This window comes from Notothenia rossii (assembly GCF_949606895.1).
Source record: "Notothenia rossii genome assembly, chromosome: 4".
In the NCBI taxonomy this organism is placed as follows: Eukaryota; Metazoa; Chordata; class Actinopteri; order Perciformes; family Nototheniidae; genus Notothenia; species Notothenia rossii.
The window spans coordinates 53612270-53684358 of record NC_136902.1 but is presented as its reverse complement, the minus strand read 5'-3'; the positions used below and the strand labels follow the sequence as shown (position 1 = coordinate 53684358).

Genomic DNA, 72089 nt, shown 5'->3' with positions numbered 1-72089 from the left:
GAGGGTTTGGATAGCTCACTTTAGTCTAAGTTATCTCAGTGAGTCTCAAACGTTTTGATCACAATTTATGTAAACAAATATTTCCAAGGCACACCTTTTATAATTATTAGGATAAATAAAAACAGGTTTGAAATCATTCCAATGTATACTATAGGACAGTAAACCAAAAATAACGTTTAAAACTGGAGAGATTTAAAAATATAAACACAAATATAAACACAAATAAAATAAGTTACATTTATTTGTTATTGGCTATGGTAGGTTATTGGAAATGTTCACATACTTATTTGATTAATAAAATGCAAACCGATCTGTTGTACCCTCTAGATCAGTCTAGTAATTGGGCGCTCAAAGTGCACCAGATTGAAGCATTTGACTTCAAAATGTTAAAAAAAATCTTCCCGGGGGGGACCCCCCTAGAGGATGTGAAGTCCACCCCTCCAATTTAAACATGTTTTAATACTAAATACATTTGAAGCCTTGTTATATAAGCTGTCCACCATGTCAATATGTTTCTCTTTTTGTAGTGTATTTGTCTTTTGCAGAGGTTTTTCATTGCCAGCTAAAATCTTGCCTATAGGGCAGCACATTGGTCAGAACCAGCCCCTGGTGTCATCCCCACAGCACCCCCCATTTGAAACATGTTCCCACGGCTATGAGCTCATTCCACCATTTTGGAGCCAGGATAGCAAACCCACGTGTTTTTGCTGACGGGAACTTGGGTCCCCCTCGTAGCGCGGATGCAGCGAGCTGTTTGGCCGATGCAGAGCGGAGTGCACGTGCTGGGGTGTACGGTTTAACCATGTCCTGGATGTAGGAAGGGCCAGATCCATTCGCAGCATGGTACGCAAGTACCAGTGTCTTGAAGTGGATTCTAGCAGTTACTGGAAGCCAGTGAAGGGAGCGGAGGAGTGGTGTGGTGTGGGAGAATTTAGGAAGGTTGAAGACCAGACGAGCCGCTTCATTCTGGATGAGCTGCAGAGGTCGGATGGCACATGCAGGTAGACCAGCCAGGAGGGAGTTGCAGTAGTCTAGGCGTGAGATGACGAGAGCCTGGACCAGAACCTGCGCTGATGTCTGGGTCAGCTGGGGACGTGTCCTCCTGATGTTGTAAAGCGTGTATCTGCAGCAGCGGGTTGTTGCAGCAATGTTTGCAGAGAAGGACAGTTTGTTATCTAGGACCACACCCAGATTCCTTGCAGTCTGAGTCGGGGAAACAACAGAGGTGCCGATGTTGATTGTTTGGTCAAGAGTGGGACAATCTTTTCCCGGAAGGAAAAGCAGTTCAGTCTTGTCAAGGTTGAGCTTGAGGTGATGAGCAGACATCCACCGAGAGATGTCTGCTAGGCAAGCAGAGATGCGTGCGACGACCTGGGTCTCTGAGCGGGGAAAGGACTGAATTAGTTGGGTGTCGTCAGCGTAGCAGTGGTATGAAAAACCATGCGGGCTAATGACAGACCCGAGCGAGTTTGTGTACAAGGAGAAGAGGAGGGGACCAAGAACAGAGCCCTGAGGGACCCCTGTAGTTAATTGACAAGGGTCGGACTCGGACCCTCTCTTTGATGTCTTGTAATGCACTATTGAGGAACTTGCGACCCAAGTTTTTAATTCATTGCATAACTACACCGTTTGTGAATATGATATTAGGCCTGTCACGATAATTAATTGTGTTGGACGATAAATTTTTCTGGAAATTATTGCGATAAACGATAATATTGTCGGCACCGTTTTAAGACCATTTTAGACATAATGATAATATCATTCTACAATTTAGGGTACATTCCATGTCCATTGATGTCAATTGATGATAATTATAATTATAATTTCTATTTTCTTCAAAAATATCATATTTTGCCTATTATTGGAAAGCATGTTATAATATCACACAAACATTATGTGCATCCTATGCTTAATTAAGCTTGAAATGTGTCAGGATGTTCTTAAATTGACAGTTTTTGCTATGTCCGTTTTTCAGTTGAGGGTGTCTTGGTTTCAAAATAATGAATAAAAACCATTAAAGTAAATAAAAACTATTATTCATTTATTTCAAAAGTCTAAATACTAAAGAATAATCATATTTTTTTAATTGATTTCCTCCTTTTAATAATTAAAATATCTTAATATATGAATGTCCACAAAAGTTCTGTCAACTATGTTACTAATAGAACTCCCCCCTTTAACTCAAAAATGGTTTGTCCCAATACCATGTCACCAGCATCACATGATGCCATGTTCCTTTTTGGCTGACATTTTGAACACACTGTGGTGAGTGTCCTCTAATTTTTTACAATATTCTATGTATAATAGCACATTGTCAATGAGTATTTTAATTGAACATCAACAATGTTACGTACATTGTTATGGTTTAAAGTTGTTTAATGATTTTAATTCAATGATATGTTCAAATGTGATGTTAACCTGTTCAAGAAAATGACATGTGGTCATCCAGGCAAGGCCTACCATTGAAATGATGGGTCAAAATAGGGAAATTGTCAACTAGGTTACCTGTCAACTGAGTTACCTCAGTACTGGGTAACTCAGTTGACAGGTAACCTAGTTGACAATTTGTATGACATGTAGACGTCATTACACAGCATTATCATTCTACATATGTCTCAACACACTTTTTTATCCAATTATTTAAAATAGATGTCAGCAGCTGAGAAACAGCGGATATACAGGGCTCGTCGAGATGCTGATCCTGTAAGAAGGGCAGCATATTTAGAGAAGCAGAGAGAGGCATGGCACAGGTTCAGATCAGAAGGGAAGGTGAAAACAGTGGCAGAGATGAGTGACAGAGATAAAAGAAGCAAGAGGGCCTATTGGAGGAAGGCACAGCAGAGAAGCAGAGAAAGACAACACAGGCTTGACAACTTAGCTACACCACCAGACAGTCCAGACGGCCAAGTTGAAGTTGTCCATCAACCTCAGGAGACAAGGTAGAGATTTATGATAGCAAGACAGAAACAGGTTTATGTTTTCAACAGGAAAAAAAGTAGAAGGTTTCCATTAATATGCTGTATACACAGCACATTATCTGTAACGTAATTTATTTTGTTTATTTCAGACAGAAAAAAGCTGGAAGAAAAAAGGTCAGGAGAGAACACTCAAAATTACACAGAGAAATACAAAAACTGAAACATTTGCTCGGGAAACAAAAAAAAACAACAGACAAACTACGCAAAAGACTCAAAAGACGCTGTGCGGTCTCAGAGTCCCTGGCATCAAAAACAAGGCGACTGCTACACAATGTCCCTGTTTCTGGCAAAGTGCGGAGATCATTGCTTGTTCATCATGCCCTCATGGCCAACATCAAGGACGCCTTTGCCACCACCAAAAGGAGAACACACAGGCAGGCAATGTCACAAATTCTAACTGGGAAGATCCTTAAAAAGTATGGATTACAAAAAGAAGTTCGTACAGCACTACACATCTCCAGAAAGAGGAACAAGAATCCTGCTGAAGGCAATATAAAGTACCGAAGCCTATGCTTCCGAATTCAAGACAGCGTCATTGCTTACCTGACGAGAGAGGAAAGCAGCCGATTGACAGCAGGCAAAGCACAAACAATCACCAGGCGGAAGATAAAGAAACAGAAGAGGTTTTTAAATGATACCCTGAGAAACCTCCACAGGAAATTTCTCACTGAACATCCTAATTACAATCTCTCGTACTCCTTGTTCTGTCGTATGCGTCCCTTCTGGGTGGTTAACCCAACACTTGCAGACAGACAAACCTGTCTTTGCAAGGTTCATGAGAATCTTTCGTTTCTGGCTGAAAAGCTTCACACTCTTAAGTTAATTAGGAGCGTGGACATGGAAGACCTGACAACATCAATAAGCTGCAATCCAAATTCAAAGGACTGCATGTACAACGAGTGTCCCCACTGCAAAGGACAGGAGTTTGCCATAGCAGCAGAAGTTAACCTTCAGGCAAATGTCGAACTCACTCAGTGGTCAACTGAAACAGTCATCAGAGAAAAGAAAAACAAAGATGGTAAAAAGGACAAGGTCCCCATGAAAATCACTGTGAAGAAGAAAAAGGACATAGTGTTGGCGGATCTGCTGGAGATGTTTCAAGGCCAATTGAGACATTTCAAACGGCATACATTTAACATTAAAAGCCAGTTCACCCACTACCGTGAATTAAGAAAAAGCATGACCAACCAAGAATGCTTGATTCATGTGGATTTTTCGGAGAATTACTCATGTAAGCTTGCAGCAGAAATCCAGGCAATGCACTTTGCCCCAAACCAGAAGCAAGCAACGCTCCACACAGGAATCCTTCATGTTGGTGGGACAGCAGAGCACATGTGCTTTGGCACAATTTCGGCATCAAAGGAGAAAGGCCCATCTGCCATTTGGGCACATTTGTCCCCCATCCTGGATGAAGTGAAGGCCTCGTATCCTTCTGTCGAGGTGGTGCATTTCTTCAGTGACGGTCCATGCACGCAATACAGACAGAAGGGAAACTTCTTCCTCTTTAGCACAGAGCTGATGAAGCGTGTTTTCAAAAGGGGGACATGGAACTTTTTTGAAGCAAGCCATGGGAAGGGTGCTCCAGATGGAGTGGGAGGCCTCCTGAAGCGAACGGCTGACAGGCTTGTTAGCCAAGGTCATGACATCCCTTCAGCAGAACATCTCTACAGTGCTTTGGTCAACAGCGGAACAGTTAGGGTGTTCTACATCGGAGAGAATCTGTTGGATGAAGCAATTAACAAGATGCCAAGTCATCTGCCAGCAGTGCCCTCAACTATGCGTATCCACCAGGTGGTCACAGGGGCACCAGGAGAGATCTTGTATCGAGATGTAAGTTGCCCTTGCACCGCTAGACAAAGTTATGAGTGTCGCTGTGATGACACTCATACTTTTAGTTTTGAGGTTCAGCAAACAACCCCTTCGCTGCCTCAAGCACCTAAAAGCAACAGCAAAGAGAATGAAAGGCTGTGGGGTCCTGATTCAATTGGCCAGTGGTGTGCCCTTAAATATGATGGAGATATTTACCCAGGAGTCATTCAGGAGGTCATGGACACACATGTGCAGGTAAAGTGCATGCACGTTGCCGGAGTCAACCGGTTCTTCTGGCCACTGAGAGAGGATGTGCTTTTGTACCCTTTTGAGGACATTTTGAGAGTGATTCCTCCTCCAAAGTCAGTGACCTCACGCCACATGGAGATTGACAAACACATCTGGTCTAGTTTCTAAAAGGTCGAACTGAATGTTGCAATTGAATGAGTTCTGTTGAATATTAATGTTACTGTACAATTCTTTAATATTTCGTTTTTAGGTAAGGCTTCACTTGGACCCCTGTGCTGGTTTGAACCCATTACAAAACCATTACTTTAAAAACTGTTCTTTATTTGTTCCTCTACTGTGGGTTTGGTCTTTGTCTGACTTACAAGTCACTTTCGATAAAACCGTCAAATTTCGCAATGTAAATGTAAACTAGACTTTTCTGTAGGTATTTAATTAGAAATGAATTCTGAATGTCTGAATTAGAAGAACTTGTTCCAACCCTTCACCGGTTACTGATCAGAGGGAATGTTTAATTTGCACTGTGTGATGTTTTGTTTTGCTTGTTAGTACATTTCAAATGTAATGTATTTTGTATGAATTTGGTGTTTCATAATTGAATTGATTGAATGTTTCAATTGAATTTTGCACTTATTCCTTGAAATAAAGATAGTGCTGATGTTTAATAATGTGTCCAGTCAACTATGTTATTTGCGTCAAATGTGTGACTTTCATTGTCAACCATGTTGCACCTCATTTTTTCAAATTTAAAATATCTAAAATAGTGCTTCTGATATCCTTTATAGCATAATGTACATCTACACAGGTTGGAGTTTTACGTGACATCTCTTAAAACGATCAAAATGACCTGTATTGTAGTTTTATAATAGAAAATATCACTATACTTAATGACAGTGCTGAACATATCACATGAAAAAACAAAACTTTAATACAATTATTTTTGAATCTTTTAAAAATCTTTGGATATATGGTAGAATAGACTCAAGAGCCTTTCAAATTGGATTTTACTTGAAGTGCAGGACTTAATCAAATGATTGTAATGACATCAAGTTTGTCCATAACATAGTTGACAAACTGAGTAGTGAAAACATCCTTTCCCTTCAAATACAAAAAAATAAAAAAAGTTTAAGCTTTGCAACTAGTGGATATGTTACACTGAGGAATATACTAACTTGAACCACTGATTGTTCTATTGAGAAAGGACACTTTTTTTTTACAGTTTTGTTGATGTGAAATGTACCCTAAATTATAGAATGACTAATAATTCAAGTACATCCTTTCAAACATAACTTTTTATTGAACATTCAACATTGCAAATGAAATGTGAAATAATATTAAAATATATAAATTAATAAATAAAACAAATTAATTAAATTATAATTAATTAATTAAATCACACACAACCAAAACAATAAATTAAATAGAGTCAGGCTGGAAAAACAGAGCTCTCTCTCTCATTCATATATATATATATGAGCACAAATTATCTCACAAGCAAAAAAAAACTCCTTAAAACAACAGTCAAGTGTACAGTCCACTGTCAAAGACCCAGATGTCTCAACAGGCCATATCCAAATCTGTTTTTCTAAGTTTTCGAGCAAGGAACACCAACATGTTTGCATTGTCGGGCGGGGACTCTCCATCTCCAGCTGCCCTGTTTGCTCCCAGCTGGAAAAACGGAATGGGGTGGTTGTGTTTTAGGTGGTTTAAAATGCGTAGTATTGCCTGCTTTTGTCGCTACCTTTTTTAAACCAATGCGACACACCGCCCGGCTCATTCAAGTCCGTAGGTTCGCCTCGTTGATTTGGTTTGAATCCAAAATACTGCCACACCGGAGAATCGAGATGTGTCGTTAGGTTTTGTAACCAATTCCATTTCACTTTAAATTCCCCGGGAGTAAGTCACACGTTGTCTCCCGCTTGTCGCTATATTATTAATTTGGCTGCTACGCTGCTGCACGTGCACGCGGAGTGTCCTGACCTGGCTGTGTGTCAGCCCCGCCCCTCACAGCGCGCCTGGCAGCCACAGCGCTCCAGGCTAAAATGCTGGTCACATCTTTATGTAAACGGCAATTTATCGAGCTCAGAAAAGTTATCGAGTCAATTTATCGATTATCGCGACAGGACTATATGATATGTCAATAAACCTTAGAAAATCTTGAAATCTTTAAAGGGATGTGCAAAATAGACATTATATACAGTCTTTAATTAACTATTAGTAGAGAATAACGAGTAATGAATATACTTTATAGGGATCCTATTAATATCTAATAATAAAAATAATGAAATTCAATAACATGCTTTAACCACCAGGTGTCCCTTTCTATCAGCTGTGCACCTTTATGGTGTAAATACAGCCTATTTACCAATTGGATCAAATATAAAAGTCAGCCGAATTAGTGTTGATCCTGCAAAGAGACCTATTGTGTGAAAATAAATGTAAGATGTTGTTTAATTGCTGATATATTTATGATCCACGTCACGTTTTCAGTGTTGGCGGCAGTTCCTCTTGTTTGTCTCGAAGTCTTCTCATCAGGGCTCTATAAATAGAGAACTACGGCAGATATGTAATATTTAATGCAGCCGAACCGTGTATTACAATGCCGTTATGTGATGACTTTCAAAGAGAAAAGCAAGCACAATTCAATTAAATTCAAAACCTTTATTTATTCAGGTGAAAACCCATTGAGATCATTGACCTCTTTTTCAATGGTGACCTGCTGCAAGTAGGTTCCAACATGAATACAAACATGACAGAAAAACAAAGAGGACATCATATGGCATATTTACATTGCCTACAGTTTGCATAGCTAGTAGCATTTACAGATATCAACAGTTTCCGATTGGATAACATCTAACCTTGCTTTAAAAACATGTAATGGAACCAAACTGCTCAACTTCCATTCCTTTTACAGACTGTTCCAAATTAGCGGAGCTGCGCATCTAAAAGCTGTATTCCCTAAGACAGTCCTAGCAGTTGGCACATTTAATACAACCACAGCATTCGATCTCAGGCAGTAGCCATTTACAATACGCCGTGAGATCAGGGAGCAGATGTAGGATGGAAGTTTCCCTAACATTGCATTGTAAATAAAAATATACCAGTGATTGAGCCGCCGTACAGTTAGTGAAAGCAAACCTGCCCTTGCATACAGGGTACAATGATGGGTTAATGCTTTACAGTTTGTCACAAATCTCAGTGCACTGTGATAGGTGGCATGTAACTTGATCACGTAATTGGCCGGTGCATTCATATAAAACAGATCACCATAGTCCAGCACAGGTAAAAAGGTCACAGTGACTAGCCTTTTCCTGGCCTCAAGGGAGAAACAGGACTTGTTTCTGTAAAAGAAACCTAGCCTAACCCTCAGTTTTTTTTAGCAGGTTATTGACATGCAGTTTAAAAGAGAGACAGTCATCAAGCCAGATACCAAGGTATTTGTAACAGGTTAAAACAGGCTCTGGTGTCTTTTTAGCTTTTGAAAAGAGCATTACCTTGGTTTTATCCACATTTAAAAGAAGCTTTAGTTCAGAGAGCTGAGTCTGAACAGTGTTAAAAACAACCGCCTCCTTAATGGAGGTACCTGCACAATACATCACGGTATCATCCGCATACAAATGTAAAGTAGCTTCATCCACATTATCACCTAAGCTGTTGATATATATGGAGAATAAAAGTGGACCTAAAACAGAACCTTGTGGTACACCATTAGAAATGTTTAACCACTCAGAAGACAGCCCATCAAAATGAACACATAGGGACCTTTCAGAGAGGTAGTTCACAAACCACCCCACTGCATGGCTGGACATGCCAGAGTAGCCTCTGCTTTAAGATGCGATGATCAACGGTGTCAAACGCTTTGGAAAGGTAAATAAACAGAGCTGCACAACTCTGCTTATTATCTAAAATACTAGTAATGTCATTCACCACTTTCATTGTGGCAGTGATGGTGCTATGTTTCTTTTTGAAGCCTGACTGATGTTTAGACAGGATATCATTTTTACATAAAAACTCCTTTACTTGCTCACTCACTAGTCGTTCGAGTACTTTAGCCAGAACTGACTATTTAGAGATTGGCCTATAGTTATTTAAAATAGTTGCCTCCCCTCCTTTCAGTAAAGGCAAGACATAAGCAGACTTCCATACTTTTGGAATTGTATTTGTGCTGAGGGAGAGGTTAAAAAGAGAAGTAAGAGATGGAGCAATAAAATCTGCAGCTATCTTTAAAAAGAAGGGTTCTACGTTGTCCGGGCCAGCCGGTTTCCTAGGATCTAACTTGGATAATGCTTCATGAACAACACCAACAGTAAAAGGAGTAAAACTGAAAGGGTTTTCCAGACCACATTGTTCAGATTCAGGGATTGGAGTGTTCACAGAAGCAGAAGGACAGTCAGTGACAGAATCAAACAGAGAGCCACAAGACACAAAATGCTTATTAAAGCAATTTAGCATAGTAGCCCTGTCTGATATAATGCCAGATACTGTGGTGAGGCACGGAGGTAGCTCATTTGGGATATCACCAGTTGAAATCAATTTTATGGCTTTCCAAAATTTCCTAGGATTACTTATTTTTTCTGTGGTAACTGACAAATAGTACTTTGACTTAGCACTTTTTATTTGCGATGTGAAGCTATTTCTTAGCTGCCTAAAGCGTAGCCATTCTACCTCTGAGCCTGATTTCCTAGCCTTTGCCCAGGCCTTGTTTCTCTCATGAAGGAGACTGGACAGTTCAGCAAAAAAAACAAGGATTGTCTCGTCCCTTCATTCTAAATTTACGCAGGGGTGCATGTCTATCTATAATTTCCATAAAACGAAGATACAAATAAGACCATGCAGTTTATACATCAGCACACAGATCGATTTTACCCCAATCAAAATCAAACAGATCATGTACAAAACCCTGCTCCACAAAGTGTTTTTTGTCTCTTTTTAGGATGATACGAGGTTTAACCTTTTGGACCTTAGTGTCCCTAATTGTGGCTACAACACAGTGGTCACTCACATCATTAGCAAATACTCCCATAGATGAGTATTTATGTGGAACATTTGTTAAAATTAGATCAATTAAGGAGGATTTATTTGGGGACTTAATATTTGGGCGAGTAATATTCAAAGAGGTACACAGGTTTTTAAAATCCTCTGACACAGAAGTTAACCAGTCCCAATTAAAATCACCAAGCAGCACTATTTCCTTGTAGGCAAGTTGAGATCAAAGTTTTGCCAATGAAGATAAAGAGTCCTTGACAGCTGAGGGGGGTGTGTAGCAGCCCACCACCATGACCTGTTGACCCTTTGTTACTTCGATATTCACGGCTAAAAATTCTAGTTGTTTACTGATAGATTTGGAAACCATCTTGGTTACACAAAAATTATTTTTCACATAAATGGCAACGCCACCACCTTTTTTAGGACGGTCGTTGCGATATACACTATAACCATTTATGCAGTGGCGGCCGGTCCATAGGGGCGCTAGGGGCGCCGCCCCACCTCTTCCCACATACAAAAAAATAAATAAAATAAAATTAGAAAAAAAAAAATATATATATATATTTCAAAAATATATATATTTTTTTATTTTTATTTTTAATGAACAAGGTAAATATCATACAATTGGTATCAGTAAAATGTATAATCTACAATAAAATCTTGTTTAAAATTGTGTTACGATGTCTAACGTTACTGATAAGTCACATGTTTCCTGCCTGGCCTTGCCCTTGGCATTAGTTTATCATTACGGGGCGCTGCCCCCGAGCCAAACAGCAGCAACCAGCGCGTTGCAAAAGTCTCAATAGTAAACTACCGCCGCAACATAATTTCAGCCAATCAGCGCCGTCAAATATTTTTGTCACGAGAGCGCTCACGTTGGCGCCCACGTTGCTTACGTGCGTTGACGTGAGTTGTTTTTTAGACTCGTGAGGAACTGGGGTAGTATCTATAGTAAAGCAGTGTAGGCGGAGCCGTGACGTCATCTTCAGTGAGCTCCCCAGAAAAACAACACAGCCGTTAGAGTACTGGCACCTTTTTTATTCCAATTCAAGCACTGGGTATCCCCAGATCAGGCCTCCGCACCAGCAGAAGCAGAAACAGCCGTGGCAGATCCTCCCCCGTACAGCAGCGACAGGTGGGAGCAGGCCTCCAACAGCGGAACCAAGACAGGTGGATGGCGGGCCTTCAGCCGTGGGAGCTCCTCCGCGGCGAATCCTCCTCCGCACCTCAGCACACGATAGGTGAAAGCGGGCCTCCACAGCAGCAGAAGCAGGACGAGTGGATGGCAGCCCAGCCGTGGTAAATTCTCACCTATTCGCCGCAAGCTGCGGTGACAGAGTTGTTGGTGAGAACCTCTCGGAATAAAGTATTATTATTTTTTTAAATGTTTTCGGTCTATTTGTTAATGACGATGTGATGTGAGATCTGAGACTGGAATTGCACAGGGGAAAATAACGTATCTTTAGATGCGGATTTTGTTAAACTAATACGTTTGCGCTGTGGACCAACACTATACATTGACGGGGAAGGGAGTAGCAATAAAGATAACACCATTAAACAGTTACGGCCCGTCTACACTACAGGCATGAAAAAATCTTGGAGCTGGGCGTGTCTGAAGCTTGGCGATTTTTTGCGAGCAACCAATCACATGAATCTCCCGCCCCCGACATACAAAGCAATAGCAATGTTAAAACGAAGTAAACTGGATATAAACTCTCCAAACAGGCGAAAAAACGACCAGTTTCACCCACTGTTTCTGCCACCTCCCTCCATGCCTGGTTCCTCCGGTTTGTATCCCGGTAAATAGTTCTGGTCGTAAAGAACCGGGTGATTTGCTACCGTCATATCTCGTTTGGAATATGAGGAAATGAACTGCGGTCTGGCTCTCCCAGCTTGCACGCGGTTTGATTGGCTGCGCTTGCACTGGCGGGATTTGCATAAACGGGATTTCATTGGCTGATGCCAAGAATCGAGCCTCAAAAGTTGAACATTGTTCAACTTTTGATGCCGATAGATGCTCGTGATGCTTGCAAAGCCATGCCATGCTCCCCACAATGCAGTTCGGCGAAGATTCAAAATCTTCTACGTCACCCCAAGTGAATGGGCGAAGCGTTGAAAGTATTTTTTGATGCCTGTAGTGTAGACGTACCGTTACACAACATAACAGAAATAATATCGATAGCAGCGTCCCTAGCAACCACCTCGGTAACAATGAAAACGTTCTATGGACGCAATTTCCTGATGTAGGCTAATCTTCGTAATAACTAGCAAACTAAAGATCATGTACATCCACTGCACACATAATCTGAAATAACAACTCATATTTCTCGCATCAAATGACATCAAAACGCATTTTAATGGCCAAACTAACTTTAAAATAGGCATTTTCCACCGAGAATAAAACGAAGTTCGGCCATGTTTTTTTTTTCTGCAGGGAGAAATTTGAAGATCACGTGACATAGACGCCAGCCATTGGAATGAATGGTGAAAAAAAACGGGGTTTGTCAAACAGAGCACAAGGTGTAGTCCTAAACGATAGCTGGGGATTCTGGGTAGTGTAGTGTCTTCTGCCATCCTTTACTCCGAAAAAATTGCATTGCACACAATTTAAACCAATAAATGTTGTGTAACTAACAAGGATAATCTGGTGTTTTTTAGTCGATGAGTAGTGCAGATATCACTGTAAAATCAATCGACAGTAAGGGGAACACTTACTTCCGGGTGTACAATTCTCCGTTATCCAATGGGAATGGACGCTCACATTGCCTTTAAGGGCAGCCGACAAAAACGAATGCCGTGCTTCCATGAGCGTCAAATCCCGCCACAGATGGGAATACATTGCAATCAGTTGAAAGCTATTTGCGTCCCTTTATGAAGCTGAAGGAGCATAGGAGCGTCACAACTGCACGCCACGGGACCCTGACCAAACATCGCTCCTGGACTATTATGGAGTGAGAGTGTGTTGGCAGAAAGGAGCAATTTCCATAGACCCCCATGTTAAAATGCCCAACTTTACAGCAGAAAAAAACATGTTTCTACCCATGGATGCAATAAATATTATTATGAATATAGTTAGATTCCACCTTCATGATTATGGATCTGTGAGTGAATTGTTTTCTAACACAACCCTTTCATTTATATTAAGTCTTAACGTTTTTGCATAAATTAGGGCGTGGTCACATTGAGTGACTGCTGCTGCTAGCTTCTTGTCTCTCTGCTAGCTGCTCCGTGAAGCTAGCTACTGGGACTCTGCCTGGTCAGTTCATCCAGGAAACACAACTTGAAGCCGGCCGTGGTTGTTTGTTCTTTATGCTTATATATCGGACTATTGTGACTCGCTCTGCGGTTAACACAGACGCTGCGGTTTTGCGGTAAGTGAAATTCGAGTGCTTTATTTATGTGTTAATTTACTACATCGGTGCTAACGATGCTAATCGTAGCCTCCAAGTTAAAATCATAGACTGTATATATAAAGGTTAAAACTAAATAGACAAGTGTTAAGCGTAAAGTGGGATAATACTGTTGAACAAACGGCTTCTGTTTGAGGTTGATAAAATAAGGTCATCCTTGTAACTTAGAGAGATGATTATTATGTAGGTAGGAACTGTATGCATCGCTAAGGTTAATTTAAATTGGCTATGCTCAAGTATGTAGACAAGCTAATATCGAAGTAGTGTATGTGAAATCAACCTCACAATAAGATGTGTGTATATATTACAATTATTAATGTCATATTTCAAAATGGTTACTTAGATATTACAATATGGTTGGTTGAGCTGGAGTTCATTATTGAGCTTACACGTTAAGGTCACAGTCAGCTGAAGAACGAACCCAAACCTTGTTGTTTTTATTAATTTTATTACCAAATGGGTATCAAATAAACAGTAAGCATTGGTAACACAAGTTCCAAAGTTACAGTAAAATAAAAAGGACCCTGACTCGGACAATACACAATCCAACATGTTCAACAGAAGAGAATCAGTTATATTGTTTGTACACATGGTACTTTCCATATCTATCTGTTTGTTTAAGCTGTCCAGGTGATGCAGACAGGCTGGACCAGAGAGTGAGAGACAGAACTGGACTGTGAACTTCAGCTCAGGTACAAAGACTCTTTTTTTTATACTGTACAAAGAATCAAGAAAGATATTGTTTTAAATAAGGGGTGGGGAACCTCCGGCCCCCGGGCCGTATACGGCCCGCGAGACCATTTGGTACGCCCCTCGAGGTAATTTATAAATACACGCAAAAAAGAAAAAAATGAAATCTAGACAGCAAAATAATTAAACAAGCGAGTGTCTGTTTTTCCTGGCCAAGGTCAGGCTCATTAAACACAACACGATCCTAACATGTCATCACGTGGTATATGTCTCGTCTGACAGGGGTGCAGTGCCATGAGGTGTGACTTGTGCCAAAGAACAGATAACTATTAGGTGTGATTTGTGCCAATGAACGAACTCACTGAGCTCAATAACGTGTCGATCGTCGCCTACCATGCCGTGAAGTATGCCGCGAGAGAAGTAACGTGACACTCTCGTCGCCACCCCTCTCGTCTGAGAAGCTACGTGACGTCTGCGTCTGAAGTTACTTTACTTTGGTAGTTATCACCAAATAACCCAGTAATGTTACAGCTACGCAGTTGCTGTTCAAGCGAGACTCTATTTCAATATAGTTTTGGTATTAAAATAATGTTACACCCCTTGTATGCCCTGAACGCAAAAACAACCACAGACAAGAATATATATTTGTAATTATCAAAATGATAACAAAGGCTGAAAAAACAGGAGAAGCCTGTCTTTCAGGTTTGTCTCCAGGAGAAAACGCCACTGTATATCACCAAGTTTTCATAGTTTTGTGTGTAAAATAGATCACTCCAGTGAACACGACTTTATGTATTTGTTTATGGTTTATTTGATATGGAGGGATGCAGTAGAAGTTCAGAGAAGAAGCAACCCCTATATATTGTTTATTTTATTTCATTTCATTTTGGCACCATGGTAGAGGCAAATATAGAGTTAATGTGCGGAGATTGTAATGTCCCGTTTACTAAAATATGTATTGTTTTATGATTTATAGTTGACAAAATAGTCACTGTGCTACATTTTGCTGCACTCAAACATACATCTGAATACAAGAGTTGTGTCCGCCTTTGGCCACAAGGGGGAGTATTGTATATTTATATTTTGTATAGATGTTGCAACTAGGGCCGGGACTAAAAAAATTAACGCATTTTAATCGCACTTATTTTTGCACCGCGGAACGTTTCTCACTGGATGAGTTTCAGGGGTACCGATTATACTGGAGCACCAACTAACGTTCATGACTTCAGACAACAACAAACCACAGTGAACAATAGTCAAACATGAACGAAGAAGCTGATGAGACTGCTTTGGTTGGCCCCGTGGATGGGACATTTTGTTTTAGAAAAAGGGACGGATGGAAGCGTCGATAAGAGCACGGTTGTTTGCAAATTATGCAAAAAGGAATTTGCATATCACCGCAGCACATCAAGTCTCAAGTATCACCTCAATGCAAAACATATAGCAGCTAGCCTGGAAGCTAGCGTGGACGTTAGCCCGACTCGGAGTACAAGGACCTACACCCAATTCGCGTTGATCAAACAGTGGCCTATGCAACAGAGAGATTTTATTTTTCATCAGGATATTGGAAGCATAGTAGGGATTGAGGTCAATCACTGGCACTTTTTTTATTTTATTTTAAATGGTAACAGTACACTTTATGTTGAACTATTTATTATGTTGTTGGTGCAACTGGCACTTTATGTTGAACTGTTTATTGTTTTGGCCAAGGTTATTGAGAGAGTTGGACTGAAATTGATTAGATTTTTTAAATCAACTGTTGGTAAATCAACAAAGCCTGTTATGGCCTCTGAAGCAACAGAGAGATGTTTTCTAATAGTCAGGGTTTCCAATGTTCTGAATGTACTTGAAAGTATTGTGTTTTACTTAAAAAACAAAGTGTTATAGTTTACAGAAGGTCTACCTACCTATAGGCTACCTGAATCTCTGAAATGTACTATATTCCTAAATATGCTATTGCTACACTTTATGACAAAAATTGCACTTTTCTGTTGGTCTTGGTTAAGTAACACCTTGAAAAAAATAAATAATGTTTTGTTGCTTAAGCTTATGTATTCAGTCATTATTCAATGGTATACTAAAATCCATGTGAAAAAAATTGCTTCTCACTGTTCTCAGGTCAAATATTTATATGTGATTAAAAATGCGATTAATTTCGATTAATTAATTACAAAGCCTCTAATTAATTAGATTAATTTTTTTAATGGAGTCCCGGCCCTAGTTGCAACTATACAGAGCTTTGGCAATACTATATGTAACTGAGGTCATGCTAATAAAGCTATTGAATTGAGTATACCTTTAAGTGAGCACTTCTGTCAGGAGGAAACAAAGGTTCACCAACACATTGCACTCTACTGCTGAGAAAGGCTGTGCAAAGACGTGAAACGATGTGCTGCAATGTCTGTGTATTTTTGAAGAATGTAAAGTTAAGGAAGAAAGTAATAACTCGCACTGATTCTTGATACATAACTTTATTTCCTTATTTTCATTTGAGAAACAATATCCAATTATGTATTATTTCTGTGTTACACACACACCATTACTGAATTAATTCTAAAACCAAGAATTAACTACAAGGACGTACCAAACAAGGACACCACACATGATTCTTTTCCAATTACAGTAGGCCTATATTTATTTAAGTAGGCCTAACTAAATTGTGATATCAGATGAATCAGTAATGTGTGTAGTGTATGGGTGTTATGTGTCAGTATATCAAGCAAAGACAGATAGCAGGCCAGTGCGTGGTCGGGCGCATTGTAGGAAAGCAAGACAATAAATGGCAAATATAGAAAAATAAACAGATTTAAGTTACGTCCAAAACAATAGCCTGTATGTGGGAGAAAATACGTTTCTATGCAGTTTAGTTCTATGCGAACATCATTTTGAGGAGACAAGGTTGCACAAGAACATGTAACTATGTTATTGTGCAACCTTGTCTCCTCAAAATTATGTTATATTTGCCATTTATTGTCTTGCTTTCACAATGCGCCCGACCACGCACTGGCCTGCTATCTCTCTTTGCTTGATACACTGACAACTGAAGAGATGCATTAAATGTATTCAGAAACAAATTATTTTGAATTGAACGCAACCCAGGTCCTATCATATGATAAGCGTGTGAATGACGTGTGTGTGCATATGCGCGTGAACGAAGTGCGTGTGTATTAGCGCGTGAATGACTTACGTCTCGCCTCCGTAAGCATTGTATCTCTCAATTCAATTCAAAGCTTTATTAGCGTGCATATTTACATCCAGTATTGCCAAAGCTCTGTATAGTTGCAACATCTAAACAAAAATACACACAAATAAACAAATAAACAGTTATAAAAAAAACTGCTAAGAACATGTTTTTTGTTTACAAGGAATACAGATTAATTTCATTCATATAATACATTAGGCTAATACAACATAGAATATGGTATATATACTGTATATTGTGGTCACGTGCAACATTTCATTTTCCAATTCAGCTGTCAGATCCTTGTTGTATTTCCTTGTCATTGCCCGGCATGTTGTCTTTATCTGCTCTTCAGTCATATCTGTCAGCTTGAGAATGGGCGCAAATGTTTCACATACATAAATAATTTGTTTCTGAATACATTTTATGCACTCTCTTCAGTTGTCAGTATATCAAGCAAAGAGAGATAGCAGGCCAGTGCGTGGTCGGGCGGATTGTGAAAGCAAGACAATAAATGGCAAATATAACATAATTTTGAGGAGACAAGGTTGCACAATAACATAGTTACATGTTCTTGTGCAACCTTGTCTCCTCAAAATGATGTTCGCATAGAACTAAACTGAATAGAAACGCATTTTCTCCCACATATAGGCTATTGTTTTGGACGTAACTTAAATCTGTTTATTTTCTATATTTGCCATTTATTGTCTTGCTTTCCTACAATGCGCCCGACCACGCACTGGCCTGCTATCTCTCTTTGCTTGATATACTGACACATAACACCCATACACTACACACATTACTGATTCAACTGATATCACAATTTAGTTAGGCCTACTTAAATAAATATAGGCCTACTGTAATTGGAAAAGAATCATGTGTGGTGTCCTTGTTTGGTCCGTCCTTGTAGTTAATTCTTGGTTTTAGAATTAATTCAGTAATGGTGTGTGTGTAACACATAAATAATACATCATTGGATATTGTTTCTCAAATGAAAATAAGGAAATAAATGTATGTATCAAGACTCAGTGCGAGTTATTACTTTTTTCCTTAACTTTGCATTCTTCAAAAATACACAGACATTGCAGCACATCGTTTCACGTCTTTGCACAGCCTTTCTCAGCAGTAGAGTGCAATGTGTTGGTGAACCTTTGTTTCCTCCTGACAGAAGTGCTCACTTAAAGGTATACTCAATTCAATAGCTTTATTAGCATGACCTCAGTTACATATAGTATTGCCAAAGCTCTGTATAGTTGCAACTAGGGCCGGGACTCCATTAAAAAAATTAATCTAATTAATTAGAGGCTTTGTAATTAATTAATCGAAATTAATCGCATTTTTAATCACATATAAATATTTGACCTGAGAACAGTGAGAAGCAATTTTTTTCACATGGATTTTAGTATACCATTGAATAATGACTGAATACATAAGCTTAAGCAACAAAACATTGTTTATTTTTTTCAAGGTGTTACTTAACCAAGACCAACAGAAAAGTGCAATTTTTGCCATAAAGTGTAGCAATAGCATATTTAGGAATATAGTACATTTCAGAGATTCAGGTAGCCTATAGGTAGGTAGACCTTCTGTAAACTATAACACTTTGTTTTTTAAGTAAAACACAATACTTTCAAGTACATTCAGAACATTGGAAACCCTGACTATTAGAAAACATCTCTCTGTTGCTTCAGAGGCCATAACAGACTTTGTTGATTTACCAACAGTTGATTTAAAACATCTAATACATTTCAGTCCAACTCTCTCAATAACCTTGGCCAAAACAATAAACAGTTCAACATAAAGTGCCAGTTGCACCAACTACATAATAAATAGTTCAACATAAAGTGTACTGTACCATTTAAAATAAAATAAAAAAGTGCCAGTGATTGACCTCAATCCCTCCTATGCTTCCAATATCCTGATGAAAAATAAAATCTCTCTGTTGCATAGGCCACTGTTTGATCAACGCGAATTGGGTGTAGGTCCTTGTACTCCGAGTCGGGCTAACGTCCACGCTAGCTTCCAGGCTAGCTGCTATATGTTTTGCATTGAGGTGATACTTGAGGCTTGATGTGCTGCGGTGATATGCAAATTCCTTTTTGCATAATTTGCAAACAACCGTGCTCTTATCGACGCTTCCATCCGTCCGTTTTTTAAAACAAAATGTCCCATCCACGGGGCCAACCAAAGCAGTCTCATCAGCTTCTTCGTTCATGTTTGACTATTGTTCACTGTGGTTTGTTGTTGTCTGAAGTCATGAACGTTAGTTGGTGCTCCAGTATAATCGGTACCCCTGAAACTCATCCAGTGAGAAATGTTCCGCGGTGCAAAAATAAGTGCGATTAAAATGCGTTAATTTTTTTTGTCCCGGCCCTAGTTGCAACATCTTTACAAAATATAAATATACAATACTCCCCCTTGTGGCCAAAGGCGGACACAACTCTTGTATTCAGATGTATGCTTGAGTGCAGCAAAATGTAGCACAGTGACTATTTTGTCAACTATAAATCATAAAACAATACATATTTTAGTAAACGGGACATTACAATCTCCGCACATTAACTCTATATTTGCCTCTACCATGGTGCCAAAATGAAATGAAATAAAATAAACAATATATAGGGGTTGCTTCTTCTCTGAACTTCTACTGCATCCCTCCATATCAAATAAAACATAAACAAATACATAAAGTCGTGTTCACTGCAGTGATCTATTTTACACACAAAACTATGAAAACTTGGTGATATACAGTGGCGTTTTCTCCTGGAGACAAACCTGAAAGACAGGCTTCTCCTGTTTTTTCAGCCTTTGTTATCATTTTGATAATTACAAATATATATTCTTGTCTGTGGTTGTTTTTGCGTTCAGGGCATACAAGGGGTGTAACATTATTTTAATACCAAAACTATATTGAAATAGAGTCTCGCTTGAACAGCAACTGCGTAGCTGTAACATTACTGGGTTATTTGGTGATAACTACCAAAGTAAAGTAACTTCAGACGCAGACGTCACGTAGCTTCTCAGACGAGAGGGGTGGCGACGAGAGTGTCACGTTACTTCTCTCGCGGCATAGTTCACGGCATGGTAGGCGACGATCGACACGTAAAGGCCCTGACACACCAGGCCGATTTCATTAGTCGGAAGACGAAGCGTGTCCTGTCGCCCAAACTCAATTTGGTGTGTCCCGCACCGTCGGCCGTGACACGCCTTATTTGGACTGCCTGACCCGATGCATGGCCGATTCAACATGTTGAATCGGCCATACATCGGGTCAGGCAGTCAGACCAAGCAATCACTCTGATTGGCTGTTCAGCTAGCGAATCAGTGCATGAGAAGCGAAACGGAAGTGTGGGACGTAAACAAACGATTTAAGAAGGCACACACAGACTGCTATTCATTTTCATCTCATCATGGCGATCTGGAATGACGGAAACGAAGACCTCATCTCAGCTCATCACTTTGATCCAGGAGAGGCCGGCTCTGCACGACATCACAGAGAAAAGGTACTCGAACCGAGTAGTGAAAACCGGACTCTGGCGAGAGATTGAAACGCAACTTGGTTTCTCGGGTAAGATTATCTTTTTCATCAATTGAGCTCTTTAGCAGATACTGTTGGCTTTTTATTGTTTGCCAGCGTACAATGACGTTAACGTGAAATGTAATTTGTTATTTCAACCTTGTGTTTTGTTGTTATCTTGTTGCTAGCTGTTGCTAGCTGTGCAGTTTGGCACTGCATAGATATGAATTGGACATGCTAACTAGCCACAATGCTTACATCGTTTATTTGTGTGCTTCAGAGAAAGAGCTGAGGAACAAGTGGGATTCTCTGCGAACCCAGTACACCCGGTACAGGAAACTTGCCCCTTCAGGTAATTGTGGAGCACAAAGGACTGGCAGACAGTGTTACAGGGTGGTTTAGGCTAGGTTGCAGCTCCACCCTGTGGACGTATTGTGCCTGTGTTATATATATCTGCCTCACGTGACTATACCTCTGTTGTATGATTACCTGCTGAATGTGAATACACGGCGTTGAAACACAGCCTGACTTGCCTTGTTTATTAATGCACATACATCTACAAACGGACAGCAGTGGATCCTGAGCAGGCTGCAGTTTTTAGAGCCCTACACAAGAAGGAAGGAGAGTACTTCGAACTCGAAATCACGGTAACTATTTTATTTGTTGAGTACAAATAAGTGTTTCTTGCTTCTTTCATTTACAAAAACATTATTTTCATTCATATGGTGGTTACAGTGGTAAATATAACAATAACAGAATAACATATATATTATTGTATTATAATTATTGATGTGCTCATCACCTTAATGTTGCAGCTGGTAAAGGAGGAGTTAATTTAAATTAAATGGTGTCAGAAGCTCAAATAGGACCCAGCTGTGGACTGCATGCTACTGTCCGTCGCTGAGACAGAGTGCGTTTATTTGTTTTGGTGAGGTTTAGCAGTTTCAGTTAGCCTCTTAGCATTAGCGTCACGTTGGAACAATGGCATCCAGCATCCCACCTCCGGAGCTTATGAAGATGGCGGGGGACATCCACGGCAACTGGGCGAACTTTCGAGGAGAATTTGAGGATTATCTGCTTGCGACCGGGCTCAGCGAGAAAGAAAAGCCGGTACAAGCAGCTGCGCTCAGGAAGCGAATGGGGAACAACTGCCGCCATGTTTACAAACACAACCTGGGACTCACCGCGGACCAACAAAAAGATGCGGGTGCTATACTGGTGGCACTGGAGCAATACTTCACACCCGCAAAGAACGTAATCTTTGAGAGGTACGTTTTTGGCAACCTTAAACAAGAGGATGGAGAGCTCTTGGATGCGTTTGCTACCAAGCTGAGGGAAAAGGCTGCCTCTTGTGAATATGGAGCTATAAAAGATTAACTCATACAGATGTAGCACTTCATTTCAGACTCCAGCTTACAGCTTCCTGCCTACGACCTGCCAAAGACCAGTATAGAGGAATGTTAAGCCCTCCCACTATTTTCCAAGAGGGCGTCACCAAATTTTCAATTTCAGGTTTTAACCAGGAGATGGCGCTTCATTCACAAATACAGAAAGACAAGTTTCATGGACATTCAGTTGTGTTTTGAAGAGCATTTGAACACATCAATATTTTAGATCAACTAAAGTATATCTAATCTTGTAATTCAATAATATATAGTCTTTATATATTAAATAATCATAATTATAATATACATGTTTACATTACACTTCTTTATTTGTTATGCTCATACTTTAACCTTTACAATCGTTTGCTTTAATATGCAGTATATTTTTTGTATATTTTTGTGTTTGCTTCCTCCTGCTCCCTTTCGGACACATACTGTATGATTTATTATTATTATTAATATGAAGATATTATTTAGATAAGATAAGATGTTACTTTATTGATTGAACATTTTAGTTTAGAATGTGCTGTCCCACGGTAATTTAGAAGGCTTACAGGTCACATTCCGACCATTATTTAAAACAATAGGTGCTTTCACACCGTCTACAGTTTGATTTGTATAGAGGGAGCTCTGTCAGTTTTCGAATTACCCATTTGCTTTCGGGGAGCCCTATTTTTCAGAGCACATCCTGCTACTAAATATATCACACGCATGCTCTGTTGACTGGCGCAGCAGCGCGGATGCGATCAATTGCTATAAAAACACTCTTCTACTAATACAGACGGTGTCACTATGCCGGCGGATGTGGCCGTTGTTGATGCCTCTTCAGGCTCCGCATCGGCAGGCCTCTCCCTCGGTGTGGAGCTGTCAAGCTCGACCCTAACGCCGCTTACAGCCGGCCAACTAAAAGTTATTTTCCGTTCACGTTGTCATTTTTAGACTCCTTCGCTTCTTTGCTTGTGAATCCAAAAGCTGTGACGCTTGGCTGTTTTCGTTTTGCCATATTTTTTATTACAAAGCCAGAGTTAAAAAAATATCAATATACATTTCAAATACCGCGCCGGCATCACCGCCATAACCATAGCAACGTAAGTAAGAATGCAGCGCCGCCACGTACAGATGGCAACACCCAGACATATTCACAAATATAAAAAAAATATTCAGAAACTGTAATGAACAATAACTATTATTTATTTCAAGAACTGTTATTTACAGAAACTCAACATTTCTAATCTGTGTGACACAAATATACACGATTGTTTTGGTCTCCCCCTATTTATCTCAAAGTCACCCTTCAGGGGAGCTCCCTCCCTCTTCGGGGGAGCCAAGCTCCCCCTAGCTCCCCCCCATTTCGAACAGTGTCTGTGGCTGAATGGCCAGCGATTAGGTGCGGCGCATTTATCATAGGTGATCAGAGCTAACTGCCTGCCGTCAGATTTCATTTAAAAAACAGATCTGATTTTAAGACTTTCTGCGCTCATAAAGAATGATAAGAATAAGAATAATGCGTATTGAACTGGTTTCATTAATTAGTGAGTTTATTTAACACTAGAACCACCAATCGGGTCAATTTGTGTGATGTGTGTTGTGTGTGTGCAATGTAACTTTTTTTCAATAAAATATTAAAGTCTCCCAGTCCGTGACTTTTCCTGAAAGTGTGTTATGTAGCACCCTATGTTGTTAAAAATTGCACTCTAATAGCGGGATTTGACGGGTTTAGCTAGGCCTATACAAAAACCTCTGGCGGTTCTAGTGTTAAGGTAATTAGGTACAGTAGAAGCCCTTTTTTACGAGTAAGGAATTTAGCAGTTGAACATAAAAGTCAACTAACTGAGGGTCACTTGCAATGACAGTGTTGTGTCTAACTGTAAGCTTGTCACTCAGAGTAACCTAGAGTTAATTTAGCTGCTGGAGAAGAAAGATCAAGGGGGGAGGGGGGGAGAGAGTTGTGGTTGATGGGCCATTAGTTGTGTAAATACACAGCTGAGAGCTGCCGTTTCATTCAGACTGTTTAAAAAACGGTAACAACGGACTATTTTTCTTAGCGGATGCATGTCAATTTAAATCAATACATACAACTATTTTTTAAATCAATACAATTATTTTTTAAATCAATAAAAACATTTTCTAAATCTATAAAAGCATTTAAATTAATATTTGGAGTCATGTCGTTACTTTGTTGAGAATGTGGTCATGTGTGTGTAGAGGTGTGTGTGGTTAAAACACTTTCATGAACTGAAGGAATTTCCTTCTATAAAACAGCTGTGGGCAGCAGTGAGTGTCACGGACATGAATTCATAGATCAAGGCAGACTGGTGCACACACTCTCCTGTCCTGCCAGGCGACACGCCCGTTCTAAGCCGTGTCCCTCACTCCTCACATCCCAAGCATCCCCAAAAATTGTATTATGTTGTTACATCTCAGATGTTATGTTTCAGTTGTGCTCTGTCTATGTTCAGTGATGCAAACTTGTCACCTTCCGGCGAAATTCGCCGTTTTGAATCCAAAATAAGTCGTTTGTGTGATTCATGTAGATCTGCAATAAAAATATTTTTGGGGTATGGGGGGGTCTGGGACCCGGAGTAATCTGCGGCCGTGAGCTGTTATGTGCCATCATGACACGCATGGTGTTCTTTTTTTATATATTATAATGAAGTGCGAGCTGTGTGCTCGAGTCTTCCTGCCTGTCGGCTCTGCTCATGGATGTATAATAAGGCTCTGCTGCTCCGAGATGATGGTCTAGCTTCAGCAGCTACATTACCTACGGGCAGGGGTGAAAGTGGTTTGAATTTCTTGCAGGTACTATAATGCTACCCCGACCTTCATTGGTTCATATTGTTCTCCTCCCGCTCCCAGCTTCATGCATCCCTGAACACAAACTTCACATTTTTAATGTCTTTATGGGGTAGAAATTAGAAACACTTGACAATATGTATAGTCAATTATTTATTTTCAATTGTGCATACAACTTGTGTCAAAACTTAACAGACCATTAGCAAGGCAGCTTGAGGGAGGTAAACTACACACTTTTCCACATTTTCCACAGAGGGCTGAAGTAGCTCTCCTCTTCTGTGTACCGGCGAGCCATGCAGCTTGTTGAGTGGGCTGCTCTTCTTCCTTTGCCCAGCCAGGTCTTCACATAAGGCAGTGGATCCCACTGTCTGCATGGTGGTCCCACAGAGCTGATGAAGAGGAGATTTGCTGCATTTGTTGTTGTAAGTTTGCTCCTATACTCAGTTATGATGTTATTCATTGTGCTGAACCCCCGTTCACAGTCAGCATTGCTTGGAGACAGTGCCACTGCCATGAGCAACTTCTTCATTTTGTTGGGAATGTTTCTTCCTCCACTGGCCTTGTATTCTGTGAATCCAAGATGGGCCTATTGTTGGTTCACATGTAGGACATCACACAAAGCCCTCACCTCATTATCTCCAAATCGAGGATTGTCATGGTCCCAGTTGTCAGGGTTGAGGACTGCCATTTGATTGATAAGGCTGTTATAAGCCTCTTTTCGGTTGGCTGCAACACTGGCCTGTGCTCTGTTTGCTGTGGTTGTGAAGAGTCTTTCTTTCATATTGTCTGCCACTGCTTGGATGAACTGAGCAGAGTCAATGATGGGAGACCTGCCAACTCTTAAATCCTCTCCCTTGAATTCCATCACTTCCTCTGCCTGACTGGCATCAACTGCATGTTGTCCTGGGTAGCGATTTAAACTTTCTATGCGTTTGACATACGTCGTCATGATGTCATGGGCCTTTGGGAGTGTGGTCTTCCTGTTCTGAAGAATTTCTGACAAGTTCTTAAGTTCAGTCAGAACATCTGCCATCAGTGCAAGACTTTTCAGGAAGTTGATGCAGCACAACTTAGAAAGCAGACCTTTGAATTTGGCCCTCTCTCTGCTGTCCCTTGTATCATCCTCTGATGCCTCACGGAAATGTTGTGCCAAGACTGGATAAGACTACCAAACTGCAGAGACTGCTCTCCATGAAGAAGCTACCCAGCGAACACTGAACACTTTTCCAATCCTCCTGAGGGCGATGTCCAGGTTGTGAGCAAATTCACTCAGCTGCCGCATGTTTTTTGGTGACTGGCTATATAATGAATATAGGCTGTCTATGAATGCCTGGAAGTCCTTTGTTCCCCCTGTCACATCCAGTGCCTGGTCAACAGCAAGCTCCAGTCTGTGATTAAGGCAGTGCCATAGTATGATGCCTGGGAAGTCATCCTGGAGCAACTTCCCAACACCTGACTTCACTCCCAGCATGACACTGGCCCCATCACTGCAAAATCCAATGAGGATTTCTCTCAGCAACTCAACAGTAAAGCCATTTTTAAGCAAGCAACCCATAATCTGTTCCTTGATATGAGCAGCAGACATACTATCCAGCTCAACCAGGTCCAACGGAAAGGCAATGGGCTCCATGTCTCCATCAACACTAGCCTTCAGGAACACAATTAGTGTTGATTTGTGCCCAACACCGGTTGACTCATCAGCCAATACTGTGATTTTGCTCTTGGTCTCTATTATCTTTTTTAGAAGTTCCTTTTTCATCTTTGATGACACATGCTCAATTATGTCAACACAGACAGTTTTGCTATGCAAAACACGCCCCAAATCAGCAGAATTTGCATGCTGCAGGTCAATCAGAATCTCAAAGTCTGTGAAAGGCTTGTTGTTCTTGGCCACATAATAGGTTGTCATGAATACCTTGGCAGTAGACTCAAACACAGACTCCTGACTACTCGCGTTCATGTTCAGAAGAATATCTTTATTTGCTGTCTGAATAATCTTGACTGCTTCATTATGTGCTGCAGAGTTCTTGTGTTCACGGATTTTTTGCGCAGTGATGAAAGCTGGACATCCCTTGATGGACCAGCTGGGATTATCTTTCCATCAGCCCATTGAAAAGCAATATTAACACCACGGGAGGCCATGACACCCAGATCCTTCACATCATGGCATGGGGTACAGCCTAACCTTCCATTGTGAGCATACATCCATTCATTTTTCTGTTTGAACTGTTCATATTGTTCTTCTTTCCATATAGAAGTGTATGCATTAGGGCTAGCATCACCTGTGGTGGCTTCTGAGGGACCTGCTGCCACTTCTTCTGGCTGAGTCTCCTCTTCCTCCCTCTGGGCCTCAACTGTTATAAATTAGAATAAAGATGTATAACTAAATTCAGCAGACAGTCAAAAATGTACAAGTCTCTGTCTTTCTTTGAATTTTCAGAATATTGGTTACATAAATTAAAATACTAATAAAATAAAATGTATGCCACAATGTGCAGATTAAAATAGAAGATATCAAAGCAAAATATTTAATGTTAAAATAGTATGCTGTGTACATGTTGTGTTCTGAGTAAAATAGCCATTGACTATATAGAGCAGGGGTGCCCAACCTTTTTTGAACCAAGACGGCGGCGATCGTTGAGGGGGGGGGGGTTATTAACTATAGTTATTTGACCACAATATTTGAACACAATTACAGTTTATTTTATTTTCAACTCTATTCTTCTTCTTCTTCTTCATATTACTACTACTACTATTATTATTATTATTATTATTGTTATTGTATATGTAATATTTTTCACTCCCTTCTCTTTTTCAAGTGAGGGTGCTTAACATTCAACTGGGACCCTTATGCACCCCCGTAGAACCGGGCCTGGAGGTGGCCAAACTACGGCCCGCGGGCCACATGCGCCCCGTTGATGTGTTTAATGTGGCCCGTCCAATATTGGTATAAATGAGCCAGGGTTCCCGCGCTGATCTTAAAAAGCCTTAAAGTCTAAAATACAACGATCCAATTTTTATTTATGTTATCCCCCACTGTCCACACGCCGCGCGCGCCGCGAAAAGTCCCTTCCTCCCTGGTCGTCGCAGCTGCGCATGGACGTCACCCCGCGCGCGGGAGAATGAGATTAAAACAACCCTCAGCCCGACATGAATCAAGACGGAACCAAACAATGCCCCCCGGCCCGGCTTTCACATTGATACATCATTGTGGCCCCTGAACCAAAAAGTTTGGCCACCCCTGTTGTAGGACATTAACGATAAAACAGAATATTGTTGTTCTACTTTTAGACATCTCGAGATCGACTGGGGATCGACTGATTGGGCACCCCATATAGAGATATACAGTTTGCTAGTTAGCTAACTTATTATATTCATCATGGCCATGTTCATGTCCATTCTCTGGGCTAAATAAGCATCATCACCTGTGTCATCTGTGGGCGTTGTTTTTCAAATTTTAAGCACATTCTGAGTTTCTTCATCTCTCTCCTTTCTCTTAAACATCTGAAGAGTCGTCGTTTGCATTTTTGCTTTAATTACCACGTAGCCTAATTTTCTAGCTTTCATTCAGTCACTCCATTCTTTTCTCCTCCCACTATTCTGATCAAGTGAGAAAAAGCTAATATGTGACCCGCTCTATCGAAATCAGTCGGAAGTCGCAATGGCTCATTTCAAAATAAACGTGGATTTGCGTAAAAAAATAGTTTTTCGGGGTTCGGGTGTTTTGTTTGATTTTAAATAAACAAAGTCTTGGCTTTCAGAATATGAAACTTGTTTCGGCAAATTCAGATGATAAATACAACTTAGAAGCTTGTAACGGCATAATTACAAGCGGAGAACGGAGTAACTTGAGGTCACAGCAGGCATAACAGCAGACGGTGTTTCTCGTTAGTGTTTTCCCCGGGACACAAACACAATACGCACAAACGCAAAAATACACATACACACACACGTATACAAACACACACACACACACACACACACACACACACTCGCGAGCTTCCCCCAGACCAGTAATCCAAACCAAAATATCTGCCCTTCGTAGTATAAATTCCACGGGTGGAGCTATCAATTCTTCCCGGTCCTCCGGACCGCCTGGAAATCTCTTACCGGTACTAAGGACCGGGTAGGACCGGCACACTTTCAACACTGCCTACGGGTGTGTTCATTAATATTAACTGTGCATCCGGAGTCACTGTGGCACAGACTGGACCGCTGGTGAACAGCTGTTAGAACGGGCCGTTCAGGTGTTCAGAGCAGAGCTCCCTGTCGGAGCGGCAGAGCGTGATGTGAACTGAAAAGTTTTTCTGTGGCAATATTATTTAAGGAATCGTTGAGCTAGCTAGCTAGCATACATTGTCACTATCTGCTAACGTTAGCTTTAGCCTTCTATTTCTAAAGTTTTTTTCATAGGCTATAAACAGAGGTGGTATAAGTATATATATATATATATTGTACTTGAGTAAAAGTAGAAGTACTCAGATCTTGTACTTGAGTAAAAGTAGAATTACTCAGGTCTTGCACATGAGTAAAAGTAGAAGTACTCAGATCTTGTACTTGAGTAAAAGTAGAAGCACCTAGATCTTGTACTAGAGTAAAAGTAGAAGTACTCAAATCTTGTATTTGAGTAAAAGTAGAAGCACTCAGGTCTTGTACTTGAGTAAAAGTAGAAGCACACAGATCTTGTACTTGAGTAAAAGTAGAAGTACTCAGGTCTTGTACTTGAGTAAAAGTAGAAGTACTCAGATCTTGTACTTGAGTAAAAGTAATAGTCCCAGAGTGTAGGAATACTCTGTTACAGTAAAAGTCCTCCATTCAAAATGTTCCTCAAGTAAAAGTACAAAAGTATTATCATCAAAATATAGTGAAAGTAACGACAGTAAAAGTAGTCATTGTGCAGATTGGTCCATTTCAGAATAATAGATATGATATGTTTTATAATGATTGATCATGAAAGTGTTCTCAAAGCTGGTAAAGGTGCAGCTTGTTTGAATGACTTTGTATACTGCAGGGTAGCTTGTGGATTTACTCCAGGTGGAACTAAAGTCGGAATTAACACTTGATTATATTTCACATCATTCATCCACATCTGTAAAGTAACTACAGGTATTACATACATGGAGTGGAGGAAAAGTACAGCATGTACCTCTGAACTGTAGTGGAGTAGAAGAACAAAGTAGCAAAACATTGAAATACTTAAATAAAGTACAAGTATCTCAAAATTGTGCCCAAGTATCGTACTTGTTGAGTTTATGAACTTAGTTACTTTACACCATGTGGCTATAAAGATTGAAAGACTTAAGCCTTGCACAGAGGCATGAAAATAAATTTTCAAAATGCTCAACAGTGCTGCCAAAATTAGAAACTGACTGCTCCACAATTTGAAATAAATGCTTTTATATATTTCTATTAGATGTGACTCTTTGGTGTTTCTGTTATTATTAACACTGCTGCTTTAGTTGTTCTGACTGCTAAAATCCTCTGTTATTCCGTGGGGTGGGGGAGCCGGGGGCTCGGATCCTTGTCACCTTTTTCATACCTGATGAGTTTGCATCCCTGTATGTTAAAAAGCCTCAGTCACCTTAATTCATGTAATAAAAACATCTCAGGTCAGTAACACTCAAAGCTAAATGTGCAATACCATGTTCAGCTATGTTATTATTTATAATGTTATTGTTGTTACATCAGAAGATGTACATATTGGAATGATTTCTTAACTTACAGTAGGCTATTTTTTACAATGTGTGTTGGAAGGATTTATTAAATTACTATGAATATTGTCATTGTTGAAGGCTTTTAGAGAAGGGTGAAGTATAAGCCTGAATTACATAACATTTTATACCTAAAAACATAAAAGCCACAATAAATAAATCACAATTATTCTAGTTATTTTTACCTCCCGTATTGCTTTCAACCCACCAGCTTTTATGGTGTTGTTACGTCACTAACTGTAAGCTTGTCACATACAGTCTATGGTCACTCAGAGTAACCTACAGTTAATTTAGCTGCTGGAGAAGAAAGATCAGGGGGGGAGGGGGGGAGAGAGAGCTGTGGTTGATGGGCCATTAGTTGTGTAAATACACAGCTGAGAGCTGCCGTTTCATTCAGACTGTTTAAAAAATGGTAACAACGGACTATTTTTCTTAGCGGATGCATGTCAATATAAATCAATACATACAACTATTTTTTAAATCAATAAAAACATTTTCTAAATCCATAAAAGCATTTCAATTAATATTGGGAGACATGTCGTTACTTTGTTGAGAATGTGGCCGTGTAATAAGTGTGATAATTTGCAGCGACTTGTTCCTTATGGGGAAAATAACACCCTTCCTCCGCTACGCTTTGGGATCCTGATCGACCGACGAAGCTCCATTAAAATATACATATCTTTGGTGAATTACTGAGTTTAGGCACGTTAATAACGTTTTAATGAAGTTGAATACAGTATATTCATATGTGTCAGTGATTTCATGTCAATTCGGCGAACATAAACATAAATGATCGTGGTGAAGATGATGATTAAATTAGGATTACAAATCGAGAGCCGGGCTGCATTTCCTCCCGTTCGTTTTTTTCGAATAACAAAATTACTTGTTAAATAACAACATGGTGATGTTTTGTAAGTGATTACATGTCTCTTATTTTGCACAGTAGTATGATATCCGTGACATATGGATCTTAACAAAGTTCCGCTGTATATCCAGCGTACTGTATCTGACTTTATTTCACATGAGCTCCAGTGTGGAACCCCACTGCACCCCCTGGTGGATCAATGATCCATTGCAGCTGGCTTCATTATAATTACATTTATCTATCACGGGGCGGTCTCAAGTCAAGCTGGAGGTTTTCCCTTGAGCGAGGGCAGATCACGTACCAATCACGGCCCTCGCGTTTCAAACTGTCTGAAATGAATCGCTACATCTTTAAGGGACAGGCTTGTTCTCGGGATAACTGACGAGGGTGCTAGACGTCGCTTACTAAGGGAAAAGGACCTTAAATTGGACGAGGCCATTAAAATTTGCCGTGCAGCCGTGGTCATGTACAGCAAGTTAAAAACCATGTCACTGGGCAGCTCTGGACCTGGGGACAGCATTAATGCCACACAAGGACAGCGATATGGATGGAGGTCTGCCAGCAGGCCATCCGAGTCCACCAACACATCTGCACAACCACAGAGCATGAGAGACGCTGGCGAATGCAAGTACTGTGGCACACGGCACAAGTGTGGGCGGGACCTGTGCCCTGCTTTTGGTAAATCGTGCCGCTCGTGTGGCACTGCTAACCATTTTGCAAAAGTATGCATGAAAAGAGGCCAGCAGGCACGCCAGTTGAATGCTGTGGATGACCCGTTGCCAGGGGAACTGGAGGACAGCAATGAGAGAGACGTGTACACAGCGGAGAGCGTGGGGGCTGTGAACACTCAAGGTAAAAAGTGGTTTGTCAACCTGCCACTGCAAAGTGGGGTTCAGAGGTGCCAGCTCGACTCTGGAGCCACTTGCAATGTGATGAGCATCAAGGACAAGATGAGACTAGCGCCTAGAACGCCTCTTCTGAAGAGTCTCACCAGAGTAAAACTATACAACAGTGAGTGGATGAGCTCATTAGGTGTGTACAGCACACAATGCGTCATTAGGGGTAAGATGCACAGACTGGACTTTGAGATTGTGCATACTGGCCAAAGGCCCTTGCTTTCGGGTGGGACATGTGAGAGACTTGGTCTGATACGCTTCACCATTCCTGAGGAGCTGAATAAGGTGGAGCACTGCAGGAAGGGAGACCTGACCAAGGAGTGTCTTGTCAGCACCTACCACGACGTGTTCACCAGCCCTGTTGAGTCTCTGCCCGGGGATATTCACTTTGAGCTGGACAGCACTGTGGCACCGGTGCAGTGTGCTCCCAGGAACGTTCCAGTGGCCCTCAAGGCAGCTGTTAAGGCTCAGCTTGATCGATATGAAGAGGAGGGACACTTGACCACAGTCACTCAACCCACAGACTGGATTAGCAATCTAGTCATAGTGAAAAAGCCAGACAAATTGAGACTATGCATTGACCCGAAGCCTCTCAACCGTGCTCTGAAACGGTCCCACTACCTTATGCCCACTTTAGATGACGTGTTGTATAAGCTGCCGAAGGCACGTATATTCACCCTGGTGGATACACGTGATGCATTCCTGCAGTGCCGCTTGGATGAAGAAAGCAGCCTGATGACAACATTCTGGACACCGTGGGGTAGGAAACGCTGGCTGAAACTCCCTTTCACTGTGTCAGTTGCCCCAGGGCTGTATCAGAGGAAGCAGCATGAGCTGCTGGCCGGCTTGACAGGGATTGAGCCCATAGCCGATGACATCCTTATAGTCGGCTGTGGGGACACAGAGGATGAGGCCAATCGCGACCATGACACAAACCTCATCGCTCTGATGGACAGATGCAGGGAAGTAAAGCTGAGACTGGGCCTGAAAAAGCTGCAGTTCCGAGTGAAGGAGGTCCGCTTCCAAGGCCACATACTGTCCGCGGAGGGCCTCAAGGCTGACCCTGACAAAGTCAGGGCGGTTCTGGACATGCCAAACCCCACAGACGCAAAAGGGGTCCAGCGGTGTGTCGGATTTGTGAACTATCCAACTGTCCAGATTCATGCCACGCTTGTCAGCGGTATGTGAGCCGCTGAGGAGACTGCTGGACAAGGATGTGATGTGGCACTGGCTGCCCAAACATGATGCAGCCATGAAGGAAATCAAGGCACTGGTCACGGCGGTGCCAGTCCTAAGGTACTATGACGTCCGCAAGCCAGTCACCGTACAGAGCAACTCCAATCAGGCGGGTCTTGGCTGCTGCTTGCTTCAAGGGGGACAGCCTGTCGCATTCGCCTCCCGGGCATTGACCCAAACAGAGCAAAATTACGCACAGATTGAAAAGGAGTGCCTGAGCATCGTATTCGCCTGCCAACACTTCCACTACTACCTATATGGGAGGGATGATGTGACTGCAGCCCGCCAGCCCGCCCGCCCGCTGGTGTCCATCTTCACCAAGCCCCTCTTCAGTGCGCCAAAGCGCCTTCAGAGCATGCTCCTCACACTTCAGAACTACTGCCTTGCGGTGGTATACAAGCCAGGCCCTGAGATGTACATAAGTGACACGCTCAGCAGAGCCACCACCCCGCCACAGAGAACAGACACACTGTACCAACGTGAAATGGTCTGCAGCATGCAGCAGGAGCAGTGTGACACGGCAGCCATTCAGCAGGCAGACTATTTAAATGTCAGCAGCCAACGTCTGGCACAGATTCGGACACACACTGAGGAGGATGTGTGTCTTCAAACACTTAAACACTTGAAGTCACTCCCAGGAGACAGGACGGGCAGATGGAGGAGAGGTGTGTGCCTTCAGCAGTTGGGACTCCGGTCCTATCTGGTCGGTGTGGAGGGGACCACGTATCGGCGCAACAGGGTTGATCTTCGACCAGCACCCTTCTCCAGCCGTCAGTTCTCCCAGAATCGGCCCCGGAGCAGCCTGCGAGTGGGGGGAGCGCCAGAGAGGTCGTCAGCGTCCCCGAGGAGTCTCCAAGGCCATCACCCCCGAGGTCGTCGCGGTCTTCCCCGCAGACTGGGGATACACCATGCCGTGAGTTACAGGGCCGGGCCTTCTCCCGGAGCGGACGGCTGATTAGACCTCCTGACAGACTTGACCTCTAGGTCAAACACACACACACACACACGCACGCACGCACGCATGCACGCACGCACGCACGCACGCACACACACACACACACACACACACAGGAAAGTGGAGAGATTGTAAAACAAATGTGATTGATTGTTCTGAGTTTATGGCTGATGTGTTCGGATCCGGCTATTATTGAAGTGTCTCTGCTATGTGCACTATTTGTTGTTGAAATCATTTGATTAATGTTCTGATTGAAGGTCAACAGTGTAATGACAGTATTGATCCTGTGTGGTTACTTAACAAAAGGAAGGGAGATGTTACAGGGTGGTTTAGGCTAGGCTGCAGCTCCACCCTGTGGACGTATTGTGCCTGCGTTATATATATATCTGCCTCACGTGACTATACCTCTGTTGTATGGTTACCTGCTTAATGTGAATACACAGCGTTGAAACACAGCCTGACTTGCCTTGTTTATTAATGCACATACATCTACAAACGGACAGCAGTAGATCCTGAGCAGGCTGCAGTTTTTAGAGCCCTACACAAGAAGGAAGGAGAGTACTTCGAACTCGAAATCACGGTAACTATTTTATTTGTTGAGTACAAATAAGTGTTTCTTGCTTCTTTCATTTACAAAAACATTATTTTCATTCATTTGGTGGTTACAGTGGTAAATATAACAATAACAGAATAACATATATATTATTGTATTATAATTATTGATGTGCTCATCACCTTAATGTTGCAGCTGGTAAAGGAGGAGCTAATTTAAATTACATGATATACTGCTTGGTAGTTTATGAAATTCACCATGGGATCAATAACACTTTTATCTTAACCTATAATAATACACGATAAAATATGTCTTGATTATATGTTGTAGTGTTCTGTATCTTCTAGAAGTATGTCTTTAGTATCTGAATAGAGCCATCACAATGTGTCTACAATGTGCCTCTCACACTTGACCACACCCCAAACTAATGGCACACACATTTCAGGGTATTGTCTTGTTATGAATGCTTAGTAAACAGTTTTAAGAAGCCATGGTATTAAATCCAACTAACTGTGAATTTATTTAAAAAAAATTAAGGTGGCTGCAGAATCAACCCCCCGGTGGCACCAGCAGTGAAACCTCGACCAGCACCACAGAGGAGTCCTTCCACTTTGATGCTGAGCCCTGCACTCCCCTGGCAGAATCCACCATCTGCACCACACCGGCACCGCTCGGAGAGAGGCCAAGCACACTCAGCACTCGAAGGCCTCCGGCGAAGCGCAGGATGATGATACTAAATGAGATACTGTCTACCGCTGTTCATTGTTCAAGATTGAAATGAAAATGTGCAAGCCGGTTTTCTGATGGTTTCTTCATTCTCGAACTGTTGTGGAGCAGAACTATAAAGTAGTCTCAAGTACCTCAATATAATTATAATATGTCTGCACTTTAAGTGTTCATTTCATCATTCATTCATGTATTTTATATTCTACTAAAACTGAATCAAACCATAAACAAGGTGGCCTGTTGGGATTACTATATATATATATATATATATATAACAGCGACGTGCAGTCAGGGGAGGCAGAGCCTAAAAACTAAATAGTAATAATAATAAAATGTCTCCACTGATCTATGATGTAAGTGTGATTAACGTATGATTCCAATCGCTTTTTAAAGTCAAAATCAGCAAATTTGCCGAGCTCCGCTACAACTACGGGTAGCGATGAGAAGTGAGGCAGGGACGAGCCCTGCCTCTCATAAGCCGACAGTAACTTGCTGGAGCGCGGGCACTAATTTAGCGCGGGCACTTATTTTGTGAGCGCGCTCAAGCCAGTTACTGTGGGGTGAGATGAGGCACAGATGAGCTCTGCCTCACCTCAGAATGTGTCAACCCACAGAAATTGGCTGGAAAGCGGGCCCTAAGCGCATGCCTGTTACCATCTCACTGTAGGTCACCAATTTAATGTTTGTAGATCCCTTTATTAAATTTATCCTCGCCATCAATAGTCTCGAAATAACTTATTCAACGTATATATGATATTTAGGCTCGCTGGTCTCATCATATAACGGCAATGAAAAAAGCAGCAGGAGAAGCAGCCATAACCTCTGCCGCACTGAAGGGGGCGCACGTGAGCCCACAGGTTCTTGTTGCTACTGTTATTCTACGCAGAGACGGTAGACAATAACAACAAACTAGACTTTTGAAACTACAGGAAGATAAGGAGGACTTTTACAAAAAACGAATAGATTGTTGTCCAGAAGGAGAGCATGGACTTAATCTTCAAGTCAAGGTAAGACCACAATTGTAATGAAAATGGGATCTTACTAAGAAAGAACAATCCAATATTTAGATTTTGGGTATCGTTTTGTTGAACGGTCTGTTTAAAATGAATCGAAGCATCAGACTAAAAAAGCTTATGAAAATAACCGAATATTTTGATTAAGGTCAAAATATAATATTTGTAAATCTGACTCTGAAAGAGTCAGTGCCTCACCAGCCATGAAGCTCACTGCACGTCACTGATATATAATATATCTGCATTATTTTATCCCACTTTATGCTTTGCTCTTGCTGCTTGTTTTACACTGATTTTATATCTTATTTCTTACTGATGTAAAGCACTTTGAACTGCAATCCCCTGTATGAAGGGTGCTATACAAATAAAGTTATTATTATTCAGATGGATGTTTCTGCCCCTCTGTTCATTCTCCCATTATCCTCCTCAATCTGCCTAGAAGTATTTAAATGTTGTACCTGTTACTATAACCAATACTAATGCTAGGGCTGCAACTGACAGTTATGTAGGCACATTGTTATTGTTTCTTATCGCTGTGTGATTAAAAGAATAAACACAAATAGCACGATAGGCAATACAAAACTTTACTTCGCACCTTCATACACACAACACAACATTAGAATGAGTTTTTATCAACGCCGACATGATGATAACCTGTCAACATGACAGGAAAATCCACATGACATTAATACAGAGCGGGCAGAACCCAAATCTAGCTCAAGTGCCGCACGAAACATGTTTTCGATGGACGAGAGTGAAAATGGAACGCACACGCTATAGAGAGGCGAAGTGCCGCCCATCTACTTGCGACCCATGGGACCCCGGAAGCGAAAAATTATACATTGAAGTCAATGGAGAGAGAAAAGTAATCTTTCGATCCCGTTTGAATTGTGCCACGAATGACACATATGATGTTTGTCAAATTAAAAGAACATTTTGCAAGTCAAAAAAATACAAATGTGTCGTAAAACTGTGAAGTTACAACATTTTTTGTGTGAAACCGCTCAGTGAACTACACACAGCAAATCGGCCAGTGTTAAATCAACTCCCATAGAGTTAAATTTAACACTTTCCCAGAGTTTATATAATCCTCACTGGTTCAGAGTTAAGTTAACACTTTGGATAGTGTTAATAGTTTAACTCTATTTCAGTGTTAATTCTTTAACACTTACAGTGTTACATTTGACTCTATTCTAGTGTATTTTCCACACTGATTAGTGTTAAAACTTTTCACTGGAAGTGTAACATCTTAACACCTATAGTGTTATATTTTAACACATTTGAGTGTTGAATTGGGTTAGTTTAACTATATCAGTGTTAATTCTTAACACTCACAGTGTTACATTTGACTCTATCCTAGTGTATTTTCCACACCGATTAGTGTTACAACTTTTCACTGAAAGTGTAAAATCTAAACACCTATAGTGTTATGTTTTAACACATTTGAGAGTTGAATTGGGTTAGTTTTACTCATTGTAGGGGTTAGTATGTAACACTAATTAGTGTTATTTTGTAATAAAGAAATGCTGCTTTTTCTAAAACTTAATGTTTATCTGGACTGTGTGCAACCTTACATTTAAATACATTGAATATACTCAACTACATGAATTGTTCTAGAAGTGCTAATAGGGTCATCTTACACACAACAGGGGGAAGAAAGACAAGCAAATAATGCATTTATCATTTTTATTACACCAAGCACCAAACACAGCTACAAACATATGACAATTACAAATGACACCACAAAAAGTGGTTACAAAAACAATGGTACAATGTAAAGACGATTATCGTCAGTACCATTACTACTCTGCAGGTCAAATGGCCTATACTTTTCCAGAAAGTTTGCATTGATTACAATTTTTTCCTCTGATTCACACACACTGTATGCATGAAAATGTTCACTGAAGAATTCAACGTCAAGCTTATTGGCAATGAAATGGACACAATTATTAACCTTAAGTATAATTTTTATCCTGTAAAACAAAGGAATCTCGTGGTCAGTGCCCATAGATACAACCAATCCAACTCTATACTCCGTCCCACTGATCTTTACCCAGTTAGTTGAAAAGGCATCTCCATCTTGCACTAATGGCACAACTTGGGGTAAATGTTCATGATCATTATCTGGATCAAATGCTTTCAGGGGACCATACTCTATGTGGTTTAAAGGGGACGTCTCCCAATTGTAAGCTATCAACATTTGGTGTTTTTTGCCAAGTGAGACTGTGATGTTCTTAAAATTTTCCAGGGTGTTTTTGAACACCCGGTGCTTTGCTTCGAACCTCATACTCCACATATGAATTAAGGGTCCAATTTTTCTGATACAACTCGGATAATGTAACATATAATGGTGTTTAGGGATCATATTTCTATTTGGATAAAGCTGTCTAAACAAGACATGGTGCTCCATTATTAAATGTTTTAAATACACCGTCATGCCCATTGTTACAGATGGAGAGAAAATTATGTTAATGATTTGTAGTAGAAGCAACAGCAAAGACCAATTCTGATCACCTTCCGGCACAATGTCACCAAAAATCAAGGGAATATTTCTGATCAGACAGAGAGTCTGAATTGAGTTCAATCCTATAGTATAGTTAGCACTATCCAAGTTGACCCTTGTTGGACGATTTTTCCGCTCCAAGTACCCGTAGTCAAAAGCATAGATTCGAGACAGAAGATCAGCTTTTGACAAAAAGTTCTCAGACAGGTACCCCAACAGCAGCTTCATCTCAAACTGACCTACCCCTTCCAGAATGTCATGCATTATATCCAGAGAAAAATTCTGGCAAACGTGAAAAAACTGTAAGCTGTTTAGAGTTGAATTCCTCTTTAAACCACACACATGCAACTTTTGTGGATCTGACTGTAACTCGTTGCAATGAGTTTCAAAGATTTCTTTACCTCGTAAGATTATCTTTGGGTCATCCTCACTGAACACATTCTGGGCATCACTTTTTTCAATCAAACATAAACGACAAAAATAACGGCCACTGAAACACTCAATAAAACCCAGAATCCCATGCATTCCTAAATTGTCCCCTGTGATTTGACAAATTGTGCCGTGGACATTCACAGATGAATATGGCAAACTAATTCCACGACTCTCCAACACTTTTATGTCATCAATCAAAGGCTGTAAAATGGGATCAAAGCCGTATTTTTTAACATCTTCTGCATGAAACAATGCAACTAAATGGATATTCATTAGTGCAGAATTTAACTTTGGGGGCAGATTTCTCAGAACGAAGTACAGTGCTCCAACTTTATGAAGTCCATGTTTTGATCCAAGCGCGTTCGCTGTCTCAAAATCATCGTAATATAACTGAATTTGCAAGGATGTCTTGTGTTCTGAAAACAATGGATGTGATCTAAAGTAACTGCCATCGCAAAAGTCTTCATACCGGTTTTCGGTTGATACAGAAGGTGTGCTAAGCAGTCCACAAATATGAGTATTGCGACTAGGGCTGCAACGATTAGTCGACATAATCGACGACGTCGATCATAAAAATTCGTCGACGCGGAATTTTAGTGTCGACGCGTCGTATAAAAACAATCAGAGAGCCGGTAACGTTAATTCACAACTGCGCAAATGTTCATTTGTAACTGCAATGCACTACAGGAAGTGCTGGGGGCAGTATACTCTCCATTGTCTGCCATGACTGCATTCTGTACTAAAAACAAAGAAGAAAGAATACGAACGATGGCGGAAAGGAGAGAGAATGAGGGTGATGAAGAGCTCAAAAAAGCGAGACCGAGAGTTTCGAAAGTGTGGGAGTATTTCACAGACGACAAGCCAAAGAAGTCAGTGAAATGCAGAATTTGTAAAGGGGAATTGGCATTCCACGGCAGCACTACAGTGATGCACGAGCATTTAAAACGCAAGCACCCTGGAACCGTGAGGACTGCTACTTTGGATCATGGGTAAGTTTGAGCAAGTTAGCCATAGTCATGTTTACGTTAGCTTACATGTTGGAAAACAGAACGTCTCATGGTTAATGCTTGCTAAGCAAACGCTATTTCAGTTATGTTGAGGCTGCGTGTCCACCAACGAGCTGCTAAACAGCGCCAAGCTTACAGCGTAGTAGAGCACACTAGAGCTTTATGGACGCTGTAATTAATTCCAAACTTAAAATAATAATTAACAAGGGTCTGCGAAATGACAAGAATAAAATGTGATTGAATTGATCCTGGGACTGGACAACAGGGTGACATTCACAGGTGTGCAGACTTGAGGTAAAACATGCACTGGAGCCCGGAAAAGGAGCCGTGCCCACAGGAAGCAGAGATGGAGGGTGTGACAGAAATAATCGTTAGATTAGTCGACTAATCGAAAAAATAATCGACCGATTAGTCGACTACCAAAATAATCGTTAGTTGCAGCCCTAATTGCGACACATAAATTTGATTGTTTCCAAAATTGGAACATAAACAAAAGTGTCTTTTACTGGTACTTGATCAAAAGTACCCGTACCTTTATTGAGTCTTGAATCATAGCGGAATCCCAACAGTTTTTTCACAGGGTCCACAATTCCCCATTTTTCACTTAAATACTTCTTTCTTTTAGTTTCAGTATTAAAGTTCTCAACAGGGTTTTCAAAGGTTTCAAGACATTTTTCCAACGTATTTCTTTCAGGATTATCAACCGATATAGCAGACAATACTTTATGCTTAAACTCAGAATGAAGTCCTTCTGCAAAATCTTCTAAATGACTAACAACTGATGATACTACACTATTTGCCACACCACTACCAGTTAGTCTAGAAATAATTGCAGCACAAATGTGTTTCGTATTGTCACTGCTACCCTGACCAGACCCATTGCTTTCAGAACACCCGGCACCTTGCAAGACATCATTTCCTTCAATAGGATTTTGAGAGGCAACACAATCAGGTTCACGCTGATCATCATCAAAGAGGCCACCCTCTTCTGCATCATCACTGTGACATAAATCATTACCATGAATAGTATTTAAATGCTTTTTCAAACCTGCATATGTACTGAACTGACGCCGACAGGCGTCCTGAGAACAAGACAATTTGAACTTGGTGCTTGGGTAAAAACTGTGTCCTATCCGCAAGTGGCTTATTAAGGCCTTACTGGTGGTATGCAAGGCTTGACAGATAAAACATTTAAACATTGTCATTCAAGATCTTGGCACGCAACTCACGGACACGTGGTGACTCCTCCGTGGAGGTAACATCGATGTTGAATACAGTGGTCTGTACAAACGTGTACAGATGGACCAGGGACTCATCATACGAGAGGTTGAAGACGTAGTGACATTTAAAAAGTTCGTCAAACGCACTCAGTGAGCTGGTAGCATGGCATGGAATGAGCCGTTTGTCAACGGCGACGTAGTAGGTGTCGATCTTGTTACGGGTACGGCCAACCGCAAGGATGAATGGCTGTTTTCCTTCTCTTTCTTTTAGATGTTCATCTATGCTGCTGCATGACTGCAAAACAGATGATAAAAAAAAGACCATCGCTAGTGACTTACTTGGTTCAGACATGACAGTTGGTGTTAGATCATGTTCCATACTAGGTCATCTCTCACAAACCAAGCAAACACTAGTACGTTGTGTACATTTTACGAGGAATTTACCTTGTGGAAGAGCACCATTCTCTCAGCTGCATCAGTTGGGCTGATCTTGGTCCTCTTCTTCCGTCCAGCCGTGGGAGGCAAAAGATGAAGAAGCAACAGCAGAGTGGCCATGTCACTGTCCCAGTCTGAGAGAGAGAGAGAGAGAGAGAGAGAGAGACAGACCGACAGAGACAGAAAGAGAGAGAGAGACAGACAGACAGAGAGAGAGACAGACAGACAGAGAGACAGAGAACACAGTGATTAACATATGAACAGAAAACATTAACCCATTTATGCCTAAAGCACCTGCAAAAATCCTGCTACATAACCCTTTTTGGGAAAAGGTGCCCTCAGCCTCAGCTTCCGAAGACATGAAATAAACATGAAATGATAAGCATTTAAAAGCTAAGACCCTCATCTTGCATCAGAATGTGTTCATTCAGCTCTAACATACCAAACTTAAAAAAAACAACCTCAAATCTCATGAGCCCGAATGCTGCGTCCATGCAGCTTCAGGCACCTGGGTCAATGTTGCTCTACGCAGCATCAATGGGTTAAACAGGTATTATTTATACTGTAAAAACACTGCAAGCCAGCATACCATTACTCTCTGGTTGCCTCTCAGCCGCTTTTAACAGACGACACAGATCAGTTGATTGAGTCAGCTGGGTGGCCTCTTTGATGATCTTCAGCTTGAATGTTGTGTCCCACTTGTTCAGCAACTTGGAACTTGTTTCAGCACCAAACAGCAGGTTGAAGTCTTGATTCACCTGTTAACCACATAAAGAATAACAATATTGAATCAGGGTTTGGTACCACTTATGCTGCATTAAAACTGATTTAACCATCGCTAGAACAAAGATTTCAAAACTAGACACAAAGGACACAATCAATGACACTAAGGCTGAAGTATGAAATATTGCATATTATAAAGAAAGATATGTTCTACTCACCAGTCCTTTGACATCCAGAAAACGTGGGAATGTTTTGAAGACATCCGCGCTACTTTCTGGGTCATGCACCAAGTCCTGCCGATATTGAAACGTCATCTTCATTTTCTCCAGCACACTTGCTTCTTCAGGGGTGTGACTAAGGAACGAAATGGCTTCCCTGCAGTCGTCACCATCAAGCTGCTCAGGCAGTGTTGTCACTTCTCTTCTCCGTTTTGGCCCTTGGTCTTTAGGCACTGATGGCTCCTTAGCTGGCCTCTTCGCTGTAGTCCTGCTCATTGTCTTCAGGCGCCACGCCAAATATCCAGTGCCTTTCTCTGCATCAAAAAAATGCTCCTGCAAAAAATGAAAGAACATCAAAATAGTCTTACATCGGGCACAGCAAAAGGAAACATAAGTAAAATCACCTAAATAAAGTCAGGTTCATAGCATACTCCAGTTTCAATAAAGTGGCTTTCTTCAGTTGCTATGAATAAAATATAATGCAATAATAACCATCTTATCATTTGGATTAGCCATCTTCCAATGAAAACTTTCCTACTGACTCCTCACAATCAATGCAAAACTTACATATCCTTTTGGTGAGAAAGGATCCTTAAGTGCAGGAAAAAGTGTAATGATTCCCAGCGCATAATTCTCCCTCTGTTTACGGGTGGGAATCCGGCTACAGTGACAAGACAAGAAATGTACTTAGTACTGACAGGCAGGACAACATTGTTGCACAAATCTAAACCCAATCTAATCTCAAAGTTCAATTGCTAGGTCTTACCCATGTCTCTCAGTCATGTCACTTGCCAGTATGTTGACAAGCTGCCTCCTGGTGCGGTGCTTCAGTGAGTTTTCTGATTTGTACTCTTCAAGAATGTCCTCTCCTCCAGATTTCCGAAGCAAGGCATTTTTGACCATCTGCTTACACAAAATACACAAAAGTAATTATCATCATTAAACATCAGAGCATGTAAATTGTCAAGCACCACATGACAGTTCTCTTAAAATGTTACCTCTTTTGCGGTGTCTGACAGGGGAGCCTTCACCGCAGATGGGCTACCTTCCATGTTCAATCTACTATGGCCTGTAGAAATGCCCTTTTCTCTTAGGTCGCTGTCACTCGACGAAAGGGACAAGGTGTCCGTGAGTGAACATGCAGTATCTGAAGTAGAAGGTGTTGAGTGGTCTAAAGGAAAGAAAACTGTACAACACACCCTTTGATTAATGATTGTCATAGTATCCATTTTGACATGGGCTGTTGTGGTAACATTCCAATTTCTTAAAGGCAGAGTATGCAATTTTGTACAAGACAAGTAATTATTAGTGTTTTTAATGTTCCTGAAAAGTTCTAATTTGGGAATGGGCAGTATCGTCTCATCAGAGATAAACAAAATAAGGATATGGATTGCTGGAACCATGTCCTGTGATCTGATGACACCAAGATAAACAAATTTGCTTTAGATGGTGTCAAGCATGTGTGGTGGTAAAAAGTGATTTGTACAAAAAAAGTGCCCCATGGTTAAAGTCAAGCATAGTAGTGGGAGTGACATGGTTTGGGGCTGTATGGATGCCATCAACAGTAGGAAGCTGAATTTCACCAAAAGAAACATGCTTGTCAACATGTACTGTGACTACTGAAGCAGATCATGATACACTCCATAGGATTTCAGTCAAATCTCACACACGCATCTCTTTTAGCCTGGTGCAGACTCAAAATGTAAAAGGTCAATGGGAGTGGGAGTTTAACATAGGGGTGTGCTCACTTTTGCACCAGCATAATTTCACAAAAATTGACAAATGTCATTTAAGTTATATTATTGACCTTACTTTTCTGTTGTAAGCTTAATAGATGTTGTATTAAACGTAGTCTATGCATGTTTCGGGAATAACGTGTGTTTATTAAAATATTGTTCAAAACGTTACTTTTCAACAGGGGTGTACTCATTTTTGCTGTGCACTGTATTTAGCTTAATTTCACACTGTCAGTCCATTGCCAGCTGTACCGAAGAGCAAAAGCATGATGTACATACGTATGTTAAGTACTCTTCATTGACAGCACAAGACTCATACCTTCATCTGAAGTTTTTTCACGAACTGTCAAGCAAAGACCCGGATTGGACTCCAATAATTCTGCAATAATGTCTTCGTCAACTGCTGTGTCCGTATCATCGAACACCTCAAGCTCAGAGGCATCAGGAAGCCCAAACTTTTCTTTGACTGTAAAAAAACTGAAATCTGACCCAATATAGTGTATTGCCATCCTTGTATACAATATTACTGTTATACTTTGCAGTCAATGGCAAAGGTGTCTCATTAAGGTACCAGTACCATTGCATACAAGGATGGCAATGTAGGATCATTTTTAAGTTCAGTTACTTTCTTTCATAAAACCATACAGATATGCAACAATGTCTTTGGAATGACATGCAAGGGGGATACACAGATAAAATGCCTACTGACAGCAATAGAATCATGGCCCATGTCTTTTGGCATCAATCATAAAGTTCTTGCCTTTACTGATGAAGTCCACATAGGTCACGGCTGAGTGCCAACTGATGTACTTCTTCACATTCCGGTATTTCACTTTCAGCAACATGTTGTCCTAAAATTGCACCTGGAATACATTTAGAAATGCAATGTCAATATACAACAATTTTGAAGCTACAAATGGGACTCAAGGTGTTAAATAGTGGAAATATCCTTTAACACAGTGGTCCTTGAAATAAAATGATGTTTTGGCAACCACATTGAACAATCCCCCCCCCCCCCCAAAAGAAAGAATCCACAAAAGTCTGTGACAAACATTAATCTCACTATCTGAGTGAGTGAGTGTGTGTGTGTGTGTGTGTGTGTGTGTGTGTGTGTGTGTGTGTGTGTGTGTGTGTGTGTGTGTGTGTGTGTGTGTGTGTGTGTGTGTGTGTGTGTGTGTGTGTGTGTGTGTGTGTGTGTGTGTGTGTGTGTGTGTGTGTGTGTGTGTGTGTGTGTGTGTGTGTGTGTGTGAGTGAGTGAGTGAGTGAGTGAGTGAGTGAGTGAGTGAGTGAGTGAGTGAGTGAGTGAGTGAGTGAGTGAGTGAGTGAGTGAGTGAGTGAGTGAGTGAGTGAGTGAGTGAGTGGCACGTCACACAAGACTTACTGAGGCCCTAGAAAGAGAACCAACACATTAGACCCGACATTTGGAGTGCCTGCAACAAAGGGGTGGGGGTGCAAGAACAAAAATGAGTTAAAGGATAATTCCACTATTTACCACCTTGAGTCCCATTTGTAGCTTGTTTATCAAGAATAAGAGTGGTGGACACCATATTCTGAACAATTGCTCCTTTCTTTTCTTTTTGACTGTTTTTGCTGGACCACCTGACAACTTTATATCTTGATTTATTTGGCATTTTGTAAATAAAGTAAATGATTGTGAAAGTGAAAGTGATTAGTCTTCTAACAGAAAGCAAGGGGCACTATTTACTTTACAAAATGCCAAATAAATCACAACGCAACACAACTTGTTTTCCGAACACCCACGAACACCACTAACCACTCGGCGAGTTGCAATGTTTTTTTAATGAACGTTTAGTGTTGTTTTAAGGATCCACTGGAGAGTGCCCAATGGAACCCTGTCTGTAGCAGCCAGGTGGTCATGCAAAAACAGTCAAAAAGAAAAGAAAGGAGCAATTGTTCAGAATATGGTGTCCACCACTCTTATTCTTGATAAACAAGCTACAAATGGGACTCAAGGTGTTAAATAGTGGAATTATCCTTTAATGTTATTTATGCTCTCATCTTTACATGTATACTTTTATAAATATAGTTATTGATACTCTCATCTTTATACCTTTAGAACCAAATCTTCATGACTGAGCCACTGTGTTAATGAATTAGCTTAGCATGTTAGCATCGAACTGGCGGGAGATTATAAACGTTCATAATTAGTTTATTATAACATTGTGATTGATTATTAATTAACAACATCATGTATTATAATAATTTCATGCATTATAATAATCGAACTTACTTCTATAATGAGTGAGTATTACTATAACTAGCTAATCCGTTAGCTTAGCATGTTAGCATCGAACTGGCGGGAGATTATAAACGTTCATAATTAGTTTATTATAACATTGTGATTGATTATTAATTAACAACATCATGTATTATAATAATTTCATGCATTATAATAATTGAACGTACTACTATAATGAGTGAGTATTACTATAACTAGCTAATCCGTTAGCTTAGCATGTTAGCATCGAACTGGCGGGAGATTATAAACGTTCATAATTAGTTTATTATAACATTGTGATTGATTATTAATTAACAACATCATGTATTATAATAATTTCATGCATTATAATAATTGAACTTACTTCTATAATGAGTGAGTATTACTATAACTAGCTAATCCGTTAGCTTAGCATGTTAGCATCGAACTGGCGGGAGATTATAAACGTTCATAATTAGTTTATTATAACATTGTAATTGATTATTAATTAACAACATCATGTATTATAATAATGTCAAATGTTAAATGCCTTACTTACCTCTAAGAATGCCCTGTAGGAAGGATGAACGAAGATGCTGCTGTAGGTCTGGTCAGTGTCTGCTGCTACTTGTAACGTAAAGAGAAATAACGTAAATGTAAAGAGACACCCCCTCCCCTTTTCATTCGATGGGCATAAAACACTGGCTAGCATTTCTTTTAAAACATTAAATGCAGTGTTAAGCACTTATATAATACACATTTATTTTCACTGTAGTACAATATTACCTTGTGGAAGATGGTGAGCTTTATTAAGGCTAATGAATCACCGCCTTCAACACAGTTTGGTATGCAATCCTGCATTGGCCACATTTAGTATTCTTTAGATTAATAACGTACCCCACTTATTAAAAAATGGTTTAGGCTAAACTATTGAATAAGGATATAAATAATAGAAGCCTTAAACTGATATGTATGGTGGTTCTCTTACCTTGTCAACCGTCCTCATCGATCTGGAGTCCACACGATCTGACTTCTTCATGCCCAAGAGCGCGCAAAAACCGGATGTAGAATTTAACTCCAAATGAGTGTTGGGTATTGACACCTTGAAATAACACCACCTACAGAGCCTTTTCAGCACTTTGAGTGTTAAAATAACTCTCAAATCAACACTTGTTAACTCTGAATAGTTAACACCAGATATTTTAACTCAAATTAACACTACCGATTTTGCTGTGCAGGCGTCTGGTCTCGGACAATCCACCATCACAAAGATGGCCGTCACGTTAGCAAATTTCACCTGTTTCTTTCAGAATGAGGCGAAAAAGTATAAAACGAGGTGAAAATCACTACAAGTCTGGGCATGTTGAGAGCTGTACATACACGAAATGGGAGTTAGTCGGTTCTGTAAGAGCCAGCGTGCAGGACCGGCTTTACAAGGTTTCAGTGAGTAATATGAGTGCAATGTTTAACGTTAATGTCAGCTAGCTAACATTAGCTAACAAGGTACACTAACGTGTTTTGTTTTAGCAACTAGTTTTCTCCTTAAGAACTTCGTGGTCTGATGCTGTGGATAACATTAGTGTTCACAAGAACAAGATACAATCCCGTTTTTTGTTTTAGTTGCTCTTCAGATTGAAGCGGCCAGTTTTATATCGACTATATGTGTGATCTCCTTTTTACATCTCGTTGTGTCATTTGAGTTTATTTGCTGTGTGTAGATTCAAGGATTTTGGTTATCTTGTCAATTTGTTTGGTTATCTAGGCACAGCTGTGTGTGACTCCCTCTGGTACACTGGTATGTGTTTTCCTAATGTAGAGAGCATTGATTAATTAATAAACTACACACTGACTCTAGGTCCAGACCAAATCCTTTTTTGTTGATCAAATGTTTTTCAAAAATGTATTGTATATTATATAACAGCTGCACATCACAGACCGGAGTCTCTGCTACTGTGGACCACGAAGGAGGCGATCATCATCCCCATCCCCATCCCCAAAGACCCTGCATGGCATGAAAATCTCCTCCTCCTGAAACAATTCTACACCCAGCATATGCTCCCTGTGTTGGCCAGTAGAGAGGAGGACATTTAAATAAACATCAGGGTGTCCGCGGGGTCTTAAAAAGTGTTAAAAGTTTATCAATCAATTTAGCGAAAATTAAGGCTATTAAAAAGTATTAAACAGCATTTTCCAAGGTATTAAGAAGTCCCACAGCAACGACAACATGAAACACCCTTTAATTCACTGAAACGACATGTCGGGAAACCCCCTCAAGAAGGCCCCCATAGCGCGCCGTAAAATGCTGCTTCCTATTTTAAGTTTCGTCGCGGTGGGTCCCAAGGTGGGTAGACCGGCATACGCAACGCTCTGGGGGTCCAACAGCTCCTTGTGTAAGCCCTATATGATCATTTTCTGATTACGATTAAATAGCCCGCCTCCCTCTCCCCACGTCTCCTGCTGCTGCTGGGCTGTCAGAAGAGGGGGAGGAAAAGAGAGGCAGGCACCGTTTATTAAATATTATTATACAGAGAACAGAATCGTTATCAATTTGTTTTAAAGCTCAATAAATAACAAAGAAGACCTCTGATCGGCACTTTTCTAATTTTGTACGGAAGATTTAAACTTTAACGGACATGTTGACCGGTGGAACATTTTTTTAACGGAAACTCTGCCGCACGGTTCCCTCGTCCCTTGGAAGAGGCGGAGAGGTGGGTGTTTTTCATCTGCTGGTGGACTACCTGAGAGATATACAGCAGGAGAACACGCCGTCCACCGCGGAGAATAAACAGAAGGGCAACCATGGCAACCATGCTCCGGGGTCTTCTTCGCTGCTTTTGGTGTATTTTGTGGCGGCAGCAGCGCCACTTACAGGCCTGGCATATGTACTACAGCATTTCCAGCATTTCCAGCGGTCTAGTGTGAACGGACACGTTAATGAATCGAATGCGTGTGAACGGAAGACTTTTTTGCGTTTGCGTATGCGTTTTACCGTATGCGTCCTCGTGGGGCCGGGGTCTAAGCCAAACTATATCCGGTCACAGAGATCTGCTATTTTAAAGTGAAGTCAACACATATCGACCCTAATATAGTCTATATTAAGAACGAGAAAAGTCTTAACATATATATGTTTTTTTGTAAACATATGACAAATGTGTGAGGGTGATGACGTCAGAGCATCGTCCTATTTGCCAGGGCTTAGCCCCGGACAGCCCCAGCCCAATTTAACCCCTGGGTATTTGTGAGGGAGCTCCTATATGGCATTACCCCGCTGAAGCTCACCAAAGTTTAATATATTTCATAGTTCAAAGTTTTGTCAATTGTTTTGTTTATTGGTCAAATACTAGTTTCTAATGGTGTCAGAGGAGTTTTACTGGAATGAAAGAGCACAGAGTACAGAAGCAACAAAGCAGCATACTGCATTAAACCTGAAGTTCACAGAGAGGTTGAAGTTCATGTGGAGAGGAGGCTTCAGTAGTCTGTCTGCACTCTGTTTAGTTGTGCTATCTTACAATCAATATAGTAAATGTGAGGTAAAGTGTGTTGCCAATGTAACCGGTTAGAACTCAAAGTTGCGATGAGGTCTTAAAATGTATGGAAAGGGTCTTAAAAAAGGTCTTAAAAGGTATTAAATTTGACCTCAGGATTCCTGCATATACCCTGAACATACTCTTAACACCCTCGGACTCTGCGTTGTGTTTCGTATGTGTGATGGGGTGTTATGCAGAGGGGAGGAAAACAGGACACAGCAGATTGGGATTGTGGTGGAGATGCTGAGCAGTTATTTAATTGTTGCATGTAATTATTATTATACTGCGTGCTTCTTAGTTATTCCATCTTTTGCTGTAACATGGATCTTTATGTAACTCTATATTTACTTGTTATCTACCACACTTCCTTCTACATCATACACCATCATTATACATGATGGTGTATATAGGATATATAATATATTTGTATACATATCTGTAAATTGTATAATTTTATTATTCGTATTTGGGATTTCTCTTTTGTCCACTCAAATACACTTGGCCCTTTCTCTTTCCATGTGGAAAATGGCAGCTGCATATTCTGCTTTTCTCATCTGGCTCCCTTTCTGCTCGTCTGTCATGTCCAGTGTTGGGCAAGTTACTTCCAAAATGTAATATATTACATATTACTCATTACTCTCTTTTGAAAGTAATAAGTTACATTACAATATTACTGTCTCTGAAATGTAATGAGTTACACTACTTTAGTTACTTTTTAGTTACTTTCACCAAAATAACCGCAAAAGAATAGCTAGGTATTTTAAATGCTGAAAATGTAGTTTAGTGCAGCTCATTATGCATCCAGTGAAGGGCGATGTGGTAGCATAACAACTGTGTAGGCCCTTAAGGCTACTAACAAATTGTATTACAGGGCTTCGTTGAATACTCGAATCTGATTGTAAATTCTTAACATGTGACATGTTGTTAATACAGCAGTACAGACCGCTGTCAAGGACTATAATGAAGGTTAACATATTGTAAATCAAGGCAAATATTATTTAAACCATGCTCATGGTTTGAAATGGCAAACATTGAAAGGCAAAAGTATTATTAAAACCATGTAGCCTACTACATCATCACCTTGGTCCCATCATATACGCTGGGAAGAGAATATTTACTGTGCTTGAAAACTGGTATCACATCATTATGTGAGGTTGACTTTGTGACCTGGAGAACATTTCAGCTGCAACATCAGCTCGTTGATAATAAGCTTGGGATATGAGATATTTTTGTAGCCATTCGTGGTGAAGGTAGGCCTGTCGCGATAATCGATAAATTGACTTATCGTGCAATAAATAAAAAGGGACTCGATAACTTTTCTGAGCTCGATAAATTGGCGTTTACATAAGGATGTGACCAGAATTTTCGCCAGGCGCGCTGTGGCTGCCGGCCACGCGCGTCCGCATTGCTTCTGCCGGCCTGGCGGGCTGCGAGGGGCGGGGCTCACACACAGAGCAAGGTCAGGAGTCAGACACTCCACGTGCACGTGCAGCAGTGTAGCAGCATGATCTAGCATCCACATTAATAATATAGCGAGACAAGCAGGAGACAACGTGTGACTTACTCGAGGGGAATTTAAATAGAAATGGAATTGGTTACAAAACCTAATTCCACATCTCCGGTGTGGGAGTATTTCGGATTCAAACCAAATGAACGAGGCCAACCTACGGATATTAATGAGCCGGTGTGTCGCATTTGTTTGAAAAAGGTAGCAACAAAAGCTAGCAATACCACAAATCTCAAACTGCACTTGAAACACAACCACCCCATTCCGTTTTTCCAGCTGGGAGCAAAGACGGCAGCTGGAGATGGAGAGCCCCCACCTTCCCGACATTCTGCAATAACCGATGCATTTGCCCGTCAAGGCAAATACAAACGCGATAGCACAAAATGGCTCACGCTCACAGACAGCGTAAGCCGCTTCATAGCCAAAGAGATGCAGCCATTTAACATAGTTGAAAAAAAAGCATTTCAAGAAATGTTGCAAACTTTTGACAAGCAGTACGAACTGCCGAAAAAAACCTTCATCTCCCAAACTGCCATTCCAAGTCTATACAACCAGGTGAAAGACAAAGTTCTGAAAGAGTTAAAAGACATCTCTTTTTACTCTGCAACTACCGATATGTGGTCAAGCTCTAATATGACACCATACATGAGCTTAACCGTGCATTACATTACAGATGACTGGACTCTGCAGTCGAAGTGTTTAGAGACCAGGTACATACCGGACAACCACACTGCTAACATACTTGCAGAAAACCTGCAGTTTGCTTTAGCAGACTGGGCACTGGAGGAGAGCAAACTTGCCTGTATAACCACAGACAATGGTGCTAACATTGTGGCTGCAATACACCAACTCGGATTGCCATGGCTCAACTGCTTTGGCCACAACCTCCATTTGGCTGTGTCTCATGGTTTGGACAGTGACAAGGATCGCACAGCACGTGCCATGGGAGTGTGTAGGAATCTTGTAAACACCTTCAACCTCAGCTGGCTAAAGAAGAGAGACCTGAGAAAGGCACAGACTGAAGCCAATCTCCCCCAACACAGTCTAATACTGGTGAGTGATGGATAAATCATTGATAGTTGTGTTAATATTTAACAAAAAATATGTTAAAGGTTCATTTAAGATTAAATAAAGAGTTCTTATTTTTAATTTGTGAATTACATATGGACCTGTAATGTTCTTTCATTAGCATGTATTAGATCGTTGGTTACATTATAATAACATGTACAATTATTTGTGATAAATAATGGAAATGGGAAAAGTAGTATTTGTTTAATTATGTTGATTTAGACTAATGAAAAATAACATGTTATCTTTCCCACAGGATGTCGCCACACGATGGGGAACAAAGCAAAAGATGATAGAGAGGGTGCTGGAGCAACTCCCAGCCATAAGACGTGTCCTCGTTGAGGATCGAAAACATGGCCACCTGACCCCAACCTGGCAGGATGTTTCTGTGTTAGAATCCATAAATGCAGCAATGAAGCCAGTGGCTGATTTCACAGATGTGCTATCAGCGGAAAAAAATGTCACAGCGTCCTCAGTTAAGCCTGTGTTGGAACTACTAAAAGGTGAACTTTTATCACCAGGCCCCGATGACACTGAACTCACAGAAAACATAAAGAGCAACATGTGCAGGGTATTGGCACAGAAATACAGCCCACCAAACATCCAGCTCTTGTTGACCAAGGCCACCGTCTTGGATCCGAGGTATCGTGGTAGCATGGAGGATGCAGAAGTCTTGGATGATGTCAGGCAACAGCTTGTGCAAGAGCTACTGGACATGAAAGAGCAACAAGGAAGCAGAGAAGGTGCCAGCAGCGAAGAGAGCTGCAGTAAAGCTGCAGGAGGAAATGATGAACCTCCACCAGCACCTGCCAGGAAGAAGAGGCTGAGTGACCTTCTACAGAACAGAAAAGCCCAATTAACCACAAGTCAGCCCCAGGCTGTGCTCCCAAAAAGAGTACTTGTTGATTTAGAGCTGACAAAGTTCCTCCAGGAAGAAGCAGTTGATGCATCATCCGATCCCTTGATGTGGTGGCGTGATAATCAGAGGAGATTTCCTTTAATGGCCAAGTTAGCAAAAAAATACATGTGCATTTGTGCAACAAGCACTAGCTCAGAGAGAATGTTCAGCACAGCTGGCAACATTGCTACCCCAGAGAGATCCTGCCTTAAGCCCCACAAGGTAAACATGTTGGTGTTCCTTGCTCGGAATCTTTGATTTATAGATTTGGATATGGCCTATTGAGGCATCTGGATCTTTGTATGGACAGTGACCTGTACACTTGAATTTTGTTTTAAGGAGTTTTTTTTGCTTGTCTGCTCATATTTATTTTACTACTGCATTTTAAAATGCAATTGCCTGTTTTGGCCACAAGAGCTCTGTTTTCAAGCCTGAGTCTATTTAATGTATTGTTTTGGTTGTGTGTGATTTATTTAATTATTTTAATTTATTTGTTTTTATTATATATCATTTATATATTTCAATATTATTTCACATTTAATTTGCAATGTTCAATAAAAGGTTCTCTTTGAAAGGTTGTACTTGAATTATTATTATATATTATCATTATGTCAGTGGTCTAAAATGGTCTTACAACGGTCGACAATATTATCGTTTATCGCAATAATTTCCAGGAAAATTTATTGTCCAACAAAATTAATTATCGTGACAGGCCTAGGTGAAGGCATCTGTGCTATTGTCATACTTGCCAACCTTTAGACCTCAGAAATCGGGAGCATTTCAAAATGCAAAATTGGAGGGGGGGGGGGGGGCGGTGCTAGTGGATCGCCGGAGCTGTTAGATTAACATTAACATGCTTATTGTAGTTGTAAGTGCACTGCCTTGCGGCCTGTAGCACCATCCTTGATGGAGCATATGTGTGGGTTGGACCTGTATTTTACAGGAAAGGAGTGAGCAGAGAGTAGAGTAGTTGTTGATTCTTGTTCTGTTTTCTGTGAATATCTGCCTCACCCTCTCAGACTTTGAGTTGCGCGCGCTACTAAAGAGACGTGTTACCATGGAAACCAAACAATGCTGTATTAAAGTCGGAGTGGAAACAGTCGTGTTTAAATCAGATTTAGTCGGAAATCGGGAGAAATGCGGGAGAAATATGACCCCGGGAGGAAACCGGGAGAGGGCAATGAAATCGGGAGTCTCCCGCGAAAATCGGGAGGGTTGACAAGTATGGCTATTGTATGCATTATTTTTGACCCAACATTTCTACAGGCATGTCAGAATATGGTACTATTTTCACATGAATATTCTAGCCATTGTCTATTTTTATACCACAAGCTGCAAAATGACCGCCTTACCCATGGGCGCGGCAAGGGGGGTGCTGAGGGCGCTGCAGCACCCCCTAGCGGCAGGCAGGGGGTGCGGAGCTCCCCTGTCTGAATTATTATTTGACGGTTATTGCTGCTCCCGCTGTGCATAATCTGTGTAATATGTAGCCAATAAATTCCACATTGTTGGTAAAATGATATTTTGGCCTGCCCCGAATGTTTTTTCTGTAGCCCCGGACAATTCTACCTCAATAATATAATACATTAACCGTGCTTTACGTGAACCTCATCAAGACACTAGAAAGGACGGCAGAACTGTAATTTCCCGTGTTCAGTGAATGCAACAGAGGCAAGACACCAGAACAATCAGAGAGTTGGATGGAAATAAAAGTGTGCTTGTGTCATTCAAGCTCGCGGCTCTGTGTGTGTGCGGAAATAGCGCATTTAGTGTGTGTGAGAGAGGGGGAGAGAGAGAGAGAGGGACCGGTGCCAGCAGCAGGGACCGTGTTGTTAGCATCTGGTTAGCTAGCTGCACTAACGGACATACGGAGCTGTTTGTTCCACAACAAGCTGGAGGAGAGCTCTCCTCTAAGACTGAGAGGCTCAGGTGAGCTAAAGGACTCTCTGAGTGTTTAGATAGTTAACTTTAGTCTAAGTTATCTCAGTGGGTCTCAAACGGTTTGGTCAAAAATTATTCAAAATATTATTTCCGCGGCACACCTTCATATGATCATTATAGTTATAAAAAAAATAAGAGAATAAAGGAAAAACAATTATGAAATACTATATGGCAGTAAAACAAGAATACAGTTTGAAAGGGGAGTGATTTGTAAAATATCCATAAAGAAAAAGAACATCTGCTTACAGTTGTGTTTCATCTGGGTGTTGAGAGATGTATCCATCGATCTCTTAATGTTGCTCTCAAAGGGCACCAGATTGATGCTTTTAACTTCAATGTTTAAAAAAAATCTTCCCGGGGGAGCATCCCCCCGGACCCCCCTAAAGGAGGTGAGGTCCGCTCCCCACTCGTAAAAAATAGCACTTTACCCCTGCCTATATGCCGTGAGCTGATTATCGAGCCTTCATTGTAACAGTCGCGGGTTTACTGTGTGTTGGCGTGTGGGGAGTTTTTTTGTGCGTGCTCTATAGTGCCCGTAATAGTGTTCACTGGAGTCCAGCACCTCAGCACCCCCACTAAAAATACCTTCCCGCGCCTCTGGCCTTACCCCACTGTACAGGCCGGTAGTTGTTTAGATATACCTGGCACCTGCGGGCCGCAGAGGGGCGGCGTAGTTTCGGGCGACGAAGACTGCTGCTCCGGGGCTGGTGAGTCAGGCGGGAGTAAGCTAGTGTCCACAACGGAGGGTAACGTGATGTCCGCATCTGACCTGTTGCTACTGTCTGCAGTAGATGCAGTGTTGCTGGCGTTTAGTGATGGTTGCTTTAACCATTTTCGTATAAATGATTATCCACAGATCAGATGTGTGTCACTGCTGTGGAAGCACTTTGGAAATGATGCACGCGCAGCGGAGCAGGTCACGCGCACCTGACACAATTTGTTGTTTGTATTTTTCGCTACGTTCTCTTTTTTGAATGGTTGCATAACGTTCAACTTCCCCGAAGATCTCGACGCGAAGCCTGAAGGGTAAACACCAGGTTTACTAATCGACCCGCACAATTTGTCCGGTGTCGGAATGTCTCGCTATGTTAATACATTTCTTAAAAAACAAAACACCATTTAATTTCGGGTTAAAATGTGTTGTAACTGCGTTACTGAGCATTGTAACGGGTAATATATTACCCACATTTCATTAGTAATGCGTTACATTACTTCGTTACAGCAAAAAGTAATATATTACTGTAACTCCGTTACTTTTGTAACGCGTTACACCCAACACTGGTCATGTCCAAGAAACTTATAGTGAAAGTTTATTCTTTATGTTAGAGTTGTCATGTCCCTTTGTCTTGGGACAACATTAGCTAACAAGGTACACTAACGTGTTTTGTTTTAGCAACTAGTTTTCTCCTTAAGAACTTCGTGGTCTCTGTGTATGCTGTGGATAACATTAGTGTTCACAAGAACAAGATACACTCCCGTTTTTTGTTTTAGTTGCTCTTCAGATTGAAGAGCAACTTCTTTCTTCCTCTCATTTCAGGCCTCCACCATAGGCGGATTTTGCGGGGGGGCTGGGGGGGGCATTGCCCCCCCTGGTGGCTGAAATATGTTATAGCATTACTAAGTCTAAAACTGTTCCGATACAAGTATTTCGTATATATAAATATTTTAATAGATTCAATAAAATGATTGTTACAATACAAATGTGAATAATATCATGTTTTGTTTGAAATAATTTCATTTTTGAGCAGTCGCATGTTGTGCTGTGTGTGTGAGGTTAAGGACAAAAGTTCCCTCGCTTTTTTTTGTATCCAAGTGATTCAGCTATTGTATTAGCAGTAATGGATATTCGGCGATTTTTAAAACGTCCAATTTCGTCTTCAGCTTCAACAACAGAAGAGCCACCGACTGAACCTAACTTTAACAACCAGCAGCCGTCACAATGTCAAGTGGCAGACACGCAAACGAGCAGCTCTGGATTAGCTAACGTTAGCCCCACAGCGGAGAGCTCTGGATTAGCAGGACCAGCTAACATTAACCCCACAGCAGGGAGACCACCGGCACCGAGGCCGTCAGTGGGTCATGATGATATTGGGGAAAAACACAGCTGTCCCAAGCAGCCTACTTTATCCGATTTCCCCCAAAAAATGTTTGGGAAAACGAAACGATCATTTTCCACGTACTATTACAAGAACTATCCCTGGCTGGAATATTCAGTACGAATTGATGCCGTCTTCTGTTTTTCATGCCGCCACTTCCAGACTGCCAGCGGTGTGGAGGATTCCTTTAGAAAGGGCCTGCGTGACTGGAAAAAACTAAGCAGCAAACTGGAGAAACATGCACAATCCCAGGCCCATCTGAACTGCATGGTTAAATGGGATAACTATAAAGTGACTGCATCTTCTGGATCTATTGCAGCGAAACTTTCCCGAAGCCACGAAGATTCTGTTGAGAAGAACAGATCTTATTTGTGCAAAATTGTTGATATTGTGAGGCTGTTGTCCAAACTCGGATTGCCTTTTCGTGGGCATCGGGAGGGAAGCGAATCAGAGTCGCGTGGGAATTTTCTTGAGGTTTGTGGCTTTTTCTCCAAGTATGATTCTGCTTTTAAAAACATGCAGTCCAACTATTTCAATGCTACTAGCCCGGATTTCCAGAACGAAGTCATTGACATAGGTGCTAACTTAGTTCGTGCAGAAATTGTAGAGAAAGTGCAGGATACTGGATTTTTTTCTATAATTGCAGATGAGGCCAGGTCTTGCAAAACGGAACAATTATCAGTGTGTATCAGATATGCAGAGCAGCTTGAAATCAAGGAGCGTTTTTTGTGTTTTATTGATTGCTCAGCATCTCGCAACGCGGCTGGGATTGTGGAAGCAATAAACAAAGGACTTGAGATGTGTGGACTGAAACATATCCCAATTGTTGCCCAGAGTTACGATGGTGCCTCCGTCATGTCTGGTCACATTTCTGGTGTGCAGCAGCGCATCAAAGAGACCCACCCATACGCAGTGTACGTGCACTGCATGGCACACAAACTAAATCTGGTGCTTGTGGAGTGTTGTGCTGTCAACCGCAGCGTGAAAACATTCCTGAACGTCATTGACAAACTCTACTCTGTATTTGCAGAGCCGTCAAACCATCATCGATTCATTGAAATGCAGAAATCACTGAATCTGAAACAAACTGAAATAATACAGCCAAGTGAGACAAGATGGGCGAACAAGTGGCGATCTTTGAATTCCGTTAAAACTCACTACTCTTCAATTACAGGGTGACTGAGAGCAATGAGTGACGAGGGAGACAAGTGGTCTGTGGAGGCCAGTGGCCTTTATGCCCACATGACCAGAATGTCTTTCATTACATGTGTTATTGTATTTGAAGACATACTGCGTGTGATTCATGTTACGCATAAGGCCCTACAGTCCTCCAGCTGCACACTCTCCGAAGATGCAGCGCTTACCGACAACCTGAAGGCGCACTTCAAATCTCAGAGACAAGCAGCTACGTGGAGCAATATGTGGGGATCAGTGAAACAGTTCTGCCGGGACAACAACGTGCCAGTACCTGGGGATGCAGATGTTGAGTGTCAGACTCCGGGTCCCCTTGCACCCAAGAGAAAACGGGTTACAAAACCCCCGACCTCCCTCGACAGTTTCCTGGTTACAATTACTTTGGGCCAAAGAGAAACTGATGAAAGTGGCGCACAAATGTCACAGAGTGATACAGCTGGATTTCAGCAGCACCTCTATCTCCCTGTGCTGGACACCCTCATCAACGAACTAGACAGACGATTCACGGGAGAGTCCATAGAGCTGGCACGAGCATGTGGAGCAGTGTTTAAATGTGAGAAAAAAGGAATTGAACCTCTCGTACAAAAAATACGCACAGCTGCTCAAAATTCACCCTCTCCTTCTTGGAGCAGAGATGGACCTTGTTAAAGCCTCTGCTGTCGCACCTGTTGCACTTGGGCATCTCCGAAAGACTGTTAAAAAGGAGAGCTATCCAAATCTATACAAGATGCTCCAGTTGGCACTGACTCTGCCTATCGGATCTGCCACCTCTGAGAGAAGTTTTTCTGCCATGAGGAGAATTCGGAACTGGCTGCGGTCAACGATGGGAGGAACAAGATTTTCCTCACTTGCGGTTCTTCACATTGAGGACGACATAACCGCACAGCTGTCACCTGAGGGGATAGTGGACGTATATGCGGAACGTAAAAAACGGCGTCTACTTCTGAACTAAGGTTGGACACCAAGGGATATAGTAGTTATCAAATAAGTATAAGATATGCACAGTTTTGATATGTTTTTTACAGTTATGTAATGCACTATTGTTGGGGGGAGAAACCGCCCCTTCCATATGAGTGTGTGTGTACGGCGGGCATGAGGCGTGCATGACGGGACGAGTTGTGTTCGTATGTGGAAAAGTCATACTCAGTGCGGTGAGCGATGGCTTTATTGCTACTGTATCCGTAGCACCCCACGCAATAGTTGGGACTGTGTACTGAGTGACGTCAGTAAAAAAGGTTTGCCCCCCCAAGCACAAATGTCAAACTCCACCTATGGCCTCCACGCTCCCCGCCCCTTTCTGTCTCCTGCGTCCTTGATTATTTTCCCCGCCCTGATTGTTTCCAACTGTGTCCCCTTTACTTACCTGTGTATATATTGTGTTAGCTGCCTCCTGTTAATTGTCAGTTCGTTGTCTCTCGAAGACCTACGTATCGGCTTACCTCACGGACCTTTCACGGACCTTTCACGGACCTTTCACGGACCTATGCTATAGATCACGATTCTAGTTTTCCTCGAAAGAGTGTTTTGTTTTCCTTATTTTATTACTGTGCAAAATTCCAGTAAAGTCTTTATTTTGAAATGCTATCTGAGTCTGAGTTTTGAGTCGTGCAATTGAGTTCATGCCTCAGTGTTCACCCCTTGACAGTACGAACTGACCATCAAAATGAACTCAGCCGGCTCAGATCAGATTAAGAACGCTATCCGCTCTCAGGGCCAATGTCTTGGGCAACAAGAGGAGCATATGGCCACCATGCAGCAGGGAGTGCAGAATCTAACCAGCAGCCAGAGGGAACTACAAACATCGGTGACGACCCAAGTTAATCTACTGGCAGCAGAGGTTCAGCGTGTGCTCACTCACCTGCAGGCTGTTTCTCCTCCTACGACTCCTCCGGTTCCAGCGGTGACCGGATTCGATCCCAACCGGGTTACTGAGCCGCACAATGCTTCCATGCGTCTGGCTCCACCCGAAAAGTACTCCGGAGACTCAGAAGGCTGCCGGCCGTTCATCGTGCAGTGTGAGTTACACTATCACCACCAACCGGCTGCTTTTCCCACGGACAATTCCAAAGTGGCTTTTATGATCTCTCATCTCTCCGGCCGAGCAGCAGCGTGGGCCACGGCAGAATGGTCCCGAGGCTCGCCTGTCTGCGGGTCTCTGGAAAACTTCATAGACACTATGAGGAAGACCTTCGATCAAACCACGCCGGGCAGGGAAGCAGCTCGGGCTCCGATCAAGCTGCGACAACATCAGCGGAGTGTGGCTGACTACGCCATCGAGTTCCGGACTATGGTAGCCGACAGCGGCTGGAACTCCGCTGCATTGTTTGACGCTTTCGTCAGCAGTCTCTCGGATTCTTTACAAGACCAGCTGGCGCCTCTCGATCTGCCCGCTGACTTGGACTCTGTCATATCCATGGCTATAAGGATAGACAATCGTTTGACGGAGAGGAGAAGGAATAAATCCAAGGATGCGGTTGATCCGCCTCTCCAGAGGAGACGCTAGCCGCTGGATATTACTTCTTCTTGGAGGCTCCGTCACCCCTCACCACCTGCGTTCCGGACAACAGCGCCCCCTGGCTCCGTGGAGGAGCCAATGCAGTTGGGCCGCGCCAAGCTGTCGCTGGCAGAACGTCAGCGTCGATTCAAGGAGGGTCTGTGTTTCTACTGCGGGCAGCGCGGACACCCACAAGCGGCTTGTCCGGTAAAAGAGGAGGCTCACCAATGAAGAGGAGTACGTTGGTGAGCCGGATCTCTTCCTCTGACTTTCCTCCTCGCACCCTGACCCTATTTAGGCGCAATGGATGTCCACTTGCGGGAGACGACAGACAGTGGTGCGGTTAGCCAAAGTGACAATGGATGTCCACTTGCGGGAGACGACAGACAGTGGTGCGGTTAGCCAAAGTGACAGACCTAATGTTAGACCAATTTACAGGCAATGGACGTCCACTCTCGGGAGAGAGACCTCCAGCATGTGTCCCTGACATGGAGACTCTGTTTATTTCACTCATCCAGGACAGAGACCGGGGAAATCTCCTCTCTGTGGCCCCTCCAAGACCCCCAAAGGACGGACCACAGACCTCCAGCATGTGTCCCTGACATGGGCACCTCCATAACCTTGCACACCGTGAGTCCCCGGACTCCCGGACTTAAGCACTCCCCCACGGACTAAACCCAGATGTTCACACCCTACAGAACTCCATGCCCCTGGTTAACCTAAAGGGGGTGGATTTTGCGGTGCTTTACCGTCGGCACATCGGTATCCATATTCGGCCTTATTCACGGCACCACCACCCCTTCTGTGGAGGATATTCTCATGCTCCTGGTAACCCTTTAAATAGTCTGATACTGTCAGGGCTCATCACCGCACTTTACAAGCCATAAATAATGTTTAAATGGTCGGGGAAAGTGTTTTTAAACGTCTGGAAGAGAGTTGTAGCCTGTCATTTTGCAGGATATCATTTAACATGTAACCTCTCCTGGAAATGCACAGAATATGTCCATTTCCAGGAGAGGTTCCATGTTAAATTATATCCTGCAAAATGACAGGCTATAAGCCAGGAAAAAGTGTTTGAAAGGCGGGGAAAAGTTGTTTAAAATAGTCGGAAAAGTGTTTTTAAACGTCTGGAAGAGAGTTGTTGCCTGTCATTTTGCAGGATATAATTTAACATGGAACCTCTCCTGGAAATGCGCAGAGTATGTCCATTTCCAGGAGAGGTTCCATGTTAAATTATATCCTGCAAAATGACAGGCTATAAGCCAGGAACAAGTGTTTGAAAGGCGGGGAAAAGTTGTTTAAAATAGTCGGAAAAGTGTTTTTAAACGTCTGGAAGAGAGTTGTTGCCTGTCATTTTGCAGGATATCATTTAACATGGAACCTCTCCTGGAAATGCGCAGAGTATGTCCATTTCCAGGAGAGGTTCCATGTTAAATTATATCCTGCAAAATGACAGGCTATAAGCCAGGAACAAGTGTTTGAAAGGCGGGGAAAAGTTGTTTAAAATAGTCGGAAAAGTGTTTTTAAACGTCTGGAAGAGAGTTGTTGCCTGTCATTTTGCAGGATATCATTTAACATGGAACCTCTCCTGGAAATGCGCAGAGTATGTCCATTTCCAGGAGAGGTTCCATGTTAAATTATATCCTGCAAAATGACAGGCTATAAGCCAGGAACAAGTGTTTGAAAGGCGGGGAAAAGTTGTTTAAAATAGTCGGAAAAGTGTTTTTAAACGTCTGGAAGAGAGTTGTTGCCTGTCATTTTGCAGGATATCATTTAACATGGAACCTCTCCTGGAAATGCGCAGAGTATGTCCATTTCCAGGAGAGGTTCCATGTTAAATTATATCCTGCAAAATGACAGGCTATAAGCCAGGAACAAGTGTTTGAAAGGCGGGGAAAAGTTGTTTAAAATAGTCGGAAAAGTGTTTTTAAACGTCTGGAAGAGAGTTGTTGCCTGTCATTTTGCAGGATATAATTTAACATGGAACCTCTCCTGGAAATGCGCAGAGTATGTCCATTTCCAGGAGAGGTTCCATGTTAAATTATATCCTGCAAAATGACAGGCTATAAGCCAGGAAAAAGTGTTTGAAAGGCGGGGAAAAGTTGTTTAAAATACTCTGATACCTCCAGGGCGCATCACCGCATTTTACAAGCCAGGGAAGGTGTCGGAATCCTGGGTAAACATTGTTTAAATAGTCTGACACCTGGCACTGTATTTGCCCCTGGGAGAGGTTCCATGTTAAATTATATCCTGCAAAATGACAGGCTATAAGCCAGGAAAAAGTGTTTGAAAGGCGGGGAAAAGTTGTTTAAAATACTCTGATACCTCCAGGGCGCATCACCGCATTTTACAAGCCAGGGAAGGTGTCGGAATCCTGGGTAAACATTGTTTAAATAGTCTGACACCTGGCACTGTATTTGCCCCTGGGAGAGGTTCCATGTTAAATTATATCCTGCAAAATGACAGGCTATAAGCCAGGAAAAAGTGTTTGAAAGGCGGGGAAAAGTTGTTTAAAATACTCTGATACCTCCAGGGCGCATCACCGCATTTTACAAGCCAGGGAAGGTGTCGGAATCCTGGGTAAACATTGTTTAAATAGTCTGACACCTGGCACTGTATTTGCCCCTGGGAAACTTCAAGGTTATATTCATGTTTTATTATTTATTTAATAATCACATGATTTTTACAAAAACAGTATACACAGTATACATATATACAATAATAATAATAATAATAATATAACAATATACATAATAAAAACATGAAAAGTGGTGAAAATGAGAAAATGTATCCGAAAATAGTGCCTCCTAATGCGGGCATGTGGACAGTAGCCACAGACTCACAGGCACACACACACATGCAGAGATCCAGGGGGCGGAGCACATGGCTTTTTTTACCCAGAAATAAGTCTATGAGAGGCGGGGAGACTCAGAGGACAGGCTGCGTCACCTCACTTTGTAACCCAGGAAAAGAGCAGGAATTCTGGCTGCGTGAGTGTTAAAAGTGCATTCATCTGTGTTAATCCGACAGCCGCAGAGGTGCTGACGCAAAGCAGGCGGAACAAATTGATTATTTGAACCAGGAATAAATGTTTGCAAGGCGGGGAAAGTGTTCCTGCAGCCCCTCCATAACGGTAATAATGATTAGAAATGATTTCCAGGGCAGAAAGCGTTTTTTAAATGTTGAAAAAAATATGTTAAACTGTTTAAAAAGCACAAAGTGATTTGAGTGCAGTTCTCATGTGTCCCCACAGGAGGGCGCGTCGTCCCAGGGAGCACAGTACATGGTGACAAGGTACGATTTATACCCTAAAATAGCATGCTAAGTGTGGGTGGATTAGTTTCAAAGCATGCACACTCTGCTCGTGTCAGACTTCCATCAAATAGACCGGGGAAAACACCTCTCATTAGCCCCTCAAAGACCACCAAAGGACGGACTAAGCAGCTCCAGCACGGCTCCCTCACATGGAGCTCAGGTTATTTCATACCTCCAGGAGAGGGACCGGGAAAACCACCTCTCTGTAGCCCCTGACAGAGCCCCAAAGGACGGACTAAGGACCTCCGGCAACAGTGGCACTTCCATAACCTCGTGCACCGTGAGACCCCGGGCCCCCGGACTTAAGCACTCCCCCACGGACTAAACCCAGATGTTCACACCCTGCAGAATCTCATGCCCCTGGTCACCTTTAAGGGGGGGTGGATTTTGCGGTGCTTTACCGTCCGAACACAAGCATCAATATTCGTCCTCCTTCACAGCAGCAGCAGCAGCAGCAGCAGCAGCAGCAGCAGCAGCAGCAGCAGCAGCAGCAGCAGCAGCACCTGCCCTGCTGCACTTCCATAACCTCGTGCACCGTGAGACCCCGGGCCCCCGGACTTAAGCACTCCCCCACGGACTAAACCCAGATGTTCACACCCTGCAGAATCTCATGCCCCTGGTCACCTTTAAGGGGGGGTGGATTTTGCGGTGCTTTACCGTCCGAACACAAGCATCAATATTCGTCCTCCTTCACAGCAGCAGCAGCAGCAGCAGCAGCAGCAGCAGCAGCAGCAGCAGCAGCAGCAGCACCTGCCCTGCTGCACTTCCATAACCTCGTGCACCGTGAGACCCCGGGCCCCCGGACTTAAGCACTCCCCCACGGACTAAACCCAGATGTTCACACCCTGCAGAATCTCATGCCCCTGGTCACCTTTAAGGGGGGGTGGATTTTGCGGTGCTTTACCGTCCGAACACAAGCATCAATATTCGTCCTCCTTCACAGCAGCAGCAGCAGCAGCAGCAGCAGCAGCAGCAGCAGCAGCAGCAGCAGCACCTGCCCTGCTGGAGGTTCACACTTTAACTTATTTGTATTCGTTTTTTTTTGTTCCCCTCCTCTGCCTTACACATCCTCCCACGCTCGAGCACTCCTCACTCGGACTAAACCCCTCCATGCACACCGCCAGAACCAGAACCTCACGCCCCTGGTGACCTTAAAGGTGTTTGTCTTTGTTTGTTTTTGTACTCCACATAGACAGGCAGGTGTTCAGCACCACGGACAGAGCGGGCCCGCTGCTGCTGCTGCTGGAAGGTGGAACACTTTGAGTCTTTTTATTTTCTCTTTTCTCCCTGCTCCTGCACACACCTTTTGTTACCCTCCTCTGCCTTACACATCCTCCCACGCTCGAGCACTCCTCACTCGGACTAAACCCAGATGTTCACACCCTACAGAACTTCATGCCCCTGGTTACCCTAAAGGGGTGGATTTTGCGGTGCTTTACCGTCCGCACATCGGCATACATATTCGGCCTTATTCATGACACTACCACCCCTTCTTTGGAGGATATTGCAGGATATAATTTAACATGGAACCTCTCCTGGAAATGCACAGAGTATGTCCATTTCCAGGAGAGGTTACATGTTAAATTATATCCTGCAAAATGACAGGCACTGTATTTGCCCCTGGGAACCTTCAAGGTTATACTAATGTTTTTTTTTTATTTTTTATTTAATTATCACACCAATTTTACAAAAACAGTATACAAAATAAACATAATAACAACATGATTAACAGGGGCCTTGGGGCCATATTAGCCGTCTAACTTGTACAGTGCACCGGGGAAAAAAGGTTGAGTCCACGGCCCCTTTCCCCTCATCAGGAGTACCAATCGGTCCTGAAGAAGAGGTATCGCTGCTCTCCGCCCCTGAATCCTCTTCGGAGGTAGCTGACGGTGGTAGACCTCCTTCTGATGATGATGCTGCTGCAGCTGCTGCCGCCGCCCTGAACATGGAGCGGATCTTCAATGCCTCCTTTATTCCAGGCGTATTCGCGTAGAACCGGTCTGCAGTGCTTACGTCGTGGCACATAAACCTAGCCAGAATCGACCTGCTTTCTGGATCTTGGTGATGCTTGATATTGTCAGCCAGGGCAGTGCGCAAGATGGTGAAGGTGACGGCTGTTTCTAGCCCAGCATCAGCCCAAGCCCTCTTCAAGTGAGCGTTCAGGTTCTTGGAAGCCTGCTTCCCCGATGTGAAAAGGAAGAATTCATTCTGAGGACCCGACAAGCCCTCTTTTATCCCCATCCACCGCATGACCCAGCTAAACTCCTTTATTGTAAGCACCAGCTGTGCTTCACCAAATGTCTTGGCAGTCTTGTGATCCTGCACGTGGATGATGTAGCCCTCAGCAGTGCCCCTTCTGTCCGCCTCAAAGACCTCCGTGTTGGTCATGTTTGCATACACACCCGGACGGTGGCCATACAGGAGGCTCCAATGGAGGGTTAGATAGCCATATAGCAGGTACTGGGTGATTGTGGTCGGATTGCTAGCCATCAGGTCAAGGAGATCAGGGATGCGCTTCTCAGCGGCCGCCATGGCGGCGAGAAGCTCCGCCTGGCTCGGCAGACGATCCAGCTTGTCCCTCTTCACCTTAAACTGGTGGAGAGTGACAGACTTTTTCAAATCGTTAATGTTGGCTTTCACCTCTCTGATGATGTGGGTCATATCAGACTGGGTGAGCCTGCACCCCCGGAGCTTTGATGCAGACAAGTACCTCAGGAAATGGTTCACAGTCTTCAGGAACAACAGCGATGTTGTGACTGTCCGGCCCGACTCTGAAATATACTTGCTCCAGCCACGGACCCTCTTTGTGTCTTTTAGAAACAGCCAGTCTGACAGCCGGTCAAAACCATGGGCCATGAATACTATGAAGTTCTTTATCCGGCTGACATTGGACATACAATTCTCTTTCCGTTTTACTGTCGGTGCAAGACCCTCACAATGACCTCTGTATGTCTGAATGTACGTCTCCATGCTTTTAGGCAACGTGATTTCACGCATGGTATTCCGCAGTCCCTTCCCAGTGCACCATTGATTTTGGGAAGAGGGCCAGTCCTTAGCCAGATTAGCTTTCAGCTTATTGGAGACAGACGCACGGGTCTTCTGGCATACAGGGGTCTCACTACAGGAGGCTTCTACGGACCGCATGACAGTCTGCATCGGGGTCTTGCTTCCGGAGGCTTCTGGGGACCGCATCACAGACTTGAGAGGGATCTCACTCGCAGAGGCTTCTATGGACCGCATGACAGTCTTCACTGGGGTCTCACTACCGGAGGCTTCTGGGGACCACATGACAGTCTTCACTGGGGTCTTGCTTCCGGAGGCTTCTGGGGACCGCATCACAGACTTGAGAGGGGTCTCTCTACCGGAGGCTTTGTTGGACCGCATGACAGTCTTCACCGGGGTCTTGCTTCCGGAGGCTTCTGGGGACCGCATGACAGTGTTCACCGGGGTCTCACTACCGGAGGCTTTGTCGGACCGCATGACAGTCTTCACCGGGGTCTTGCTTCCGGAGGCTTCTGGGGACTGCATCACAGACTTGAGGGGGGTCTCACTCGCAGAGGCTTCTATGGACCGCATGACAGTCTTCACCGGGGTCTTGAGAGGGGTATTGCTGCCGGAGGCTACTGAGTTCATGTCGGGGGTACTTGGGATTGCTACGCCCTTAAATCGTATACATTCTTCGTCTTCCTCAAGCAGAGCAGCAGTGGCATTCTGCTTCCTGGGTTTTAGACCCTGTTTTAGCCTGGAGCGCAGGGTCTTCACCTCATCAATGAGGGCATCCTTCTGAGCCCTCAATGCCACATTGTCCAGCCTCACCTGCATGCAGTCCTCTTCGTCACACTCGGTATGTGGGGAGAAGGGTGGAGGGTGCACCGGGTATTCCTCCTCATTGTCTATATCCAATGATGTAGCCATTCCAATGATGGGATTAGTCTCTCGGAGGTCATGGAGCAACTGCAGGGCCACACTATGCTTCAGCCTTGCCATGACCTGATGTGCCTCATCTCGGGAGAACTCAGGGTGGTCACGAGTTACATGACGGTGTAGTTTCCTCCCAGCATACGAACACCCTGTGATGGGACAGGGTTTGGTCCGAACATTTATTCTACCACTGGCCATTTTAAGAATGATGCCTCTTTCATCCAGGTTCCGCACTGCATGTTTGTGCTTAAGGTGCTTATTCAAAGCCAGATAGCGGAGGCTGCACACCGGGCATTCGGTCAACATCCTTCCAAAAACACACACAATGAATTATATTTAAATGGTTTTCTGTTTCTCCGTTTATATGCGTTAGCCAACTGCTGATTGCAACCATGGGTCCGATGCTTCAATGCAGGGAACACGGACCAAGGGGAGGACTTGGGTTACCACCTGGTTAAAATGGTCCCACCTCCGCACCAACGCGACTGGCGATGGGTCCGATACATTGATTGTTTTTTGTTTCATGGTTCTGCCACGAACTCACAAGACAGTTTTGGGTACAAAACGTGGGGGTAACAGTACCTCCGGGCGCTCCGTCCCGCTCCGGCTTTCGCCGCAGCGGGGGGAGGAGGCATTGAACCCCTCGCACCTGCCCCCGGAGGAGGCAGGGGAGTCAGGTACCCGGAGGCGCACGGTGGACGGCCAGGGCGAGACCGCCACACCGCACTGGAGTCAGAGTTCCGAGTTTTTCGAGCCAGGTCCCGGTGAAACGCAGTACGGAGCACCCGGCAGGAACCTCCAGCAGACCCCCCCGCGCGGTTCCCTCGTCCCTCGGAAGAGGCGGAGAGGTGGGTGTTTTTCATCTGCTGGCGGACTGCCGGGGAGAACGTGCTGCTCGGGAGCCAGGCTCAGAGTTAGTGGAAGTGAGAGCCCGTGCACCTGCCTTTTACAGCAGGCACGCGCTGGTATCGGGGTGGGGAGAGAAGGTAGATGCAGAGGCTGCAGAAACAGCCAGAGCCTTTCCCCTCTAACACACCCCTCATTTGGTTCATGAGCACTGGGCAGAGTCCCCTGTCAACTCTCCTTATATTCCTCCGGAGACCAGTTGGGAAATGGCAGCATCCCACTTCACCTGGTAGACCAATATCGTTAAATGAGCTCAGTAATGTACTGCACAACATCACATGGGTAAAATGAGCTATATCATGCACTGCAAAATCACATTTGGTTTATTTCCAAAAAGCCTGGAAAAAACACATATCCATCATGTCCTGTAAAATATCATTCTTTGTTTATGTCCGCTCCAGGATTACCCGTAGTTTGGATGAACCGACCGCCAAGCACCGGAAGCTGGACCCGGGGAGGAGGCCCTCCGATGGCGGGTCAAAGTTGATGATACCGCAGCTGGCTGGACACTAGCCGTAGAAGAACACCTGGGCGGGACCAGGCATGTCCCTCTTTGCAGACAAGCATATGTGCTCCCAGGAGCAGAGTCAATCACACAGTTTGGAGGAACCGACCGCCTAGCACCGGAAGCTGGACCCGGGGAGGAGGCCCTCCGATGGCGGGTCAAAGTTGATGATACCGCAGCTGGCTGGACACTAGCCGTAGAAGAACACCTGGGCGGGACCAGGCATGTCCCTCTTTGCAGACAAGCATATGTGCTCCCAGGAGCAGAGTCAATCACACAGTTTGGAGGAACCGACCGCCTAGCACCGGAAGCTGGACCCGGGGAGGAGGCCCTCCGATGGCGGGTCAAAGTTGATGATACCGCAGCTGGCTGGACACTAGCCGTAGAAGAACACCTGGGCGGGACCAGGCATGTCCCTCTTTGCAGACAAGCATATGTGCTCCCAGGAGCAGAGTCAATCACACAGTTTGGAGGAACCGACCGCCTAGCACCGGAAGCTGGACCCGGGGAGGAGGCCCTCCGATGGCGGGTCAAAGTTGATGATACCGCAGCTGGCTGGACACTAGCCGTAGAAGAACACCTGGGCGGGACCAGGCATGTCCCTCTTTGCAGACAAGCATATGTGCTCCCAGGAGCAGAGTCAAACCCGCAGTTTGGAAGAACCGACCGCCAGAGCACCGGCACGAAGCCGGGCCGGCGGAGGCCTTCCGATGGCGGGTCACGTTTGCCATTCGATCAATGTCTTTGCAGACAAGCATATATGTGGTTGTTACGCAGGATCAAATAGGTAGTTTGATGAAGTAGGGTCCTGTGCCCGGAGCAAGGCCAATTGCTGAATGCCGCAGCCGACTAAGGCCGCTATGCCACAGTGGAGGATGAGAGAAACAGGTGTTTGTTTTGCATTCCGCGGCAAAGAGGGGAGGTGGAACTTCCACCCCGCTACGGAACCTGTGGTGGGACCCCTGAGTCAGACGGTTCGTCTTGGAAACGCTTCATATCGGTCGGCCTGGGAGGTAAGAGACACGCAGGGTAACGGACACGCAGGGTTACCCCCACGCAGCCCACGCAACACGGAGGAGGCAGGGGAGTCTGGTACCCGGAGGCGCATGGCCGCAACACCGCACTGGAGTCAGGGTTTCGAGTTTTTCGAGCCAGGTCCCAGTGAACGCAAGACTCCAGCAGGAGCCTCCAGCAGACCCCCCCCGACGTTTCCCCCGTCCCTCCCGGCCATCAGAGTCGAACCCGCAGTTCGGAGGAACCGACCGCCAGAGCACC

At 42.8% G+C, this 72089-nt stretch overlaps 3 protein-coding genes across 9 annotated transcripts; 2 read left to right on the top strand and 1 right to left on the bottom strand.

The window, feature by feature from the left end:
* Window positions 1-13223: 13223 nt before the first annotated feature.
* On the top strand, window positions 13224-22470 carry LOC307035389 (uncharacterized protein). Of its 2 annotated transcripts, XM_079674616.1 has the most exons (4): window positions 20198-20868; window positions 21098-21169; window positions 21388-21464; window positions 21633-22470. In XM_079674616.1, exons 1-4 carry the CDS (start codon window positions 20724-20726, stop codon window positions 21654-21656), a joined length of 318 nt encoding a protein of 105 aa, XP_079530742.1. In that variant the 5' UTR covers window positions 20198-20723; the 3' UTR covers window positions 21657-22470. The 2 variants fall into 2 exon arrangements, 1 of the variants encoding a protein (XP_079530742.1); XR_013807088.1 differs by lacking the exons at window positions 21388-21464; window positions 21633-22470 and adding an exon at window positions 13224-14121 and having other exon boundaries at window positions 20739-20868; window positions 21098-21336.
* A 19007-nt stretch (window positions 22471-41477) lies between these two features.
* LOC307035380 (uncharacterized protein) lies at window positions 41478-48676 on the bottom strand. 6 transcript variants are annotated; one of them, XM_079674598.1, is made up of 12 exons: window positions 48431-48676; window positions 48002-48069; window positions 46606-46654; window positions 45985-46087; window positions 45544-45690; window positions 44487-44674; window positions 44255-44394; window positions 44056-44149; window positions 43489-43821; window positions 43137-43305; window positions 42557-42681; window positions 41478-42407 (listed from the first exon to the last, which is right to left on the bottom strand). In XM_079674598.1, exons 4-12 carry the CDS (start codon window positions 46067-46069, stop codon window positions 42084-42086), a joined length of 1605 nt encoding a protein of 534 aa, XP_079530724.1. In that variant the 5' UTR covers window positions 46070-46087; window positions 46606-46654; window positions 48002-48069; window positions 48431-48676; the 3' UTR covers window positions 41478-42083. The 6 variants fall into 6 exon arrangements, with proteins under 6 accessions (XP_079530724.1, XP_079530725.1, XP_079530723.1 ...); XM_079674599.1 differs by having other exon boundaries at window positions 48002-48066; XM_079674597.1 differs by having other exon boundaries at window positions 48002-48676.
* A 2884-nt stretch (window positions 48677-51560) lies between these two features.
* On the top strand, window positions 51561-55118 carry LOC307038100 (E3 SUMO-protein ligase ZBED1-like). The gene is made up of 2 exons (XM_079679395.1): window positions 51561-53529; window positions 53801-55118. The coding sequence occupies exons 1-2, from the start codon at window positions 52555-52557 to the stop codon at window positions 54698-54700; spliced, it is 1875 nt and encodes a 624-aa protein (XP_079535521.1). The 5' UTR covers window positions 51561-52554; the 3' UTR covers window positions 54701-55118.
* The last annotated feature ends 16971 nt before the right edge of the window (window positions 55119-72089 follow it).

Bases quoted from the DNA above. Each gene is read 5' to 3' on its own strand.
- LOC307035389 (XM_079674616.1), top strand. From the start codon at position 20,724: ATGACGGAAACGAAGACCTCATCTCAGCTCATCACTTTGATCCAGGAG. The intron at 20,869-21,097 runs GTAAGATTATCT...TGTGTGCTTCAG, and splicing joins AACGCAACTTGGTTTCTCGG to AGAAAGAGCTGAGGAACAAG. The intron at 21,465-21,632 runs GTAACTATTTTA...TTAATGTTGCAG, and splicing joins ACTTCGAACTCGAAATCACG to CTGGTAAAGGAGGAGTTAAT.
- LOC307035380 (XM_079674597.1), bottom strand. From the start codon at position 46,069: ATGTTGCTGAAAGTGAAATACCGGAATGTGAAGAAGTACATCAGTTGG. The intron at 44,395-44,486 runs GTAACATTTTAA...ATTTTGTGTAAG, and splicing joins TGTCAGACACCGCAAAAGAG to CAGATGGTCAAAAATGCCTT. The intron at 42,682-43,136 runs GTATGCTGGCTT...TCTCTCTCTCAG, and splicing joins GAGGCAACCAGAGAGTAATG to ACTGGGACAGTGACATGGCC.
- LOC307038100 (XM_079679395.1), top strand. From the start codon at position 52,555: ATGGAATTGGTTACAAAACCTAATTCCACATCTCCGGTGTGGGAGTAT. The intron at 53,530-53,800 runs GTGAGTGATGGA...TCTTTCCCACAG, and splicing joins CCCAACACAGTCTAATACTG to GATGTCGCCACACGATGGGG.